Consider the following 70,481-nt stretch of genomic DNA (forward strand, 5'->3'; position numbering starts at 1 on the left):
GGTATTACTCAGCCAGAGAAAAATAAAGGTCTAGTAACCTCAGAATGCCAGCTTCCCAATTTCTGTGGTGTTGGCTGAAGGGGAAGGAATTCATTCCACTCAAGGGTGGAGGCTGCTGTGTGACAGAGACTTGTCTGAGGGCCATGGTTCCCACCTAGTTAAAGAGAACACACGGTGTCATTGTGGGTGGCATATTTGGTCACTGTGGGCAGGTCTACTGGTGCACTCTTTTTACAACACTAGGCCCAATTCAGGGGCCCATACTAGAGCAAAGGCAGAGAAGGAAATCCAAGAACAACAAGACACTTGACCTATAAGTGAAGGTGGAAGGAAGCAGGATTAACAGGCCAAAGGCACAGGAAATGACTCAGGATCAGATGTCCCAGACCATCTAGGGCAAGGACATGAAGGCTAATTGCCTGGATATGGGCACTGACTCCATCAGTTCCCAGCCACGGGCCTTCGTCATGTTTCCCTGAGTATTACTTTTCTCATCTATAAAATCATCTTCCTCAGTGTTCTCCTGATCAGAAAAGATAAAGTGGGTGCCAGGCTATAGGTAGGTGCCTGGTCAATGTCTGCCAGGGAAGCCAAGGGAGCCAGAGTGAGTGTGTATTGCTGAAATGGGTGCGGACATGTTAAACACCTGATGTCTCAGACCCATGGGTGATCAGCAAAGCCATATGGGTTGAGCTCAAGAATTGCTGAAGTCTTCCTCTGGTCTAAGTGATATAAATGATTGCCTGATTAGTGTGTGCAAAAGCTAGCAATGTCAGCTTCCTCCCCGACAGCAGTATACAGCCTGAAATTGCACCTACAGACACCTCCTACTGAGAATGGCTAACTCCTTCCCCATGTGCTGTACATAATAAACAAGGAGGTTCCAGGTTGCTGCCTCATTGGTGTTGCTCTGTCAGATTTGTGCAGCCTACCTAGACCCAGACTTCGTGCGCATGCTCGTGTGTGTGTGTGTGTGTGTGTGTGTGTGTGTATGTGTGTGTGTGTCCTTTCTTTGTTCCCTCCCCACTCCCACTCAGTTTTCTAGACCATGGAACGAAGAACACAGTCCGTTATTCCGATGCTTGCCTCCGTTGGAATAGTATGATTGGGTTAACTGAGGGGAGAAACCATAATAGTCAATGACACAGCAGCCCAAACCTTATGGGACAAGGAGGTGGTGCCATAGCTTCAGCCATGCCTCTCACTTCCATCGTGTACCTGCCTCATACCACATACCCATCTATGGATGCATGCCTCTGAGTTTGGCTGATTGTGGAACGTCCGTACAATCTACAAGCAGCCTGAGCAAGCTTAAGCAGCCCAGGGAGGTACTGAGTCCAAGAAGGTGCTGAAGAGCTGAGACAGGAAGAGCAAGGGCCCGGAAGTTCCTGAAGAGGTAGACAGAGTAAAGGACATGCTTCCTGCTCTGAGTATACCCATGTCTCTTAGAAGACAGCTTGGCTCAGCAGAACGTGTGGCCTGGGATTGTTGGAAGGCAGGTGGGGTGCTTTGGGGAAGGAGAGACCAGGCAATGAGACAGGATTGGTACCTCTGGTAATCAACCTAAGTACCAGTGAGTCAGCGCTGTAATGGAACTTGGGGAGATCTGAATAAAAATGGCTGCCATAGACCCACAGGAGGTGTGGCCTTGTTGGAGGAAGTACGTCACTTGGGGGGTTGGCCTTTAGGTTCTCAGAAACTCAAGCCAAGCTCAATCACTCGCAGTCTTTCTTCCTTCCGCCTACCAGTGTGGACGTAGAGCTCTCCGCTGCTCCTCCAGCACCATGTCTGACTACACACTGCCGTGCTTCCTGCCATGATGATAATGAACTAAACCTCCTAACTGTAAGACAGCCCCAATGAAATGTTTCCCTTTGCTGTGGTCAGGATGTCTCTTCACAGCATTGAAATCCTAACTAAGACAGCAGGAGAAATGCATTCAGTCTTTGAGGTTGTAGGCATAGGACGTTTGATACTGTGTGGCAGGAAGCTTTGCTGAGCAATCCAAGTGCTTAGCTTTGCAACCGTTCCCAAGAGAACATGCAGCATAGGACTCTGCCTCTGAGGAATCCAAGTCAAAGTTTATAAGCAAATAGATTGGGCCTTCAGATAAGGCAAACAGCAGAATGAGTCATGGGTTAGCCTGTCCTGAAGAAAACAGCTGTAAGATAGCCAGAGCTCTCGAGGTAAGTGGCTGAGCTCACCCTTCCAAGTCCAGATGTTTCCAGAAACCAGTGGAGAGCAGCAGTAGAGGCTACAGGACCATGTGGAGGGCACTGTGAGCTAGGTCATGGTCACCCAACCACAGCAAGGAAGTCACAATGCCCTAAGCCTTCCATGCTAAATAAAATTAAATAAATAAATGAATAAACAAACGCGGGACATGTGTATGTTGTGGAGTGTTTCTCCCCTCCTCCTACCCCTCTCCTTCTCTCCTCCCCCCACAGCTCCTCCACCACCACCACCCCCAGCCTCTCTCCAGGGTCTCATTATGTTCCCAGATGGTCCTTAAACTTTTGGACTCAACAGTCCTCCTACTTCAACCAACCCAAGTAGCTGGACGTGCCACCATACTCAGGGTCAGACATTTAAACTTGAGAGGCTCCCTCCGGAGCTGTAAGACAGGATAGGCCACAGATGGCAAATCATGAATGAAAGCCTGCCACGGACATAAGCCTCCATCTCCACCAAGATGTCAGAAGGAGCTGGATGCTGTAGGCTAGGGTGGCGGGGGTCCCCATCATCCCAACTGCTGACTGCAGGGATAAAGAGGAGGCTGTTTGGTTGTGTTCTGGGAAGAAGTGAGGCAGGCAGAATCCTGCCGGTGTCCTCCTACAGAGGAGCATTCTAGCTAAAGGTTTGGAGTTCCCATCCCACCCCCACCCCCGGTTTGGGATGTTTATCATGAAAATGTTCAAGCACAGAGCAGAGGGAAGAGAGCTACCGAGGAAGGAGCACCCCCTCTGCTCTGCTGGATTCAGTGTGGGCATTGCACAGCATTTTCTCTATTCATGACTCCCTCTTGACTGCTTGCCACCAACCTTATGCAGTATCCTGGGAGGTTCGAGTCGATTAGGAGGATGAGAAACTGAGAAATGTCCTGATCCCTGGGATTCACTTAGATTCACATCTGGGCTTCCTTTCCCATGCCTGGCAGTGAACAGTAACAATTCCCAAGCCATTGTCTTCTAGCTTCTGGGTGGCTCAGACACCCAGGCATTGGCGGAGGTCTGGGGAAGACCAAAGACTCTGTCTGACTCTCCCTCTCCCTCTCTCTTTCTCTCCCTTTCCTCTCCCATTCTCTACCCCTATCTCTTATGCACGTGTATCTCTCTGTCTATTCTTCCCTCCTCTCTCTTCTCCCCTCCCCTAGATATCATCTCCTTCTACACCCTGTGGAAACACCTCTGCATCCTGGGCCTCCAGGTGACCTTCTGGGTCATGTTTTATTGTTCCATTCGGACTTGGCTACAAAGAGTATCTAACAGGCAAATGGTTTTGGTCATTTGGGAAGCCCAGCAGAGGTAGATAACTCTGGTAGAGATGTGTAGTGGGCAGAGCCCAGAAGAGAAGAAAAGAGAGCTGGTGTAGGGAGAGAGGGCTTCTGGTAGCATGGAGTCTGACCCTGGAAAGAGAGCCTCAGGCCGCGTATGAGATATGCAAGCAGCCCTACGGAGGAGGGGCATGGACCGAAGCCACCAGACTCTGTCTAGTCCCAGTGTTTCCAGAGAAGTACTATTATGGAGCTGCCTGAGAAAGAGGCTAAGGCTCGCACACCACAAAAGATGCTGAGGGTGATGAAGCAGAGGCTGCCAGCCAACTCCCGCCTCCAGCTTTCCAGCATGTTCTTTTGGAAGAAAGATCTAAGTGGTGTTCCGCCATATCCGCCTCAGCAGACTCCTCTCTGGGGGAAAGAAGGAGCTTAAGTCACACACATCTTGATTCTATCCTGAAGGAACTTCGTGTGAGTGAGAAATGAACAAGAAGGGGGTTGGGGGCTCGCCCCGGGATACTGATGTATATAATTTCAGCGCCAGAAGTCTCTTGGCTGTGGACGTTTTTAAATAGCTGATGAGCCGCACGAGACCACAGCGGATGAGCTTGTTAGGGCCCAGCTGGGATGAGTTAAATTATCTACACAGGACAGAGAAATACTTGAAGCAATAAATCTCCAGCGGTCGTCCACGGAACATGGGAAAGTTTCCTATAAAATTACCATCCGTTACCTGCTCCAGCGCTAAGCAAAACCTCCCACTTGGATTTTGGATAAACTCTTCTTCCCAAGTGGATATTACTCACATACAGCAAGAGGCGCTTGGTCGAATGTCTAGCTCAGTGAATCCCGACCCTCCTGCATGTGAGCCTAGCAAATGCCTTAAAACACACAGCCACCACCGCAGCAAGGGGCAAGGCGCTTCCCTCAGCCTAAGAGATGCTTGCACTTCTGTGGCAGTCATTCTTGACCCTGACCCCAGGCAGCCATGTATCTAAACTGTGAATCAGATTTGCCTCTCTGGAAACCCATGCACGGAACCATTCTCTATGAAGCCTTGTGTCTCCTTCACACGGTGGGGCTTACTCCTCTGCTCTGCAAGCCCTCAGTTTCTATTGCAAAACAAACTCTGTGGTAAACATACACGACACCGTGTTTATCTACTTACTTGTAGACAGTCTCTTGCTGGGTTTCCACAAACAACCATGCGGAAGTTTCATTTCTCTCAGAACCCCCTTACATTTTAGCTCTTTTACATTTTAGCTTTCTACTTTGAGGTGATTGTAAACTCGTGTGTGGTAAACAGCAGAAAAGCTTCTCTAAATGGCAATGTCTTACATAATACACAGCTCTGTGTATATGAAAGAGAGAGAGAGACAGAGACAGAGAGACAGAGACAGAGAGAGAGGAGAGAGACAGAGAGACAGAGAGAGAGTGAGAGAGACAGAGAGAGAGAGAGACAGAGAGAGACAGAGAGAGAGGGACTGGGTATCCGTATGTCTGGGTATCTCTGTGTGCATCTCTTGCCCTCCCCTCGTGTGTATGTGTGTGTCTGGGTATTTGTGTACCTGTGTGTCTATGTGTGCGTGTGTGCATGCACACATGTGTCAAGTTCTTAGCGGTTTTATTGAAGGTGTAATTCATATGTTCGTCACCTGAGTTAAGACCCAGATCAGTCACAAAGATCCTTCAAGGAACTATACCGCCACAGCACCTTAATTCTTTCCCGTTCGTAGTCCAGGCAGCTCTACAAACCTCCTTGTCTTAACCAGGGTTACTATTGCTGCGATGAAACACCATGACCAAAAACAATTTGGGAGGAGATGGTTTGTTTTGCTCACAGTTCCATATAAAATCGTTTGTTACCAAAAGCTCACGCAGGGCAGGAACCTGGAGGCAGGAGCTGATGCAGAGGCCATGGAGGGGTGCTGCTTACTGGCTTGCTTCTCATGGCTTGTTCAGCTTGCTTTCTTAGAGAGCCCAGGAACACCAGCCCAGGGATGAAATCAACAATGGGCTCCTCGTCAACAGTAGGCTGGGCTCTCCCTAATCAATCACCAATTAAGAAATTGCCTTGTAAGCTTGCCTAGAGCCCAGATCTGGAGACCATCTTCCTAACTGGTGTGCCCTCCTCTCAGATGACTTTAGTTTGTGTCAAGCTGGCATAAAAGTAGCCTGGACACTCTGTAAACTTTTCACTTTCTGAATGGAATCATGACCTTTCTATCCTGACATCAAGCCCAGCATCTTGATTCCTGTGGCCCTAACCCCTAACATTGTAACCTGCTCATTTATAAGGGAGCAACTTCTCTTCCATCACGCTTTTGAAGATGAAGCGCAAGGTAGCATCAAGAAGGTAACAACGGCTGGCCCAGAACCCAGCCGTGTTGGAAGACACGTCCTAGCTGGACGGTGATAGCTAGGGGCTGGACACCCAGCTCCACGGTGGAAGTTTCACTAGCAAACATGGCCAACTCTATAATAACTTGTACGTCACCCTAGGTCCCTTGGGCCCTTAGAGCCCTGCAGTAACCTAAACCAGCCGGAAGAGGGAACCAGATGCCTGAAGAAACCATCCATCCTGCTTGGGGAAACCTGTCAGTTAAGGAGTGCATTGACCCTAGAGCCCTAGCTTTCCTGACCAACTTCCCCTAGGGATAAGCAGGTATCTGGTGAGGTGAGGGGGATGTTTGGCTGCAGGAAGAGAACAGAAGTGAAGATTGCTTGAAATACATATCCTTGCCTGGGCCAGGAGAAGAAATGGCATCTCAGAAGGCAGAAGAAATATTAGAGGTCCAAAGGACTTCTGGTGTCTGAAGGAGTTCAGGTGACTCCACCCGAGGGCCTAGGTCAGCATCACTAAATCAATGGCCTCCAGCCACTCAGAGACCTCAGTAGTCTGGTAGCCTTTAAGGAGAATCTGTGAAGCAAAAAGGCTCAAAAGCCTTGCTTGCCTCAGACTAGCCCGGATGGAACCCCGCTTCACCATGCACTGTCCATGGCCCTTTTGTAAAGTCTCCACCTCCATGAGCCTCAGGCCCTCCTCTGTCAGTCCAGTAACGATATCAGAAGCACCGCTGTAGCTTTAGAGACTGGTTTGAGTCACAGAACGGATGCCTAGCGCGGAGCCTCAAATGATATAAGGCTTATAGCATCTCCATGTCATCAGAAGCCGGATGTTAGCATCGCCCCCGGGAGGGAAGCAACTCTCAGCTGGGGCTGCAGTGCAGAGGACGGGTTTGGCATGACACCAAGGTGGCTACCATCCCCTACTGGAGGTCCTAGGTACTGCTGCCCTTTAAACGCACACTATCTCCCAGAGTTCAAGGTCCCTTTTCCACCGATGAAGAGGAGGCCCTTCTCCTAGGATTAATAACTGCTGGGTCTACAGCTGTGCCACCCAGAACCCACCTGACTTAGGAGTAACCACAGAGGCTCAGGACTCTCTACACTTACTCAATAGCCATGGCTGAGGCCAGACACGGGTGCCAAGACTGTAACTCTGTGGTGCTGAAAATCCCCTTAGACTCACCTTCTTCCCCCCAAATGCCAAGAGCCCACACGGCCTATGGGGTAGGTAGCCTGAGGTAAAGTTGATGGCTGTTTCACACCATTGCTGCGCTCTGGAGCTTTCAGGGCCCAAGGCTGAGCCCTGGCAGCCCTAGCAAGCCGGGCTCCGCCACTTCTCATCAATTGTCTATTTAAAGAGACGCTTAAGAATGTACGGCAGAAAGAAAGACTCACTCAGTATGGCCACACTAGGAGAGAGGAAGAGATAAAGAGGTGTAGTGGCCCCTGAAAGTCCAGCTTTGAGGTGCTGCTGGCATGAGATGTAGGTTTAAGCAGCCATCGAGAAGCACGCATAACTAAGCCGTCTCCATCAAGGTGGGCGGTCATCATCTGGGCTCCAGTGTCCCAGAAGGTGGCCTGAATAATTGTTCAAACTGAAATCTCTTCCTAGGACACGAGGTCCTCCTCTGGCTGGCACTGGGGTCCCAGCCGTTTGCTTTACCTAGCGTGAGATTCCCAAGAAAACTTTTATTTTGTGGGGTTCTGTTCTAACAGTCTGGTGGAGGGGCTCGAATGTCTCTCTGGAATATCCACACTCCTGCCAGGACAGTTAACACTGCCTGCTGCTTCCTAATCAGGAGGACGTGAAGCCCCAAAGGCCCAAGAAATCCAAGGCCCGGGTGTTCCTGGAGTCAGAAACCTGTCTACTCTCCTCTACTCTCTTCTGTCTCCCTGATGTTAACTGTTTGCCGGCAGTACCAACACCACCATCCTTGGCCTCTCTGTCTTCTCACTGGGCTCAGCCAGTGAGGACCAAAAAGGACTTAGTGGGGGGTGGGGGCTTTGATAGGTATGGATGCAGTGTGCCTCAAACTCTGTAGTGGCAGCCTCAGAACTACAGTCCTGAAACCACATCCTCTGTTTTTCTGGCCTTAAGGTAGGTGGATTTTGCTGTGGCCAGATGGAGGGATCTGCTCTCTTTCTTGGCTTAACTCTACCTGGCCACTCTTCTGCCGTCTCCATCTCAGGCTGTAGCTGGGATGCACAGACCCAGGTCCCCAGGAGGTAAACATTGAATGGTCTTGGCTCCACCCACCAACTCGCTCCCCCTGCCCCCAGGGTGCTCATTTCCATGAGGGCCTGACTCTATCCGCTACATCAAGCTGGATACCAGAAAAGGAGAAAAACCCCAGAGCATCCAGAAGGAAGGCTGGGCCTTCCAGACCTCAGACCCAGACGTAAGTGCTCACTGGAAAGCCCCTATAGATGTGAGCAGCCCAGAGGAGTGTTACCAATGCGTACTCTTCACCACGCGATACTCAGAAAGAACATCTCCAAAGCCATGGTGGCTCCTGGGCTGTCCCAAAGCCACATAATCCTTCACATAATCTCTTATTGCCTCCTAGGGATGGCAATCTAGGCCCCACCCCACACTCTACCCCACCTCCTGCTGGAAAACAACACCTGCCCCTCCCCTCCCACACACAGCCCACTGCACCTATCCTGACATCAGCCCTCTCACGGTGATGTCCTACCTGACACAATGTTGCCAGAAGTGATGCCCCAAAGGCTGGCCTGTAGGGGGCAGGACTTTCCCAGGGTCCAGAGCCCGGCTGGAGTCCCGGTGAGATGGGGTGCTTTCCTGACCTTAGGTCCCAGGAGGCTGTATGTGGGTAGGTCCCTGCAGGCCTAGAGGTCCTAGGGTCTAGATAGGCAAAGAGCTAGGAATCCTGGTGGTGGGAAATCCCAGCATTCCACCCCTACCAAGGGACTCCCCAAGAAAACTGGAGTGGGGCCAGTTCCCAGGCTCTGCAAAGCAATCCCCAAGCCTGGCCGACAACCAAGACCAGGGCACCAGGAGTGTAGTTACATTATTTAATTTAGCATTGGGAGGAGGAGAAGGAGGAGGGACGGAGAGAGGAAAGGAGGGGGGAGGGGGGAGGGAGAAAGGGGATAGAAGGAAAGAAGAGGGAGGAGAACAAAATTAAGCATTAAGAAGTGTGTGGATGAAAACTGTTCATAGGGGTCCCAAACTAGTAACCCAGTTGTGGCTTGTAATGGTTCTGCTTTTGAAGTATGGACAGAGAGGACAGGCCACAGGGTGGTGGAGCTGGGTTCCCCGATGAAGGTCTTCTAACAAAAGGCAACAGTGCCCCAGGAGTGGGTGGCCTGAACCTCAGTGTCTTCCCCCACCCTCTTGGGTGGGCTCCGGGCCACCACCGTGGGGACAGACAGGGCGGACGCCCTGCACAGAAGCCGCAGCAGCCCTGCCCTTCGGACTGCGTGAGTCACAATGGCTGGCAGTACCCCAAGACGCTTCGAGGGAAGCCAGGCTGGGAAGGAGGGGGGCACGGATAAGGGGATCCTGGGAGATGAGGGAGGCAGAGAGCGAGAAGCTAACTCCACCCTCATTGGGGAAAAACGGTGTCCGGGCCTGCAAAGGGGTCCCTGAATTAAATGCAGGGAGACTGAACGGTCTAGCTCAGCTGACTATGACAGGTGACCGCCCGCTCTTGCGGGTGTTGGTTTGGTACTGCACCCAGGTCCACCAGCTGTGGTTCTGTCGCCCCCTCTCGGTGTGAAGGAGTCACAGCAGGACACTGCTTTCATCCTGTACAGGACTGGGTCCCAGAGGCTGGCCGGGAGAATCCCCTCCCTATTATCCCTGGAGCACGCTGCCAGGAAGGGATGTCAAAGGAGCCTGTCCCTATAGCAACCTAGGAATGGGGGAACCAGCCCTGCAGGGTGTCCCAGACCCTCATCTCCTGGTACACAGCAAATAGAAGACCAAAGCAAGTTAGGGGAATCTGCAATTCCAGCCTTGGGAAGGCTGAGGCAGGAAGATCAAAACAATACTTTCAATAAAAGAAAATATGAACCCCTTGTGTCTTAAAGCACAGGAAGCATCAGGAAGTTCTGTCTTCACCGGGGACTGCTTTGGAGTCCACCGTGCTTGCAAGTTGCGAGACCCCGAGGGAACACACAGATTCCCTTCCTCCTTCCCATCCTCACGGAGCCGCCGGCATTCACTTTCACGACATGGAACCCATCCAACAGTGGCTTACACAGGCTGTAAATATTGTTCCCGTAACAAGGGGTCTAGGATAAGACTGTGCACTGATAGAGCAGTGATATGGTAGGGGTTCGAGCCTGTCTTTCCACCCTCTTTCTCCTAGGGGAGTCTCTCACTCATCTCCTCCGAGTTGCCAGGCAACACTCTTGGCAGCTCCAGACCTGCCCACATCCCCACCTTACCCCCACCATCTGTATTCCAGGTCAAAAAAATGTAAACACACAGAATATCAAAGAATTTTCTGCTACTGAAGGGACACTGGCGTCGGGAGGTCTCTCCCTCACTGTCACCGAACAGAAGGTATCTCGTGTATCCTCCCATAAGGGAGAGGGAAACACAGATTCTCGACTGGCTGGGTCCCTCCCCTGCATGGAATCAGGACTTACTAGTCCAGAAGGGACATGGTCATTGGTGTGTACTGCATGGTGCTATTCTATGCTGGGCCTTGCCTCCTAGGCAAAGGCTGAGACTTCCACTATATAAGCAGCACAAATGAGGCACAGGCTATGTTGAAATTCTCCCCCAAGATGGCACGGCTAATGGTGACACTCTGGCCTCCTGACTTTAGGGATTAATGGATGATGTAAAATTAATGGATGGTGATTTAAAACTTGGCTGTTGGGATATTTTATGACATGGGTTTGTGAAACACATTTATGATAACTGCCGCAAAGTCTGTGTTAGTGAAATCTGTCATTGGGACTTAAGTAATTTAAGACAATTCAGTGTGGCTCAAAGTTCCAGGTTGACTGCACGGTTGGACTCCATCACTCCAGGAGGCTGAGCACTGTGTTGGGGAAAATGTTTTAAAGCCGTCCACCTTATAGACTGAGAGCAGAGGACCACACCTGGCCCCACCTCCTCCTCTGCTAGGCCCTACCGCCTAACATCCCCAGAACCAGAGTACTGAGAGAAGTCTAACTACACACCACCTGACAGGCACCAGAGAGAAGCCAGCCTTGCCTCTGAAAGGTTCCTTCCGACGGCTCCTTCCAAATTACAAGCAATGCCAGGCAAATCCAAAATTAGGGACAATCTACAAAATGAGCAACCGATACAATTTACACATTATATATCCCAGAAGCCAGGGAAAATCTGAGAAGGAAATTCTATCCGAATATTAAGAGACAGCGGGGCTAGAGAGATGGCTCAGTGGGTAGCATCACTTGCAGAGCAAGCCTGAGGGCCTGAGTCCAAATCCCCAGCATCCACCTCAGCCAACCACAGCGGGGCATGGTAGCACAATTTAAAGACATCACTTGGTGGTACACAGTTTAATCGCATCACTTGGGAGGCAGAAGCAGGTGAATGTCTGTGAGTTCAGAGGCCAGACTGCTCTACACAGCGAGTTCCAGGCCATCCAGGACAACATAGAGAGACTTGTGTAATAAACATGTATGTGAATGTTAAATCATATACAAATTGAATCACATACTATAATATAGATATAGAGAGTGATTCAACTTGTCTCATTACTTTGAATGCTCATTTTGACCCCTGCATGAAGACTCTGTCATTCTAGACTTCTCTGTGGTCAAACCCCTTTCTTCCTGTTGCGATAAATAAATTCTTTGTGGGGAGGGATGTGTTCATTCATCATTTACATACAATATACATACTTATATATATGATATCCGTGTGTGTGTGTGTGTGTGTGTGTCTATCTAGTGTATGTGTGTGTGCGGGTGTGTGTGTATCTAGTGTGTGTGTGTGTGTGTGTACAGGTGTGTGTCTGTGTGTGTGTGTGTGTGTGTGTGTGTGTGTGTGTGTGTGTGTGTGTGTCTAAGCTTGCTGGATACCAGCCTAGGTTCTGGGTCAGTAAAAGTTGCTGTCTCATGGGAATATGGTGGAGAGTGATAGAAAAGTGTACATTCTGGCCTCCTCATGCACACTCATATACACATACATGTATATACCACACTAGCATACATCAAAGTACACATACATATATGTACATGGGTGATGGCTGCTAGCACGACTGATTCTGGACCAGACCCTTTGGCATGTCCGTGAGAATGTCACGGAGTCAGGAAGTCTACAAAAGGCAAAAGCTCCCAAAAGGCAGTGTCAAGTTTCACTGATTGAAATCTGAATTTCAGTTCTGTAGAAGGTCATCCTGGCTCAGTATGCACTGGCACATGTCCATCCGTAAGTCTCCCACAAGTGGCTGAGGGAAACGGGGAGTCCTTTGTGTCACACCCACAACTTTCTATAACTTCAAGATTACTTCCCCAATTTTAAAATTGCTTCCAAATTTTATATACTCTTTGACTCAAATTGAAATTCCACGCTTCATTTTTATTCTGGGGATAATTGTTCTGAGTGTATAAGTGGAGGTGCAATCATATCTGTGCCATATAAATCACACTCAATACACAATGTTGACATTAGTAGCTACCATGATATCTGTGGAGAAATTATCTTTACAAAAAGAATCTGTCCGCCAGTAGACATCAAGCAACCATGAAGTACATGGCCTGCATCCTCAGACAGGATGCAACACATTTCTGCTGGCCTTAGTGAGTTTTTGCCAGAAGCTCACCGTGTAACGGACTCCACGCTGGACTGTGAGGATTGAGTGCAAAACAACTGACTGCGTTGACTTTATTACTAATACAGGTGCCGGAGAGCAGTGAACCTGAGGGAGGCAGGCAGCCTGCCCAGAGTGAGGCAGCCAGAAAGTCATGCTTCTCCCAGGAACCCCAAGTCAGACAGCTGCTTAATCACACACACACAGTCACATATTCAGTCATACACACACACACACACACAATCACATACTCAGTCATATGCACACACACACAATCACATACTCAGTCATATGCACACACACAATCACATAGTCATGCAGGCACAACAGAATCACATACTCAACCATATGCACACACACAATCATATACTCAGTCATATGCACACACACACACAATCACATAGTCATGCAGGCACAACAGAATCACATACTCAGTCATATGCACACACACAATCATGTACTCAGTCATATGCACACACACACACAATCACATAGTCATGCAGGCACAACAGAATCACATACTCAGTCATATGCACACACACACACACAATCACATACTCAGTCATATGCACACACACACACAATCACATACTCACTCATATGCACACACACACAATCACATACTCAGTCATGCAGGCACAACAGAATCACATACTCAGTCATATGCACACACACAATCATGTACTCAGTCATATGTAAACACACATAAACACATACAATCACATATTCAGTCATACACACACACACACACACACACACACACACACACATCTGCAGATGACCTATGCATGCCTTCTAAGGCTCCCTTTCCTCTTCTGCTGATGGGGAATAAATGCTACTACCACTCTGTCCTCCCTGGAGCTATTTGTTACTTATGTCCCTGTCTCTATTTTGCAGATGCCAGAACTGAGTTGTAAAACTCATCTCTAAAGAGTAGAGGGCTCTCTCTGTAGCTCAGGCTGGCCTGGCTGGAACTCAATACTAGCACAGGTTGGTCTGAAAATTTCAGCAATCTTCCTGCTTCTGCCTCCCAAGCCTTGGGGTTTTGTGTGTGAACTAGCACACCCTTGGCTAAGTGTGCTTTTGTAACAGGGTTAGGTTAGGATTCTCGGACGCTGGCGCATTGGGCGAGGTATGGTTCTTTCAACGTCCGGGCAGATCTCTGGGTGGAGAGTTATCAGACCACAGACCTACGAGCTTTTCTCAGTAGTGAAAGCCCTGGCCAGGCTGCTCATTTGGGGGTGGGGGATGCTTGGGAATCCATCTGAGGCCCTGGAGGACTCGCGACTGGAAACCCTGGGCTCGCAGTCTCACTGACTAGTTGGTGACTTTCGGTAGGGCGCTTTTCTGATCCTCAGTTTCTCTGTGAAGCTGTCTAAGTAATGAGTTAAAATGGGTATTCGAGGAGGTACCGCGTTCCCGGAGGGTGTGGTTTGCCGACAGGTTCCTCCTAAGGGGGACCAGAGCTCAGTGAGGGAACTGAGCGCACAAATCCGAGGTGTGTGCAGCTCTCAACCCGCTCAGGACAAGGAGGCTTTGTCCTCCACACCCACTTCAGCGCCTTTCAGGAGGGCCACCGGTGTCTGCTCCGCTCTTGGCCTGTCCAGGCACCCTGGGGTGCACGGTGAACCCGGAGCTGGGCGGGACAGGAGTAGCCCACGTGATCTGAGCCGCAAGCTGGGCAGGACTGGTGCCACAGCTGACTGGATCCCTGCACTCAGCTCTGTCGAGCTCAGTGCTTCCTGACTGGACACTGGCCTCCCTCGGTGCCTGGGGTTTCTCTCTCACGACCTAAGAGAAAGGAGCAGAGGCCAGGACTCACAGAGCCAGAGCCAGAGGCTGAGCAATCCCAGGAGAGAGGCTGGTGAGTGCACCAAAGACCTGGGACTTGCAGAGCTCCCAGGAGAGGGAATCTGGCTCCCGGGAGGGTGCAGCAACACTGAACCCCCAACTCCGGGCTTCTTCTGGATGCCTCAGTCACAGTGGGCTAAACCACTGGGGAGCTCATTTGGGGCTAAACGGTTGGTTTTAATCAAAAGCTTCCTTAGAGCTAAGAGCTGGTGCCCCCTGGAGACTTGCACTGGAGCCCAGGGTGAGAGGTTATTTGTACAGAAACTTCCTCCTGGCTGCCCAGCTAGTCTTGGTGCACGAAGGAGGCACCTGCCCTCCTCCAGACCTCTGAAAGCACCAGACTTAGTGGAATCATTTTCAGTTGGTCCATCGTTTCCCTGGGCCCTCTTCCTTATTATGAGAATGTGAGAAGGTGGGTGGGCTGTTGGCACCTCGGGCGTCACCCCACTGTGTCCAAGCCTGTGAGGGAGCTGAGTCTCACAGATCTAGGAAGACTCGGTTGTCTGTTCTGTTTTTATGCTGGGCGAACCGTTCACATTGCCTTCTGAGGGCTTTGAGTGATAATGAGGGTTCAAGACTCCCCTAGATACCCAGGACATACGTCTTGGGGAAAGGGATGGGCTAAAGACCAGGGGTAGCAGGGCAGTGAGGTTGTTGCACCCCTGGGCCTGATGGCTCCCTGGCCCAGATGTTTGTCATTTGACACCCACCCATCCCCCAATTGATTACAGGGCCTTAGTGAGACACACCAAACAGCTTTCCTGGCCAGAAGCACCACCCCCCACGCCCCACCCCCACATCACCACCACCACCACCACCATTCCTAAGTCTCCAAGGTGTCACTTCTTAAAATCAAAGCAGCACCAGGCAGGATGGGGGATCGATCAGTGTCCCATCTCCAAGGTCGGTACCCACTGAGAACCCGGGCCCAGCACACGCACGCACGAGAAACTGGCTTTCCTGATGCACTAGTGACCCTGAAAAGCTGCTGAGAGAGGTGAGGTCAGGAAGGGGCAAAGAGGATCCCAAAGCCTACAGGCTTGTGATAATTTTCCCTCCCCTCAGAGTTGATGCAGGACGGCCATGTGTCCTGGCTGTGCAGTTAAAGCAGCTTTTAGGGGCTCACTGTCTTGTTCTTTTCAAAAGCGACTTTTGAAAGAAGACACACACATCCCTGACATGTATATACACTGCCCCCTACCACCGTGGTGCCTCTTAAGTCTAAGATGCCAGCATCATACTGGGTTAGAGATGACCGGAGGCCTTTGTCGATAAAGATTGGCTTATCCGCTTCTAGTGCCACCCGTCCCAGAACCTGGCACATCTGTGGCTGTGAGTAAACAGACTGGGGAACAACTCAGCATATGCCAGCTGACAGTGACAGGATTACCCATGGGCCCCGACCTCTCACAGTAGAGACAGGGACACTGAGATCTTGAGAGCAGGAGGGACCTGTCTGGATCCAAGCTGCCTAGGCTCGAACTGGTTTGGAAGCCCAGCTGCAGACTCTGCAGCTGCCGTTGGTTCAGGTCTTGCCGTGGCCTGGAGTAGAAGCTTGGCATGTAGATCAGAACCGATAGCCATGGATAAGTGTGGCTCCCCCAGAACCAATGAGAATCAAGCTGGAAGTGCTGCCAGGCAGCCTGACTTGTAGAAGCCTTTCGTGGTGTCACCTGGCACTTCTGTGGGGTAGGGGGTGCTTCCGAGTGGCGGTATGCTCATCTCTCTTCTAGAGTCTGGAGGCCCCAGTACCCCTTTGGTGTAAGCCACACACACACACACACACACACACACACACACACACACACACACACACCCAGAAGCTCTGGAGACAGCTCCAAAGGAGTCATAGCTGGCACCCCTGTTAACACCTTTATCAGCAGGACCTGCCTGCCCGAGTCGGCTGCCATCGATGAGTTGTTTCCCGGTTTGTTTGCTCACAGTCACAGATGCACCTGGTTCTGGGATAGGTGGCCCCAGAAGCAGATAAACCAGGTCTTTATCTACAAGTTTCCCTCCAGCGAGGCCAATGTGATCATTCAAGCCTTTAATACATAAAGGCAGCACTCGCTTGAAACCCTGCAGCCAGGTCTGGGTGGTTCCCTCTTAGCTCTCCTCTCTGCTTCCTGCTGGCTACTCTTTCCGATGCCGATGCCTCCCCGCTCCCCATGGGAATCTTAAGTAATGGGGACAGCTGGCACCTCAGCGGTTTGAAACAGGATTAAAGCTAAGCAGTGGAGCAAAGAGAACTTGAGGGTGCTTGAGGGCTCAGGAAGCTCGTGACTGGGTTATCAGCACAGACAAGGAACAGCCAGAGCCTGGAGGCATCGCCCTGCCCAACAAGTACCCATCCCCCCTGCATGGCCAGACACGGGGCAGCCCTGAGCCTTCCAGCGGTCTGGCGCATGCCCTGCCCTTCGCACTTACAACTGTGTTATAAGTACAGACGTACAAGAGCAGAGCCCTTGGTGAGGAGCAAGTAAGGGATGACCTAGGAGCACTGGCTTGGTGGGAGCTGCAGACCATGCCTGGCCAAGGGGCTACCCTTTCAAACCCACTTCAACTGAGCACACCCTATGCTGGACTGAGCTGGGCAGTGAAGCCATCGGCGTGTCCTCAAAATGCCACTGAGCATTATTCTTCATCTGTAGAATGACAAAATATTCATGAGGGTGCCTTGATGAAGCCGTTAGTTTGTAGACTTAACCTCAAAAAGCTAATAATTTAAAAACTTAATAAATTTTTAAAAATTTTAAAAATAAATTTTAAAAGTTATTAGTCAAGTCAAACCCTGAGGATAAGACAAGAGGTGGTTTCTCCTTTGGCTTTTCCTTTACACTGAAGATTTAAGCACCCCCGGACTTCGATTTCTACTTCAGGGGACGAGAGGGTGAGAGCCCTCAGCTGAGGGTCACGCTGCTCGTCTGCTCCAAGAATAGCGCTTAAGTGACCCGTAAGACACTTGCTCTAAAACGATGAGAATTCGGGATGAATGAGCCCCAGTCACCCACCAAAGAAGAACGCCTTGTTCCGTTCTTTAGAAGCCAGACACCACGTGTCCTGAGGGGACGGCCCAGAGAGTGCACTTGTCCTGTGATACTTTCTTGCCCACCCCGAGGCACCCTCTGAGTGCATTCCTCAAAATCACCACTGTGCCAGAGGTTGGGACTGTTAAGGGGCGAGTAAAACAATATGGAGAAGTTACCTCTCACCGATTTGAAGGCACAATGTCGGGGGCTATGCTGGTGGGCAGTGGTGGACTCCGGAAATTCACTTTAATAACATCTGCCTGGAAGTTATTAACTTACTGCTATTAACCTGTTATTACCCACTTTTCTTCTTGCTGTGGAAAAGAAAAATACCTGACAGAAGCCACAGAAGGAAGGGTTTACTTTCGCCCACAGTTTTAGGATGCAGTCAAGGTGGGGAAAGCGGGGTGGTGGTTTGTGACGCGGGCCGTGGCAGCAGGAGTGTGAGGCAGCTGGTCACACTGCACCCTCAGTCAGGAAGCAGATGCGTGCTGGCACTCCGTTCAGTTTCTCCTTTTAATGACCCCAGCCCATGGGATGGTGCTCCCCACATTCAGGGTGAGTCTTCCTTTCTCCGTTAAACCTCTCTGAAAACGCGCTCACAGACATGCGCAGAGTTGTATCTCCTAGGTGGTCCCCAATCCAGTCAGGTCTGACAAGGACGATTAATCATCACAACATTTCTTGTTCTTAGTTTTGAAATTGTTCTTGAGATGTGGTCCCACTACGTAACCGAGGTTAACCTTCAAGTAGAGATCCTCCTGCCTCGAGCTAATGAGTTCCGAGGCTAGGGGCCCCAGTTAACCTCTGTGTGGCCAAAGTAAAGTGCTTCTCTGACACAGCTTGTTCTTCTCAAATGTTCGTACTGACTGCTTCTAACTGGTGGCTGTAGAGGGCGAATCTCAGGATTTGAAAGCAAGTTAGAGACTTCCAGGTTTGTAGGAATGTGTTGACAGTGGAGGCCTTTCCCTCAGGTATCTCCACTGAGAACATGGCACAGCACCACCTCCCAATGGAGGACTTCTCTCACCACACAGTGGGCTCTATTCCTTTGCTGGTCCCTCCCTACTTCCACCCTTCTGAAGTTTCTTCATCCCTAGTGGTCAGTGAGATTGTGTTACAGTTAAGCTCCCTGAGGTCAGTAACTCTGTTTGACCCTGGTACACAGGTCCTTTCTAGGCTCCTCATGAGAGCACCTGACTGGTCCCCTTCTCCATGTTCCCAAGAAATTAAGTCAAATCCCCAAAGAAGACTGCTGGGGTCTCTCAGTGCTAGTCAACTTGCAGTCACCCAAAGCAGGTCTTTCTAGCATCTAAACTCTGTCGTTCCTAGAACCTTATGGTTTCTGGAGCTAGCTAGAGTAGGAGTCACCCATCAGCCTCCCTGCATGACCTGCTGCAAACATTGACGAGCATAGAAAGGACCTATGTACCAGGGTCAAACAGAGTTACTGTCCCCAGGGAGCTTAAAAGTAACATAACCTCACTGACCACTCAGAAGGATGAAGAAACTTCAGAAAGGAGTGACCAGCAAAAGAATAGAGCCCACTGTGTGATGAGAAAAATCCTCCATTGGGAGGTGGTGCTATGCCATGTTCTCAGGGAAGATACCTGAGGGATAGTCAACCATTGTCAATGATGCCTTTAGTTTTATACCCAGATATAGTGTCACATAGATATGCCCTGTGAGAACCATGTGACATCTCTGTACAAAAACTCAATAAGAGAGCCTATCTTTCTCTGCTCATCTACATCACGACTTTCACTGGCCTGCCTCACATCCACTGCCCACTGTAAGAGCATACAGATCAAAGCTGTTAGTGACTACGAAGGGAATAAATATCCCGCCCCACCCCATCCACCCCCGAATATTGCCACCCACAGGGATCCGAGGACCAGCCACGGATCCACTCAAACATGCAAAGAAACTGCTTGAGGAGGCTGGGCCTTGCAAGAATATTCTTGGAGCAAGCACATTTGGCATCATGCTAGTATAATGTCCCCAGGGTCTTTCTAACATGTGACAGCCCTAAGCAGGAAGCCCCCACCCAAGAAGACTGTAGACCTTTCAGACAGTGAGGGATCATCTCGAGATGATACACCCAGAGACGCATCACCTAGATAATTCTAAATCCAGTCACATTGACAGTGGAGATTAGCCATCATGCCTACCCATGGAGCCAGTCTCAGAAGCACCCTTGCTCTCTGAGTCCGGGCCTGTCGCTCTGAAGGTCATGGGCAATGGCCCTTGGGACTCAGAGCTGGAGTGGGTTTAGACACGGTTTTCTCTTTTATGAGCAAATGCAATGAGGCACTCTTTTTACAGCAGAAAAGTGAGGGTGGCTGTACGCATACCCTGGAGGGCGGTGGGGGCAAGAACTAACTTCTCACATCCCTACTTCCATTCATTTAACTGTGTGAAATTTATTAAATGGCCCTAGCTCCCAGACAGGTATTTGTAGGTTTAAAAAAACCATCTGGCCCAATGCATACCCGTGGGTGTTTTTGCTAATCTCCCTTTGGGACTTATTAGTATCCCGGGGGCTCTCTGGGGTTCATCAGCTGTGGCCCTGTGACTTTCCAGGGTGGCCTGGATGAGGCGCAGAGATGGGGAGAAAGCTGGACCTCTCCAAGCTCACAGACGAGGAGGCCGAACATGTTTGGGCAGTGATTCAGCGGGACTTCGACCTCAGGAGGCGAGAAGAAGAAAGACTCCAGTAAGTGTCTGGCTGAGCCATAGCGTTCAGGCCCCCTGATGTCCCAAGCGGCTGTCACCTCTGGTGTGGCAGGTGGGTATGTGGCCAGAGGAGCAGGGTGAACAGAGTGGATGGGAAGCCATGATCTGGGAACTGGCTTTCCTGTCAAGCTTTGGCTTCCTTGTTGTGGAATGAGTTCTGTTCTCTGAAGAGAACTTGACTCTTCTCCTGGGAGCTGTCTTCTAAGTCCCGAGGTCCCGAGGCTCCACTTTGCAGAGAGAAAAGGAGCTCACTTTGTTACTTGGTGAATGTGGTTTGGCTCTGAAGGGATTCAGGCAGAAGTTGGCTTCCGTCCTGTTCAGGGATGTGAGGGGCACCCCTTCTTTCCCTCCTCCTCCTCTTCCTCCTCCTCTGTCTCTTCCTCCTGCCTTCCTCTTCCTTCTTCCTCTTCTTCTCCTCCTTTCTCCTCCTTCCTCCCTCCTCTTTCCTCCTTCCTCCTCCTTCCTCCTCCTCTTCTTGTCCTCCCCATCTTCCTCCTCCTTTTCCCCCCCTCCTTCCCTTCCTCCTCCTTCCTCCCTTCCTCTTCCTCTTCCCTTCCTTCCTCCCTCCTTCTCCTTCCTCCTCCTCCTCCTCCCTCCCCCTTCCCCTTCTCTTACGTCTGATGGCAGTATCACCATGTAGCTCAAGCCAGCCTCAAAATCAAGATCCTCCTGCCTCAGGCTCTCCAGTGTTGGAATTATAGGATTCCCAGCTCAATTGTCTATCTTTTTAGTCTCCTTTAGTCTGTAAACTACACACACACACACACACACACACACACACACACACAGAGAGAGACTCCACACACCACACATATATACACATATCACACACACAGACGCACAGAGAGACACCTCTCTCTCTCTCTCTCTCTCCCTCCCTCCCTCCCTCCCTCCCTCCCTCTCTCTCCTTCCTTCTCTCCCTCCCTCTCTTGAAACATGCTGTAGGAGCTGGCTGCTTAATTCCATGGTCTCCCACAACCTGACGTCTCCCAGCCACATGCCTCTGACATCCCTCTGACCTTTGCAGTACGGTTCCCTTGTCCCATTTTCCTAAACTGAGAGAGAATTCCAGAGGTGTGTCTCTTATCTTCCATGCATTCCCTATTTGCATGAGTCACCTGGGTCTTTAAAGGACAGAAAATATAATCATGTTATTATTTTTATACTACACAAACATAGCATTGCCAAAGCAAACCTTGCCGAGAACGGCCAGCTTAGTCTCCACTTGTGAGCCCCTCCCTCCTGGGACACCCCATCCTGGACCTGAGTCACCCGACACTATGTACAAAGGAGACCTCAGCGGGACTGAGAGCCTGCACTCTGCCTTGCCTTGTGCCTGAGTCTTTAAAGTCCTCTCAATATCTCTTCCTCTGTGTGTCAGGTCCAACGCTCAGCTGAGGCTGTGGTGGGAATCACTGGACAGCCCCAAAACCCACAAAGAGCAACCAAGTGATGCATAGCCAGCCTCAGTGACTCGTGTCCTAGGGAAGGGAGTAACTGAAATACACTTAAATGGCACATCCTGTACAAAGGGCGCAGCCCATTAACCAAATATTAGACCTGCTAACCTTCCCAGAAAGGCAAATAGGTGTGCAGTTCTGATCTGTGCAAATACACAGGAATTCCTGAGATAATCTATGAAAGACCTGTCATCATGAGACACAGACAGGCAAAGGGGCATATTTAAAAGTCAGCAGAAGGGGCTGGAGAGCCGGCTGAACAGTTAAGAGCACTCGTTTCTCTTCCAGAGGAACTGGGTTTGATTCCCAGCGCCTACATGATGGCTTACAACCATCTGTAGCTCCAGTTCCAAGGCTCCAATACCTGCTTCGGGCCTTCATGTCACCAGGTCTATGGACATGGTGCACAGACAAACAATGAGGTAAAAACAACCCTACACTTAAAATAACATTAAAATTAAAAATCACCCTCGGCTGATCCAGCATCCCTGCAGACAAGGATAGCCCAGAGCAATCACTGACAGAGGAAGTCATTTGTCTGCCAGTGCTGGAGATTATTAGCATCAGGATGAGACATCAGTGGGATTCTGCTTGGCCTCTGTCTCCTGCATTCACACATCCCCTCCCCCACATTCTCCCCAACAGTTTCCTTTCCACCTGGACCATTCCTTTCCCAGAGTCTTCAGGAAGGCTGCCACACCCCTTCACTCACATCCCTGACAGGGATTCCTTACCTACTTACTACCTTCAAGCCTCTGCCTCTACCCCTTACTCTTTCCTTTCTGTTGCCTCCTAAGGGTCACTATTCCTTTGAGTGACCTGTTACCATCATTCGGTCTAGCCTTAGACTCCCTCTGCAGTCATGGGGTTCAGCTGCTAGTGCAAGGCAAAACCTTGATTGCCTCTGTAGCACTGCTTTTATGTGCTGACTCTCTGGAAACACTCCCCCAGCAGATTTCACCTCAACCAAGCTGGCCTCCTCTTAATCACTGCTAATTTATCAGTTCAGCTGACCAGCATCAAGAGGCCCAGCAAAGCAACGGTTTCACTTAAGTCATTCTGGTATCTCATTAGTCACTGTTCATTCTTCAGCCCCACCTAACCAGAACCACATAATCGTAGTCTTAATTCAAAAGAACAAATGACCCCCAATAGTCTTTAAACTATTCACAAGGCAGGCCACCATCTCCCGCATTTCCTTCAGCATTCATACTTCCAAGCTCTGTCTCCTGTGAAACAGAACAGCTCGCTGAGTTCTCAACACTCGGGAGCTTTTAGTTCGAAAGTCCTTTCCCAGACTTCCACAAAACATGGTTAGGTCTGTCACAGCAATGCAACACCCCACTCCTGGTAACAAGTTGTCTTACAGTTTATATTGCTTGATGAAACATCAGGACAAAAGTAACTTGGGGGGGGGGGAAGGGTTTATTTTACCTACACTTCCACAGCACTGTTCATCATGGAAGAAAGTCAGGACAAGAATTCAAACAGGGCAAGAACCTGGAGGAAGGAACTAATACACAAACCATGGGGGATGAGGGGGCGTGCCGCTTATTGGCTTGCTCCCTATAGCTTGCTCAGCCTGCTTTCTTATAGAACCCAGGACCACCATCCAAGGGATGGCACCGCCCACATGGGCTGGGCCCTCCCTCTTCAATCAGTAATTAAGAAAATGTCCCACAGCTGAATCTTATGCAAGCATTTTCTCAATTGAGGTCCCCTCCATTCAGATAACTCTAGCATGTGTCAAGGTGACATAAAAACTAGCCAGGGCAAGTAGCTAGTTGGTCCTATTCAGTGATGTTTTGTTCTGATGTCTGAAATGGTGGGTGCAGCCAAGTCTGTAGACACTGGGCCTCTTCTTATATGTTCCTACCTAAGACAAAATTAAGCCCATAGACTAGGGGCAGGAAGAGATTAACAGCACAGCTAAGAATAGAATAGAATAGAATAGAATAGAATAGAATAGAATAGAATAGAATAGAATAGAATAGGTTAGAAAAGTACATCATAAGAACTATAAAAATTAAATACCAAAAACCGAATCGGAGATCAATAAGTGGACTGATGAATTTAATAGAGAGAGCTCTATTAAACTATAAACACAGTAGATACTTCAAAGGGTGATTAGCATCCTTGAGCATCAGGGAAATGCAAACAAAAATTGCTTTGAGATCCCATCTCACCCCAGTCTGAATGGCTACCACTGAGAAAACAACTGACAGCCAGTGCTGGCAAGGATGTGGAAAACAGGATCCCTGGTTCACTGCTGGCATAAAATATAGACTGGTTGCAGCCACTGTGGAAGGCAATATGGAGGTTCCAAAAATAAGACCTCAGCTAGCTGTGCCAGGCCTGGACACACATCCAAAGGATTCTGAGTTAGCACACCACAGAAGGTCCTGTACATCCCTGATTACTGCTGCAGTGTTAGAAATCCCCAGAAAATGGAACCAGTCTAGATGGCCGTCAACAGATGAAGCAACAAAGATTATGTGGTGTGTGTACACAGTAGCATTTTAGGCAGCCATGAAGCATGTTGTTTGCAGAAAAATGGATGCAACCATAAATCTTTATGTTAAGTGAAACCAGTCACACTCAGAAAGACAAGGGCTTACATTTTTATGCAACTATTTGCATTTACATTTGGGTGTTTATAGGTCACAAAACTAGAAAAGGGATCCTGAGAGCAGAGAAAGAGAGAGAACTCTTTTGTTGTTTATTTGTTTGGGGTCTGGGAGAGGGGTTTGGTTTCTTGGTTTTGTTGTTTTGTTTTGTTTTGTGGTTTTGTTTGTTTGGTTGGTTTATTTTTGTTTTTGTTTTGTTTTGTTTTGTTTCAAGACAGAGTTTCTCTGTGTAGCTCTGACTGTCCTGGATCTTGCTCTGTAGACCAGGCTGACCTTGAACTCAGAGCTCTGCCTGCCTCTGCCTCTGCCTCCCAAGTGCTGGAATTAAAGATGCGTGCACCACTTTGCCTGCCTGGCTGGAGGAAGTGATCTTAAGGGAGGTGGGAAATAGAAAGGGTGTTGGAGTCCATTAAAGAAAAGTATACGTAGGGATTAAATAGGAAAGGGAAAGGAAGCAGATTCCAGGGAGGAGGGGAAGACACAGCAGAGAACAGAGTATCATGACAGGAGTGAAGAAACCATGATGACACCCAATACACTGTATTCTAATTCAAAACTGTATAAAAACAATGTAACAGTTAAAATTATGGCTATTCTGTGTCTGTGTCTCTGTCCCTCTGTCCCTCTGTCCTTCTCTCTCTGTGTGTGTCTCTCTGTCTCTCTGTCTTTCTATCTCTCCTATGCATACCCTTCTTTTTCTTGTTGGCCCATTGAAGTGGGCCATTGCCACTTCAAACCCCATAGAAATTAAAAGCTTGAATGTCCTCAGGAGACAGTGGACCCAGTGTCTTGCTAATTTTTCTCACTAAGGACAGATTACCATTATCCCATTTAAAACTAAAAATATTATGTTTGGCAAACATTGGGTGAAGCTTGGAACAAAAGAGGTTCATTCATTGGGATCTGGGGGACATTTTTCCATCTTCAGTGGTGGCAGCTGGTCCCACTTGGAAGGCTCACCAGGAAGTTGTGTTACTTCAAACCAGATAGTCTAGTAGAACAGGTTTCTCCTGGAACTTCCGGCTACAGGGTGATTCCTGTCTGGAGCCTCTCCAAGCCAAGCACCTCAGTCAGGCTCTGCAGGGAGAGTCCTGGGCCTCAGTTTGGTCCTTGCTAGAGACACCCTAAACCACTTGCTGGGGAAATGTCACCTGACTTTTCCTCAGGATTCTGTTATCCACAAGAGAGGGCACAGGTTCAATCGTAAATGCCACAGAAATGTTTTAAAGGCAATGCCTTTTCTGTGAAAATCATAGGTTTCATCTCTAGCCTATCAAAATTGTGTACGATTTAAGTCCGACCTATTTGTCCCTTCCAGGAAGAGGGCAAGATGGCTCTTTGCCATGAGCCGGTGGGTGGGTGCTTTCTCTCAGCTTCAGCCACTGTCCTCTGCATACGAAGTGCCCATTCACACTGCGTGCATTCACACAGCGGTTGTAGAAACAAGCCGTCTGATGTATCTCTTATGTCATTTTTTCCAAGGGGGCTGAAGGGCAAGATCCAAAAGGAGAGCTCCAAGAGGGAGTTGCTGTCGGACACAGCCCATCTGAATGAGACCCACTGTGCCCGCTGCCTGCAGCCTTACCGGCTACTCGTGAACAGCAGACGGCAGTGTCTAGAATGCGGCCTCTTCGTCTGCAAAAGCTGCAGCCACGTCCACCCAGAAGAGCAGGGCTGGCTCTGCGACCCCTGCCACTTGGCCAGGTGAGGAGAGGGAGATAGAGCGCCCCTAATGGTGTCTGAGCCCGGAGTGTCCCTTTGGCGGGTGTGGCTGGAGGGTGGAGAGGGGAAGACACTGCCTCAGGCTGCACCCATCTCCCCCGCAGAGTCTTGAAGATTGGCTCCCTGGAGTGGTACTACCAGCATGTGAGAGCTCGCTTCAAGCGTTTTGGGAGTGCCAAGGTGATCCGGTCTCTCTGTGGGCGGCTGCAGGGTGGAGGTAAGGGGGGAACTGGCCTGGGGATGTTCCAGGCACTGAAGAACCCTTAGAATGGGGTTGGTTGTCGCCTGTGGGGGGCGCAGTTTTCTGGTGCCCTTGTGGTGTTCCAGCTCCCTGGGGTTTCCAGCTTGCTGTAAACACCCCCAATATTTGAAGTCATTGGGTGAGTGGGTGTGTGTGTGTTGTGTGAATGCTTCTAAAATTTTATTCCATGTTGAAGACTAAGGAGCTATCACTTAGAAGTTTACTGAGTTTCAGAAGTTTGGCTATCTTGAAAACTGTGGGAATTAAAGCTTCCTGACTGCGTTAACCTGCCAATTTCAAAAATTACTGCCCTTAAGACCAGCAGGCGGCGCTGTGGGACAACAGAAAACAACTTAGCAGCACTTCCTTGCAGGGATTCTCAGCACAAAGGCGTCAGTCTCCCTAGCTGGCTCCAGTACAAGGAAGGAGAGGGCACGTTCTTCTTTCCAATTCTTTTTAAGATTTTTAAAAATTAACCATTGGGGTGGGGTGGGGACTGTACATACGAGTGCAGGTTTGTGGAGGTTAAAGAAGACCATTAGGCAGCCTGGAGCTAGAGTTATGGGTACTCGGGAACCACACCACGACCCAGTGTGGGTGTTGGGAACTCTCAGACCCTATGCAAGCAGTTGAGCCATTTTCTTGTCCTCCTAGAGGGGACTTTCTTAAAAGACAAAGGGAAAACCAACTTAAATAGCAAAGTACTGTTCTGAGAACTGACCCAGCCTGGGCACAGTGTCACTGCAGACCTTAAGAATGAGGCTTGTCTCTGGGGCCTTCCACCCATGGGTTCTTTGTGGGGAGCAGCCTTGGTGTGAAAATGATTCTCACCTGTTGCTAGGTACCCAGCCGCCCCCCTCCTTACCGAGGCCCTATATTTGCATGCAGGTTTTTCTAGCTGATTGGCAGTATTTACTGCCTTCCATTTTTGTTGTCTGTTGTTTGTTCGCTTTCTTTTCTCCCAATCAAGTGAAATGAAAACATTTCTGTTTTGAAGCAGGAACATGGAAAACCACATAACATGACTGCCAGAGGAGACAGATGACTAGGGAGGCTGGGACCAATATCCTCAGTGTAGAGAGAGGTCAAATGTCATATCTGAAAGGATCCTGAAGGCTGAGCAGGGAGGGGGATGGCTTAGCTTTTGATGTCACCCCAGGAAGTCAGGAAGTTTGCCTCCAAAACCTGAATGCTTACTTCTGCTGACACAGACCCCTCCCACTCCACCACCCTGCAATACACCTCTGCCCCATGCTCTCTGAAGGCTCAGAGTGGCCGTGGGATGGAGAAAGTCCACCCGAGGGCTTCCCAGGTCTGTGCCCCAGCAGACCAGCTATACAAGACCAGGAATCTGGTCCCTCTGTCCCTCAAGCAGGTGATTGTTCATGGGCAGCAGAGCATCAGGCAGGAAGATGGATGAAAATGTTTGTCAAGTGACCAAGGCCACTGTAGTGACAAAACCTGAGACACCATAGCCATTCAAGCCCTGGTTCACCCTAGGACAGTAGTGCACTGTTGTGAAAGTGACAAAGATGCTAGGCAGGGTTTCTGGATGGCTCAATGGGTCAGTGGTAGATGGAAGGATTGGAAAAAAAGATGAGCAGGTATACAGTGGTTAACAGGCTAGCTAGGTAGAAGCATATATAAATAGAAGAAAGGAGAAAGGGAAGGAGAGAGGATATCTTGGCTGTGAGGAGACACCATCTCATAGAAGACTTTATCTGGCGCTTACGGTTTCAGAGGGTTAGAGTCCATGACCATCATGGCAGGAGATTATGAGAGCAGGAAGGCAGGCAGGCTTGATACTAGGACAGGAGCTAAGAACTCACATCTTGAGACACAAGCAAGGAGGGAGCTGGGAATGGCAGGAGTCATTTGAAACCTCAAAGTCCTTGACACACCTCCTCCATCAAGGCCACACCTCCTAATCCTTCCCAAACAGTTCCACCAACTGGCAACTAGGTATTCAAACATATGAGGTTATGGGAGCCACTCTCATTCAAACCTCCACAGATGGTGGTTGGCAGGTGCGTGGAAAATGAGTTCAGAGACCGTTAAGTTGTCCCCACTTTGGCCCTCTGTGGGTGGAGCCAAACACCTGTAAATTGCAGGTGGATCTGAGCCAAGCTTGGAAGAAGAAAATGGAGACAGTGAGCAGACAGATGAGGATGGAGAGCTGGACACAAAGACCAAAGACCAGTCCCTCAACAGCAAAGTAAGTCCTGCCCAGGCACTGTCTGTCTCCATAAATTCCATAGGTCTCCTGCCCATCCTCATGCCTCTCCCAGACATGCCATACCTCAGGCATCTGCATTTCTCCCTTGCTCCCACCCTACACCCACCTGAAAACTTCTGTGTCCTCAGTGGTTCCTCATCCTTGACCATGGGGTTCCCTCTTCCCTAAGCCCCTCCCTCCTGAGATCCTCCCTTCTCCCCAAGCCCCTCCCTCCTGAGATCCTCCCTTCTCCCCAAGCCCTATCCTCCTGAGCTCCTCTCTCCTCCATAAGCCCCTCCCTCCTGAGCTCCTCTCTCCTCCATAAGCCCCTCCCTCCTGAGCTCCTCTCTCCTCCATAAGCCCCTCCCTCCTGAGCTCCCTCTCCTCCATAAGCCCCTCCCTCCTGAACTCTTCCCTCCCAGCCCCTGGCTCCTAAGCATGGGAGCCCAGTGTTCACTTCGAACTACAAAAAAAAAAAAAAAAAAAAAAAAAAGTACAGATGGACAAAACCCACTGCAAGGCCAATCGTGACTGACCAACATTCTGGGACACCCAGGTGCTGTGACAGAGTGTACAGGAGGGCAGACCTGTGCCCGGATGGCTCAAGGGATATGCATGGAAGCCACCCTTGCACCTTTCAGATTATAAGCCTTGTCTTTATAAGTGGTTGTTTCTCTTCTCATTCAATTATTTTGGGTGGTGGAGACAAGCCAGGTCAGAGAGAGGGAAGTAGGCTGGAGAGTGGGAGCTGGGCCTTGAACCCTTTGAAGGTGGCAGGGCTGTGGAATCAGATCTGAGAAAGGCCCCAGGCACACAGCCATCTTCTGCACAGGATCCAACTCACACCATTTGCTGAGCCCACAGCATGCAACCCAGCCAATGTCTAGACCATTCTACAATAAAACATGCATTTAAAGGATCAGAGTAATTGTACTGAGGGGTGGGGTTTATAAAGTAATAATCATATATCTAAAGAAAATGGAGTGGTTACCTACCTCTACGCCATAGTCAGTGAGTACAGATACCTAAAGTCCCAGGATGCCTTCTGTCTGGGGTACCTTTAGCCCTGCAGCAGCTCCCACCCTAGACAGACCTAGCAGACCAAGAACTCATTTTCCTTAGAGCACAGCTAGGTCCCTGGGTACAACGTCACTTCTGATGAGGTAGAGGCCACACAGCCACCTCAAAGCTCCTTAGGTCAGTTTCTAGCTAGAGGTGAGTGTCCCCAGGGGTGGCTGCCTACTGTCTGGAGGCTGAGTGTGGGACTGGGGTCTGATCAGTCTTGTTTACCTTACACCCAAGAAGAAAAAGCGCCTGCTCTCCTTCCGGGATGTGGACTTTGAAGAAGACTCAGACCACTCGATACAGCCTTGCAGCCACACCCTGGGCCTGTCCTCAGTCCCTGAGTCTGCCCAGAGCCTGCAGGTCAGTGCACTCTTGTGTCTGCCCATCCCCCTCACCCCTCTTAGGAACCCGAGTTGAGAGGGACGTGCTTGGGCCCTAGTTGGAGTTGCACTTGGGGATGCAGTGTCATATAGACAGGTGGTCACATCAGACTCTCAAGGTGAGGGGACTATTGGGGACAGACCGTGGGAGCATAGGGTTCAAAAGCTTCACATCTTCCCAGGAACAGCTTCTCAGGTTACTGAGCAGAACACTTGGAAAGGTTGGGGCGGACAGGAATGTAAGGCCGGGCAGGTGAGTTCGAAGCCTGGAATGTGGTCGTCAATGCTCAGCCTAGAAATAAGGACCCGGGAGGACAGAATGGACAATGGCATCCACCAAGGAGTCAGTCGGGACCCAGCACTGAGCTATGACTGGACCTTACCTGGGCCTCATGCACTTCATAGGCTAGTCTCATACGTGAACACACCCCTCTTACTGTGTGCTACTTGCTAACCACGTGACCTTGGTCCTTAGAATTCTTTGAAACCTTATCCCCTCATTTCTGCCCTTTGGGGTTGATTTTAAGAGGAGAGTCCATGCCCAGAGTGCAGGAGACACTCTGAAGGCCATGGCATGTTGTTTTGTTGTGAACCCTCCAGTAGCTCTTAGGCTCAAACATTGCTGGATTGAGCTGGGCCAGAGAAGTCAGCCCCTAAGGGGCCTTGGACCATAGGCCCTGCCCCTCCAACTCTCCCCCTCCCCTAGAAAACATGCCACTCCACCAGCCAAGACCAGACTGGAGATGCTGGGACAGTAGCCTCTGGGAACCCTGAACATCAAGATCCCTTGGGGATGGCGGCACCATGCAGACCCCCTCAGCCCAAGGGCAGGCTGCTCAGGAAACCTCACCTCCACCCTTTGACCTCTGACCGTCAAGGATTGCTGAAGTAGACACAGTTACTATGTCCTCTCTCCCAAGAAGTAAAAATCTTCACGGGAGTGTTTTTGAGGCTTTAGCCTGAGGGAACCTGGGTCCCTGGCTGTTCAGAAATACTTCTGTCTCCTGTATCATGCCTGGGCCCAGTGTCCCAGGGAACCCCAGTGTCCCAGACATGAAGCAGAAGGGTGTTAAGCGTTCTTGGCAGTGTTTGAAAACAGAGGTGACTAGCACAGTACCAGAGCAGATGGCCGTCTAGTGTTCAGCTAGTGGAGCGGCCAAAAATGACAGCCTATGTCCTCAGTCCCTCTCAGGTGAGCCCTACTCTGAGGATACCACCTCTCTGGAGCCTGAGGGCATGGAGGAGACTGGTGCAGGGGCTTCGGGGTGTTACCCCAGTCCTGAGGAGCAGCCATACAGCCCTTTACCCTCTGGAGAGGATGCTCACTCTGAACTGCACTTGCCTGCAGCATCCTGCAAGAGTGCCTTTGGGACCACAGCTATGCCTGGTAGGTACTCCAACCTGCCTCTTTCAGAGATGGAGAGGGGCATTGATGGGGGGAGGCATCCCCAAGAAGCAAGCCTTTCCCCCAGTTTACATAGACTGATTAATTCTTTTAATGTAATTGTCCTTCAGGAAACCCCATAGACCCTTTCCTCCCTGGGCTCAGTGCTTCTCTCCGATACCTAGAACTATCAGGAAAGGGGTTAAGCTATCCCTAGCCCACTGCTGCTGGTATAGGGTAGAGAACTGTCAATTTCCCTCAGAACGTCTACAGTACCACCAAGTCCAAAAAGCTCCACTGGAAGATCAGTAGAGCCGGTCCCACCTAGGGGCCTGTAGCTACTCATCAGGAGACGAGGAGGAGCAAGAGAAGGAAATTGATTCCATTAGCTTTTATCAGAAATGTCAGCTTCCAAGTGAAATCCCCAAGCCTATGCCCCAAAGGGCTGATTGCTGGGTTCAGCAGTTAAGTTAGGCACAGATCAGAGTAAATGAGGTCACACATGGGCAGCTGCTTCAGGAGACCTGTCTGCTCCCTGGCGGTCTTTAGGGACTGTAACCTCATGTTCCTTGCAGTGATTAGGGTCTTGGGGACTTTGGATAGAAGTGGGGTTCTGCTTGTTCCCAAAACTATGAGTAAATACGTTGGCCCAGTGATATGACTATATTCCCTCCCACGATGCTATGACCCTGGAGCACGAGGAAGAGGCAAGCCAGGAGCTAGAGACCTAGCAATGCCAAGCCAAGGCCCTTACATTTGGGAAGTTTCAAGATTGGAACTCAGGCTTCTGCAGCCAGTGATTCTCACGCACAAGTTTATACACAGCATCTCCTAGATAGGGAGTGGGGGCAAGAGGGTTGTTATGACAGTGACAGTAAAGTAAGGAGTGTCAGAGTGTGGCCAGGTCTTCTCTTGATGGAGCAGGGATGTGACACTAGGGTGTCACCATGTCATAATGGCTTCTCTGTCTCTCATCATCCTTGTTAGGACAAGCAGCTAATCCCAACCTTGTAGGGACTAAATGAGCTGGTCACATCTGCTGACAAATGTGACCAACTCAACATCTTAAAGCAACATACAGCTCACAGGGAGTCAGAATATGGGCTGGGTTTGGAGTGTCTTTGGCAGAGGGTCTCCCAGGCTGTGTTGGAAGGGGTGCAATGTTACTCAGGTAGTTTCTGGGCAGGATTCATAATGCAGGATGGGACCTGTTGCGCATCAGACACAGGGCATGGTGCAGGCTCTGAACTTTCTGGAGGGAGAAGGCTTCACTGCATACGTCCTTCTAGGTCTCTCTGTTGTTGCATGAGGTATCATTTGGGCCAAGCAAAGGTGGATAATTATTGGTGAGGACACAATATGAGGGGTCACCTGCCCCTAGGACTCAGGATTGTTATTCAAGCCACTCTGCAGGGGACTCTCACCCACAAAACTCTGTGAATGAGAAACAACCCTCAGTGGCCACACAGGTGTGTGTGGAAAGGGTTTGAAAAGCTTCTTCCTCCGTTGGTGGAAACGCCATTCCAGGGCCCCGTGGCTATGGCTAACTTTGCTTCCCCAGGGCAAACATGTTCCTGGGCTCTTGACTCCTGACTCCAATTCAAACCCTATCTTTCTCCAAAGGGATAGACGATAACAAGGGCAAACTGCCCTCACAGTACCTGGCTGATGTGGACACCTCTGATGAAGACAGCATCCCGGGCCCCAGGGCAGCCTCCCAGCACACCAAGCGGAGGGCACGGACTGTGCCTGAGACTCAGGTAACGAGGCTTGGGAGAATTCTATTTTTGTGCTTCTCTGGATCTCTCTCTCTCTCTCTGTCTCTCTCTCTCTCTCTCTTTCAGTTTAGAAACATTAAAACTTTTAGCACTTTTAGACATAAAATTGCCTATAGCATAGGGATATGTCAATATATATATACATACATATATATATATGTATATGCTTTATTGGAGTGAATCTGTATAACATAAAGTTGACTACTTAAGCATGGCAGTTCCTCAAAATGTTAATGGGGAGAATAAAGGAAAGGACCGTGGTTGTGGCTAATCAGACGGCTTGAGAGACGACTGTCGAAGGAACTCAGGCTCAAAGCTGGCTAAGACTCCATATCCAGAATTTGTCTCTAAGACTAAAGTTAAAATATAGTAACCACCTGGTTCTTCTGTGACAATACACAGAATTATAATTAACTTTGATTGAAGGCAGAGCTTCCCAAGAGACAAACTTACGAACTGTATAGTCAGAGATGAACCGCGTGTGCTCTGTCTTTAAGACAAGAGATAGATTTCCAAAATTTTTAATTAGTTAACTAATAAAGCAATTAAAAGACAGAGAGAGAGAGAGAGAGAGAGAGAGAGAGAGAGAGACAGAGAGAGAGATTTCCATGTTCAAACAAGGTTTGGGCCACACTCAGCTGGCCCCTGCCTGCAGGGGATGGTGACATTTGTATTGGAAAGGGATTGATGCAGAGTTCGGAGCCTGGACTTAATTAACCTGCTATGATGGTTTACACACATATGAAATGGATAGAGAAGTTCTGAAGTGAGAGGGTGGGAAAAATCCCACGCTAGGCCTCAAGCATGCTGGGTGAGCTCTTGAAAACTGAGCCTTACACAGCCCCAGCCAGACAGGCTCTCCCTGTGTATGTCAGTCTGGTCTGAAGCTTGCCATCCTCCCGCCTCAGCCTCCCAAGTGGGGGGACACAATGTCCCTTCAGTACCCGGGTCTTTTATTTTTGCACAGGGAAAATGAGGTTACTTATCTTCCTCTTGTGTTTGTCTCCATTTTGGCAAGCATGGGGGACTCCAGCCTTCCTTGAAACTGTGGTCCCTCAGGAGACCCTTTGTGCTATGAGTTTGTCTGCAAAGGACCAGAGGCTCCAGGTTCCAGGAGACTCCAGACAGAAGCTGGAGTTGACTGTGTTCCCTGTGCGTCTCACTGGCCTGGTGGTCCTCACTTCTCCACAGGACCTAGCTGTAGCCAGGGCCTCATCAGAAAGCCACACCGAACCCTAAGCCAACAGCCCAGTCTATTATTTTGATGGTCCCTCCCAGCCTCTGCCTTCCTCTTTGGCCCCACTTTCCCAGGCCCCTTAGCGGCTTCCCTTCTTGTTCACTCCATGTGGGGCTCACAATGACAGTAATGGCACTGGGTAGGCAATGGCTTTTCCTCTCTCCAAGCTCCCACCTGTACCTCATGGGCGAGTAGACAAAGCGACGTGCTGAGCAACCTACTGAGAATATCGATCAGTGCCACCACAACCAACGCAAGTGGGCCAAGCCGTATGAACCCTGAGTCACAGAGGGCAAGCATGGGCAGAGGGCTCAAAGACACCCGTGTTGATATTTCCAGTGTGCCCGCCCGTCTTCCTTCACTCTAAGTTCTCAGTGCTGTGGTAATTACCCACCAACAATGGCAGCTTCCCGCCCCTGTGAGTGTCATTTCCCTCTCATGAGGCCAGGCGAGCGGTAAATGAGATAATGTAATACAGAGAGGTCACCTGCAAGGAGGCTGAGCAAAGAGGAATTGATTTTCCTGGCTCTGTCTGGGAGCTAATAGACTGGCTGACTCAAGAGTCCGGTGACTCAAAGAATCAGAAAGTTGCGCTTTGGGTCACAAGTGACCCAGGGCTCTTGCTACCTAATGACTTTGGTCACCGTGTCCTGCTTAATGCACATCTTCCTGTGCATTAAGTGACCAGGGACCGCCTGGTGACAGGCACGGCCAGTGCTTTCTGTCACTTCATCTTCTCACCTCTCCTACACAGTCCTCTCACCCCCACTGACCTCCTCTCTTGATTCCAGTATCCTTGGTGTCAGAAAGAGGTTGTTTCACAGGTAACTTCCGGGGTCGTGTCATAGGTAATGGCCTTAGCTGGACTTGGGGTTTCAGAGGAGGAAGACGCTTGTGGTAGGGGTTGTGGTGAGGCCATCCACTATAACCAAAGACCACTCCTCTCCCTCTGCCACAGATCTCGGAGTTGAACAAGCGAATGTCAGCTGTGGAGCACCTGCTGGTCCACCTGGAGAATGTGGTTCTGCCACCCTCAGACCAGGTAATCCCCCGGGGTTAAGCAAGATCAGCCCCACAGCCTTCCATTTAGGGAGGCTGAAGTCCTAAGTATAGCTTCAAGGGGAGAGTCTCAGAGACCTTGCAGCTGGTTCATGCACAGTGCTCCATGGATGGGTGGATGAGGTCTCCTGCATAGCCCATCCACCTAAAGCCCTCCGTGGCCAATAACGAGGTGATACGGTATGGTCGATTATGGGCAGATGTCACATAAACTGCTGTGAGATGATGCTCAGACACATGTAGACATCTTGGGTGCTGACACTGGACCAGCGTCCCCAGTCTGCACTGCCTCACTGAAGAAATTCCTGACTCTCGCACCTCTTCCTCATCCCTAAGTCAAGCGCAGCCCAGGACAAATGACAGCAGCTAGCCGCTAGTTGTCACATCGTTCTTGATAGTTCCTTTCCAGCCCTTCATGATCCAATTTCATTCCAAGTCATAACACCACTTACAGGTTCTGTGGCCCAAGTACATCATGTTAGAGAATGACTTCAGGCATCCAAGAAATGGCGACTGTCTGGTGTCCAAAGCCCACCTAAGAAATGTATGCGCACTTTCTTGGACTACAGGCCAAAGCAAATAGCTATTCTGTGTCCTTCAAAAATCTCACCTAAGGCAGAGAGATGGGCTTATAGCCTGCCTCCCTTGATCGGAACTCAAGATCGGTACCACTGAGTCACCACACGCTGCTGTCTTCTCTTTCCTCCAGCAGCAACATTCTGCCAGTTGCTGCTGGCCTGCAAGGGATTAGTCCCTGTTGCAAAAGTGACATGAGTATATGATATGACACCTCAACCTTGCCCCTGGACTCATAACTGGAAAATGGGAGGGTCCTTGTTGCTAGGCGAGTCCAGGACAGACACTGAAGCCCCACAGGAACACAGTTTCTAGGTAGAGCTGAAATAACACTGCTGCGGCTCACCTCAGTCTCACAAAGGGAGAGTTCAGAGAACCAGAGACCCTTGTCCTCAGTCCCCTGAGCTCAGCCAAATGCCCAGGGACACAAACATAGGGCTGGAGCTTGGACACAAATGGAAGGGGTTGTGGGCTCAGTCGGGAGTAGGGGTGGTGGAGGAGGATAGGCCCTCTGCTTCTGAACACTTTTCCCCAGAGAAAGCTCAATGTCTTGTTCAAAGCCTGTGGTCTGATGGGCCACCCATAACAAGAAAGATGTTCTGCCCAGTGCTACAATATGGCTCATCCTGGAGGAATTAGACTGAGTGAAAGCAGTTGCCCACAGAGAGCACAGGCCATCTGATTCTACTCATATAAGGAGCAGATTCACTGAGACAGAAAGGGGAGGGATAGATAGATGTGGAGGACTAGAGGGAAGATAGGGAGTGAGTGTTCAATGGGGATGGAGTCTTGGTATAGCGAGAAGGAAGGTTCCATGGGAGACAGTAGTGCTGCATGCATAAGAAACTGAGCTGCATGTCTTAAAACGGCAAAGATGATAAATCTTATATCCACATGAACATTTTTGAGAATGGGGAAGCAGGACAAAGGGTGGGTCTTAAATGGGCACTGGGACTGGAGTCCTCTCAGGCTGGCTCACCTCCCAAGGCTGCCTCTAAGCCCTACCTGGCCCTGTCAGGAACCAGCTGTGGAGACACACCCCAGTGCTGACACAGAGGAGGAGACACTGAGGAGGAGGCTGGAGGAACTGACCAGCAAGGTCAGTGGTTCTGAGACCTCATCAGAAGATGAGACCAAGCCAGATGCCCCCTTCCGTGGAGTGTCCCCAAAGGTGAGACCTCCCTTACGGTCCCAGACAAAGCACGGGGCAAGAGGGACAATCCAAAGGAAGCCATCTGCCCTTGCAGTGAGAGCAGCTAATTAGCTGCAGGCTTTGGGGATGGGGCTTGGGAAGACCACACAGGTAAAGAGGTTGGAGACCAGCCATGGGAACTCAGCAGTGCAGCAGCAGCCTGTGCTCTCCTTCATTGATGACCGGTGGCACCCTTCTTGTCCCTAGGTGTGCACAGACACAGGGCACATGGAGGCACAGGAAAGGAGCCCTCGGAGCCCCGGGAACCCTGCTCAGCCTACAAAAAGCACAGATGAGGAGCTCTCTGAGATGGAGGATAGAGTGGCCATGACAGCCTCGGAAGTTCAGCAAGCTGAAAGTGAGGTAGCTCACCCCACCCCTGTGGAGTTTCCCCCATGTTCTGACAATGGGACCCAGTCAGCAGCCTGACAACCCTTCAGCCCACCTTCAGGCTCACAGAGGCCTCCCTGGCAGTCAGGAGGGGAGCAGAGTGCAAGTTTGGGGGTTCTTCCCACCTTTCCACTCCCCTGCTCAACTTGGGGAGAGCCGGCAAGCTTTTCAGCCATGAGAAAGGCAGGCATTGTCATCATTCCCATCCCATGAGCAGAGCCTAGACACCAGCTGAGAGGTTAAGATAGCAGGGTCCATGACTGGACTCGGCAGAGGGTCCTCAGGAGCCTGAGCATTGACTGCAGGATTTGGGAGAGAGATAAATCAACAGTGTGCAGGCCCCGGGCAAGCCGGCATGTTCAGGCCTTCCAGGGACAGATGGAGTGTCTTCTCCAGAGACAACTGCAGTATCTTCTCCCTGGAGTCCTGGAAAAAAAGAGGTCTGAAACTAGGCAATGGAGTTAGCCAGCACCCCTGCCTTCATCCAGCAAATGGTTGCCAGCACCCAAGAAAAGTGTGAGGCCAGCCACCACTCACCGCCAAGGAGTAAGGCAGGCCCAGGCCTTTTCTTCAAGAGTTCCCTTCTGACATGTGGCTGACATGGGTAGTCACACGGGCAACAGCTGTGAAGACCTCAGCACAAGAGCCTGACTCTGGAGCTTAGATCCTTTGTGGGAGGAACCACACCACCACCACCACAACAACAAAATGAGTCTCTTCCCACAAGGAAACATGAAAAGAAACAAAGTTTCTTGATCCAGTGAGGAGGACAATATGGCGGTTTATCCCACAGAGCGCCCAGGGAGGGCTACTTAGAGACGGGGGTGGGAGGGACACTGTAAAGAGAAACTGACACTGAAGCTCTATGGCAGGGTTTGTCACCTTCCTAATGCTGTGACCCTTTAATATAGTTCCTGATGTTGTGGTGACCCCCCCCAGCCACAAAATGTTCTCATTGCTACTTCATAGCTGTAATGTTGCTACTATTATGAACTGTAATGTAAATATCTATGTTTTCCCATGATCTTAGATCCTCAACCTGTGAGTCCCGACTCAAAGGGTTGCCTTAGGGGATGGAAGTCCAGGCAGAGAGAACAGGTCATAGAAAGGCACTGGGGTAGTAGCACGCTTAGTAAGTTCATGGATTGGCCGTGAGACCCCAAAATGCAAACAGAGTGATGGGAAAGTGAAGAAGAGGAAGGTTCCAGAAGAAGGTGGATGGAGAGCCCTGAGGAGCACAGAAAAGAAATGAGGGGAGTGACAGGTGGTGTCATTCAGTGGTGCTGCCTGTGCTTAGCGTGTACAAGACCTCCCGTTCAGCCCTAGTTCCGTGATAAAATGAAACGGAGGAGGAGGCAGTTAACTTGGTTTCCGCATCTAGATGCTTCCTCTGGCTTCGGTGGGAAGAGTGGCCAAGGAGGTGAGGACAGGCCAAGGAAGGCTCTGGTAGTGGCAGGTGGAAGTGACCAGGTCAGGATCAATCTGAGCTGACCCCCACATACACATCGTCCTACATGTGGGAGTCAGCCTTTCAGCTGTGCTCCAGAAAGTGCCCAGCACCCTGAGACATCCAGGGAGTCTCTGACAACCAGGGAGGAAGGCAGAGGGAACCCCAGGGCCAGGCTGTGGTTAGGATTCTGAGCTGGGGATCTTTATGATCTGAGATGGGACACTGGATGATGGCATCTGTCTGTCTACCTATCTTCTGTCATCTTTCATCTGTCATCTCTCTTTCCTAGGTCTCAGACATCGAGTCCAGAATTGCAGCCCTGAGGGCAGCAGGACTCACAGTGAAGCCCTCGGGAAAGCCTCGGAGAAGGTCAGGCATCCCGGTGAGTTGGGTGGAGGAATGGAGCACCACATTTGTGAGCCCCAAGGACCTCCTTGGTAGCCCACAGTGGCCCCCTCAAGAGCTCCCAGGAACACAGAAAGGGAAAGTCCTGATTTTCTTGATACTGCTAATCATGTTTGCCACAGCCAGTTGGTGAGCTGGACTCCTGCGGGAGCTTTTACATCATCTATTACTTATTCATTAATAATATTATGACTATTAATAATTAATAATAAGGGGTTGGGGATTTAGCTCAGTGGTAGAGCACTTGCCTAGGAAGCGCAAGGCCCTGGGTTTGGTCCCCAGCTCCGAAAAAAAAGAGAAAAAAAAATAAAAAAAATAATTAATAATAAACTCCTTATAGGCTGAGAAGATAGGAAATCTATAAAGTGCCTGACACACAGTATAATGGCATGCGTTCAATCCCCAGAATTTGTAAGAACAGGAAGAAAATAAAAGCCAGGCACAGTAGTACTGGTGCACACTATAATCCCAACACTGAGGAAACAGAGACAGGAAGAACTCTGGGGCTCCTTGGCCAGCCCCCCTCATCAACATGGAGAGTTACAGCACAGTAAGAGACCCTACATCTGTCAAGAGGTTAGTTAGTGTTAGTTAATTAGTTAGTTAGTTAGTTATAGTTAGTTAGTTAGTTAGTTGGTTGGTTATAGTTAGTTAGTTGGTTATAGTTAGTTATAGTTAGTTAGTTATAGTTAGTTAGTTATAGTTAGTTAGTTAGTTAGTTAGTTAGTTAGTTAGTTAGTTAGTTAGTTAGTTAGTTAAATGGTAGGTCGCATCTGAGACGTGACACCCAAGGTTGCTCTCTGTCCTATACACATAGTGCACGTGTGCCCATCATAAATAAAGCTCCGTATGTGGAACCGCAGGCCTGGTAGGCAAACCTCGCCTGGTGACTGAGGACTTGACACATTGGCATTTTGAAATGGACATGGCTAGAATAAACTGAAGGACAGGCTTGTGCCACTGGACCTGTCCTTACAGTGGTGACCAGAATCCAGCATCCATCCCCAAGGCCAGTCAGAGGTTTCTGAAAGCGATGCTGAGGGTATCGGGGTAGAAGAGTGAAGAATGATTTGTGAGGTCCCTAGGTAGGACCTACCTAGGTAGGTAGGATTAGTGGTTAACTCCTTACTGTCTGGTCAATGTGGTGTTTCAGATTAAAAATATAAAACTGACTTACGCATGTAAGTATACCCTGTGTGACCTCAAGTCCAAACTATAGCAGAAACTGCTTGTTGGTACCTGAAGTGGAAAGTCTGTTTTAATTTGCTGAGTCCATAGCCTTGCCTAGAACCACAGGTTGCAGTTTGAGAGGTGGGGGACATGCTCTGTCCCAACTTGACCAGTATCTACAGAGATCACTGTCCTGGATCCTCCCAGCCCTGCTTGACTCCCACTCTGGGTGTCATGGTTCATTCAACAAGGTGGTGATAATTTCTTCCTTGGTCTCCAGATCTTTCTTCCCCGGGTTACTGAGAAACTTGACATGATCCCAAAGACTCCACCTGCAGACCCTGAGAACCAAGCCAAGGTGCCCAAGGTATGCTCCACCTTCCAAGGCAACTCTCATAGAACAGCAGGTGTTGAGAGATGGTGGGGAGAGTGACCGGACAGCTCAGCAATGCCTGAAGGGGCCACAGAGGTGGGGCAGGGCAGCTCCTAATGGGGAAACCCCAGAGATCCCAGCAAGGTGCAGACACAGGGACAGGTGGAAGGAACTTCTGTCAAGCACACTCAGGCTCCTTGGCTTAGTTCTTAAATCATCTCTGGGAGCTGGAGAAACGGCTCAGAGGTTAAGAGCACTGTTTGCTCTTCCAGAGGTCCTGAGTTCAATTCCCAGTAGCCATATGGTGGCTCACAACCATCTGTAATGAGATCTGATGCCCTCTTCTGGGCTGCAGGCATACATGCAGGGAGAAAGCTGTATGATGTATTATACATACTACATGCATACATACATACATACATACATACATACATACGGAAAAAATAAAGCAGCTCTGAGGACAGGAATGTAACACCCCACTTACTTACTCAGGGGTAACATAGGTGGGGCTTTTACTCTTCCATAGGTAAAGGGTCAGTAAGGGTCTTGCTAGAGCCACATGTGTTCCCAGATACTTTCCTACCCGCCTTAGGCATAGCAGCCTGTCTTCTGATCTGTTGCTGGTTGTTAGGGGTGAAAACACAGAGGACCCAAGTGGTGTTTGGGAACAGCATTGGGAAAATGGCCAAGGGTGAGGTCAGCACACGGAAGACTGGGTGTGAGTGAAGGAGGCCTGGGAGGAAGGTCCACGTGTCTAAGGGGTGTTAGGAACAGGACTGGGGTGCTGTTCCCAGGCCTGCTCCAGGTCCTGCCCACCCTGGCCCAGGTACCCACTAAGCCACAGGGCAAGTCCAGCCATATGGGTCCCAAGTGCTGTTTTCTGTCCACGCTTTACCCGTGTTACAGAACCCAATTGGGTGGACAGTGACATCTTGTAATAGTGACACATGAACTGAGGCTCAGAGAGTCAGTGTCTGGCCAAAGTCAAATGTGTGAAAATAACGGTCCTGATTGGGCCCTGGGTCCTGATATCCAGAGGATTCCCCCAGAGTCCTCCAAAGCCCCGCCTCCAAGCTCTACCTGCAGAAACTGCTGCTGGACACACGGAGAATCCCAGACACTGGGAAAGATTTCTGTGGTAATTGGGCCGTTCGGTCTCTCCACTCCTGCAAAGGGCAAACAGAATGAATTTCTTCCTGTGTTGAAGAGAGGTGTTCGCTCGGAAAGGAGGGAGGAGGTAGTGGCTAACAACAACGGTAGGGAGGAGCTCGATCTACAGCCGTGAGTTGGTGTCACCAAGGGTGAGTTCAGAGCGTGCAGTAACCATGAACAGCACTGTAATTTGAACCCACGCCCCTGTACTCTTTCCAACCACTTTCCAAGCAGCAGTTCCCTGGCATCTCATCCTAGTAGGGTCTGGTCATAATTCACAGACAGTGTGCATCCCTGTATCTTAGCAGAGAACAGGAAACAGGTGACCTTGGTAACTAAAGTCCCAGATTAGTTCAAATTACACGGCAGGAATGTCCAGAGATGTTCTCTTCCTCCTAGGCGACGGCTGTGCCCTGTCTCATGAAGAGGAAGTATTCTCCCAGTAGCCAAGGTAAGAGCCATTCGCTCCCCCTCCTGCTTCGCTGTAGCTGAGAAATGTGCTCGGGGGAGGAACACAGCCGGCCAGGCCCTGTACACTCCTCCTAAACCGTGGGACCCACCCTAGGCCCTGTCTCTGAAGAGCACCCAGAAGGCCCACGCACGGTGTTCAGGGTGGCTTTGAGCAAGTGCAGGCAGTGCTGGTGGTGCTAATGTCCCCATGGTTCCAGCATAAAGGGTCCCTATAGAAATCACAGAATATCTGGCCATCAGAAAACCTTGAAGTCGCCCTGGTGACAAGGACGTCAGCTTTGCCCTGGGCACGTGGATATGCACTAGTTACTTTTTCTGTCACTACGAAAGTTCCCTTTGAGAAACTCAAAGGAAAAAGATTAATTCTGGCTGACAGTTTAGGTAGTCAAGTTTGTGTGCCCCCCTCACACTTGGGTAGCACACCAGGGTAGTAGGAGTGTGCGATGGAAAAAGAGTCCTTACCGCCTGCCAGACGGGAAGCAGAGAGCAGGAAGAGACTCCTCTTTGTGTCCACTGAGATCTTAGCACACATTAGGTTCACTGGAAGGAGAAGCTCCTCAGACAAGTTTACAGGAACCCTCAGGGTCAGGGTTAACTTAGAGAGGGGATGCCAAGGAATGGCTGTCGAAATTTGGGGGCTTCTGGAACAAGAAGACAGAGGTGAGCCTGAGTCCTCTTTGTGTCTGGCTTCAAGGACAGACTGATACCCATCAAGAAGCCACTCACATTCAACCCAAAGCCAGAGCGTCTCTCTGCCAGGCCATTGTGGGCCTAGGGCTTCCTTTCTGGTTCTGTACCACCACCATCTCAGTGCCCTCACGAAGCCAACGTGGGCTCATCACTAGGTCTAGCAGGGTCAGCATGGCACCCTAGCGGGTCCGCAAGGCTGCCTATAGGCCTGCAAAGTGAGCTGCATCCTCCCCACTCAGTGCTGTGATCCCTGGGACAACTCTGTCAGGTGGAATTCCCTCCTGGGAATGGAATAACATCATAGTCATGTGTCCGTAAGTCAGCTCTCAAAAAGAAAGGGAAGGGGAGGGGAAAGCAAGGTGTCAGGCCTGATTGGAGCGCATCACTGAATATGGGTCTGGAAAGATAGCCAGCACCCTGAACACTGCAGGCCAACCCACTGCCCTCCAGCTCTAGATTCCCACTGGAACCATGCAGGTGTAGGCTTTTGTCCAACCCCTGCATCTAAACACAAACAGTTGATTAAGGATGGTGGCCAAGGCCCCCAACTCTGCAGCCACAAGCCTAAAAGACTTCTGCCCTGAGGATCAGAGTGCCAGCACCTCAGGCCCCTTATCCTGTCACAAAATTACATGACACAGATACATATGCTCCTGACCCCAGTATCCTAAGCCCCCTGTTATTCTTCCAGGACCACAGAGAAGAAGACAAACTCTACTTCCAGTGACCTAAAAGCTTTGGCCCTGCCTCCTATTCACAGACCCCATCTCTTTCCTGCTGGTCCCACCTCCTGAACACTAGCCCCACCCCCTTTTTGGTCTCACCCTTTCCTACTGGCCATGCCTCCTGAACACTACTAGCCCCACCCCTTTTCTTGGTCTCACCCTTTCCTACTGGCCCCGCCTCCTTTCTCAGTGACTCCACCTCTTTAAAAAAAAAGAGGTAGAAGCTTTCTGAACTCCTTTCTACACCATCACTGAGTGCTCCTTGCAACGTGTGCCGCAGTGTGAAACCTGGACAGAAGACATGCCCACATCTATGACGCTGTCTAATGTCTGAGGTAGACAAGAACTCGTTTGGCTAGGTCTTTGGTTCATTGTCTCCCCTCTACTTTCCCAAAGGCATCGACGGTGGTTCTTTTGATCGGAAATCAGTGTACCGTGGCTCGCTGACACAGAGGAACCCTAATGGGAGGAAAGGGACAGCCAGACACATCTTCGCGGTAATGTTTCCTCTCTTTCTCTATGCCCTGTCAACTTCACATTTTGATATTGAGTCAAAAGCAAAAGAGATTGGAGCGGGGGTTGGGATGGAGACAGTGGTCATCAATCTGCAAAAAGAGAATTGAAAACATTTCTTAAATGTACGTGCTCCCGGAGCGAGCACATATACAAAAAAATGGGGGAGTACAATCTCACTAAGCACAAAAGGGGCAGGCTCAGCTCTGAACAGGAGCCAACCCAGGTGCTATAAGGCTGAACCCTCAGACCAGGCAGGGCCACTAGATACAGAGGGTAGACCCTGAAGACCTCATTTGACCTTTGAGGCCCTCGAGTTCAGCAACATGAGCATTAAACACAAGGACAAGTGTGAACTACCTCATGCCTCTGCCTGAGCCAGGGGCATGCCCAGTGGTTCTACTCAGACATGACACTGTGACATCTCAGGAGGCAAGACTATGGCCTTCATTCTGGAGATGCACACGGTGTTGGTGACAAGTACCCTTGGTCAAGGCCCAAACACATTTTATGTTGCTGTCATTTCATTACTGGGGTGGGGGTGGAATGGCGGGAATATCTGTGAGGAGGACAAGGAACAGTGAGGAGTCATAGAAGCCAGATACAGACTTTAAAAGGTGTGTATCTATGTGACTGTGTGTGTGTGTGTGTGTGTGTGTGTGTGTGTGTGTGTGCCAGCATGTGCCATGTATGTAGGCACCAGTAGAGAAGACCATTAGATCCCCTGGAGCTGGGGCTACACCGGTGAGCCGCCTGGATGCGGGTGTTGAAAGCCGCACCGGGTCTTCTTGAAGAGCTGAAAGCACTCTTAACCACTGAGCCATCTCTCCATCCCCATGCTGTAGTGAGAACATACCCCATCCCAAGAGAATGTCTCTTGTCCTTTCCAAAGGCATTTCCCAGTGACCTACAGAGCTCCCACTAAATCCTGTCCCATCAAGGACAACCACCACTCTGGGACCAAACTTCCTATATATGAACATTGGGGAACCCTACATCCAAGCTCTGTCCCCCATATGTCTCCCATCCTCGTGTTACCAACTCAGCCCACTGTCTATGTTCATCCCGGCTTACTTCCAGTTCCAAGGGTGAGCAGAGATCTACCCGGCTCAATTCTTCAAACCTTGTCTGGGAAGACTAAGTTCCAGACGTGTTCTTTTCTTTAAAAGTTGCCTTGAGCTGGAGGCATAGCTTGGTGGCAGGCTGTCAGTTAAACATGCACAAGACCCTGGAGTTCGTCACCCACGCCACAGGGAGAGCAGTAGTTATCTTGGGATGGTCTTAGCATTTCTTTAAAGTGGATGTCTGCTCTCTAGGCTGAATATTAATGACTGCTCGGGAAGGGTGTTTCATTGGTTAACATTGGGGGGTGGCCTACGCCATTGTCCTCTGCTCTCAGCCCCTCACAACAGCGGTCTTCGTATAGGTCATGTGCCATGCTTATAGCTCATGACAACACTGTCTCTCTGTATCTTGGATCCCAAATTGAACCTCCTCCAAGGATGGGTCTCAGTGTGTATCCAGCTCTTTGCTGTCACTTAGAATATAATTCGTGCTCAGTGGGTGAATTTTAGCTGAATTCTGCCCCTAGTACTGGTCCTAATCAATTCCACATAGGTATCACATGCTGAAAGGGGTGCAGCCCTCAAGCCTCCAGCCAGCCCTCCCATGCCACTGAGGAGGTGAGTGCTTGGGCCTAAAGGCTCTGAGCCCTTTCCAGGAGACGCTGTATCTGGGTCCTGGGTGTCCTGGACCTCTGTGCCCTGGGGGCCTCTGCTCACACTGTTCCTCTGTATTCTGTAAACTTATGTTCAGAATGGGATGAGTAAGATCATCTGAAGCATCTTCTAAATTCCCTTCCCCGTCTCGGGTAGAGCTGCAGCCAAGAGCAGAAGCCACAGTGAGCAGAGGTAGCTGGGTAGCTCTGAGGAAAGCTTCTACATGGGAGCTCAGTAAACCAGCCACACCCTGCAAGCTCATCTTCCTCAAGAGACACAAGGAAGTCAGTGCTCCCAAACTACCCTCTCAGGAATAGGCCCTACTGAGGGACCACACGAATCATGGCCTCTCATGGTCATGAACTCCATGTTTCGAGGACGGCATCACAAAGTAGGGATGTAAGAATAGTGGAAAGATACTCCTGAGACTGGGGACCGTGCCTTTGCAAGAGTCTGTATACCTACTACAGTAAGTGTTAGGGCCAGGATATCCTATACCCACACTGAAGCCAGGAAGGAGTCTACTCCACCCTCATAGCTGGAGATGGCCACCCCTCCAGGAGAACTGAGGACAATGAAGGGCATACCTGCTGAGGAGATCTTAACCATCTGTCGTCTTTCAAATTAAGCTCCCTGCCTTAAAAATATATATATATATATATGGATTTTCAAATATGTTCCATTAACACACCTTAAAGGATGGAAACTCATATCTGGGAAAAATAAACTTACAAAGATGTTACACTTAAAAAAATAAAATACAGAAACAAGAAAGCCAGGAATGGTGGTACACATCTTTCTTTAATCCCAGCATTCCAGAAGCAGAGGCAGGCAGATCTCTGTGAGTTCAAGGCCAGCCTGCTCTACCCAGTGAGTTCCAGGACAGCCAGAGTTCTCTAGAAAGACCCTGTCTCAAAACACAAAACAAAACAAAACAAAACAAAACAACCAAACAGGCTAGTGAAGAGAAAACACAAGCAACTGAGTTATGTGTGCACATATGAACCCCAGGGCCAGGGGCTTGCCTGTGTGCCTGTGTACTGTGTGTGCATTAACATGGCTGAGACTGTATACATGCCACGTCTTTCTTCATATGTCTATGCACCCATGTGTCATGTACATGCTGGTATGTGTGTCTGTGCATGCCCAAATGGATATCAGTGTGCATACCTGTGTGCGTCTGTGTGCACAGCACGAATTTCTCTATATATACATTACCTATTTCTATAGGCACATGCTGGTGTGTATATCTGTGTGTGCCGACACATGTGCATGCCCGTGTACATACTATATATGTCTACATCCCCACCTATATAAACACACACACACACACACTAGTATGTTTCTCTGTTATATCTGTATCTGTCACATAAGTGTGAGTATATTTGTTTCTTCTGGGCGAACACTTTGCACATGAACCCATGCACACACCTAAACGAATGTGTGTGTTTGTGCTCTACAGAAGCCCGTGATGGCCCAGCAGCCCTGAAGGAGAGGCTCATGGCACAGGACAGTACCACAAGCGCTCCACAGTTTCCTCCACATGACCGTCATAGCCCCCTGGGCTCTGAGCTTCTTGATGCTCACACCTGCTTGTAGTCATCATCCCAGCGAGAAGTAAGAACTCAGACTGTGGATCTCAAGCCTCCAGCTGTCACCAGGTCACCAGCCCAAGCCAGTGCACCTGCCAGCCTCTGACCCGGGAAATACAAACTATGTGACTTCCCCTCAGTTGATGTTCTCTGCCTGCTGAGGGACTCTCAGACTCCCTCTCACTGTGACTCTTTAACCCCATCATCAGCCTTGCCTAGCCAGGCTCACAGCTGGGATGGGAAGAGCTGGTTCATGGGAGGCCCTGAAGGTGCACACACTCCCAAATGGGCGGGGGAGCGGGGAGGCAGAATCGAGAGTGTCTGTGGGCATGATGGGAGAGTGTGCAGTTCAGGTGGTGAATGAGGAGGGGTGGAGGAGGAATCCACCCCACAGATCTTGTTCTTCAAATGTCCTCGTGTGTTACAGATGGGAGCAGATAACACTGTCCCCCACCCCAGCATTCCCATCACAATAACCACCACATTGAGACCAAGCCTCCAATACAGGCTTTTGGTGTACACTACATAGGGAGCTTGCCTTCTAGATAGCTCATGCTTCAAATGCAGGTTTCTAACACACACAGGTGACTGCTCTAGGATTTATCAAGAACTCAGATCTTCCAGAGTCAAGTGTGTCAGAGCCGGTTTTGCTGGTGTCTGCACGGTCTGCCTTTATAGCCACCCCACCGCTACAGGGGGGCTGTTTCCCACACCCAGGGCTGCCTCTTTCCTGTCAGCTTGTATCCTGCTCTGGGAGTCTAGAGAACACACGGGTCAGAGCCACATACATCCTAGTGTCTTCTGAGAATAAACTCCAGGAAGAAGACTCTCATTCATTCAAAGATGTGTATCTCCACATTTGTTTCCTATGTCCTCCTGGCAAAGTCCTGCAAAACAAGCTAATACGGGAAATGTGTCCTTCTGTGTTGCCTGTGCCCTGGACTACTAGTCACCTGACCCTACTTGCCCTTGGGGGTCGGAGGTGAGGTGGCACAGAGTCAATGACACAGACTCCAGGAGTAGGAGAGAAAAGCCACAGCAAGTTATCTGAACGCTGCTGTAACCTCCTTTAATACCCTCCACCTGCGCCCCATTGGTCCCAAGAAAGCATCGCTTCCAAACAGCAGTTCCTGATTGGCTGTCAGCAACCCTTGATCTCTCAGGCGGTCTTCAGTTAGGTCCTCCTGCAGGAGAGGCTTTTGTGACTTCCTGGGCCCCCAGTGTTTCTGCATTTCATAGGACAAAAGTCCAATCAAGGGATCAGTGGAGTCTGCGATTCTAAGGGGTGGTGCCTCTGCCTGCTTCTGGGGACTGCAGCCATCCCAGTGTAACTTGGCTTCAGGCAGCGTCACTGCAGTCTCTGTACGTGCCGTCATGTCACCTTGCCGTGTACCTCTCTGAAAAGCTGTCCTCTTGTCAGGGCAACATTTACTGCATGTAGGGCCACCTTTACCCTATCGATACACTTGCCAAGGCCCCATCTCCATAGATGACTCCTGGGGCTCTCGATGGGTGTGAACTGGGGAGATACTGTCTGACCACTACAGAGCATGAGAGTTCAAAGACCTCAAAACTTTGCAGCGCACCCCTCCCCGCAAACAAAAAAGGGTCTCGTGGCTCTGCTGAAAGCCTGAGGAAGACCAAGGGCTGGGCACTGGCTAGGGAGTCCTGTTAATGGGGCTCCTTTCACTGCAAGGAGCAGAAACCCATTTAAGTAGGAGTGTTGGGAAAGACACAATGCTTTCTCCTGCAGCCCAGGGACACAAGCAATCCATCTTCGGGGGTTCAGGTGATAGGGGTGGGGACACCCTCACAGCCTATGCCTCCCTACATCACCCTGCTCTTTAGTTTGTCAGCTGTTCAGAATCACAGGCAATGCCCCATGGTTGTGATCTCTTCAGCCGCAGCTCCATGATTAGGCACTCTGACAGCCACAGCTCTCTAACTCAGAACCCAGGGAGCGGTTACTTAAAACCATGTGCTTCCTCCACACTGGCCACCTAGAACAGGCCTATGCCAGACGAGAACTGCCTTTGCTGTGCCCAAAGCTAGTTCCCCCGCCCTGAGATCCGTGGCCCACTAATATGAAACGGGAAAAGCTCCCTGACCTCTGGTCAAACCCTCCATGTAACCCACTTCTCAGCCCTGAGGGACCTAAGCAGTGCCTGAAGCTCTGTGGGTCACACCGTGCCTGCACTTTGTCACCTGCCTTTGGAACATCCCCAACTATCCAAAACAGCCCTCAGGTCTGCAGACCCTTTGCCTGGTGTCGTCAAATGTGCGGTAAGGAGACTAGGCTGAGACCAAGATCCTTGTGCTGCCTCCCACTCTGCCTGCTGCCTCCCACTTGGACCCTCAAAGGGACAATATGTCCATACTACACTTGGATAAAGCTACTTTGCCAAAAGGACTTGGGATTCTAGAGAGAGAGAGAGAGAGAGAGAGAGAGAGAGAGAGAGAGAGAGAGAGAGAGAAATAGAGAGACAGACAGACAGACAGATAGACAGACAGAGACAAATGGATGGATAGATGGATGGGCAGATAGACCTAGACCCACAATGATGTTCAGGATACCCTCTCCAGCTCCCAAAGTCTCACAGCAGTCCCCATGGGCCCTAGGACTGAGCAGACACATCCAGGGGAATTTCCCACAAGACAGAAGCATGTTCTACCAAGGCAGTTCTCACCAAGGTAGGAGACCAGGCTTTCACCATTGCTAATGCCGGAGCTAGCCACAGATGGAGCCAAGGCACTAAGCAAAAGTTTAAGACTCCCCTTGACCCTAATCTTCAGGCTATGCTCTCCTCCTCATCCTAGAGTTTCTTACCATATCCACCCCCTCCCAGATCTCCCAAGGAGCCCACTGGCCAGAGCCCTCTTCCAAGGGAAAAGGCACCCATTCTCTCTCCAAGGAAGAGAACACAAATGTTGCACTGACCAGGTGACCAAAGGGTGAAGTGGCAGCCTGAAGCTTTTCTACAGGAAATGGTGATCCGGGGGAGACGCATGCTTTGTCTCTTCTCATGCACAGCTCCTTCAAGAATGTTCTACTGCACTTAGATGACACTTCGTATAATCTGTAACTATTGACATGGGGATGACAGGGCCAGTTAAATGGCGAAATATTGCACAATCATTTTTGACAGCACAGACCTACAGATATTTTAACCCTTCCAGGATATGGTGGCAAAAGAATGAGGCCCAGCACCTGTAAAGCAGGATGAGTCTACAGAAGGCGCAGGGAACTCCCCAGACGTAAACACCCGACATGCAAACACTGGCTTTCTCACATTATCCGGGCTCTTCTATTTTTGTGTACGCTTATTTTTTTTTTCTCATCACATGCAAATTGCCTTTACAGCACAATAGACTTTCTTTTTAAAGGTGTGTGTATAAAAGAGTGTGTGTGTGTGTGTGTGTGCGCGCGTGCACGCGTGCATGCGTGCAGCCATGTATTATGGGGTGATGTATGTATACATCTATGAGGGGACCCTGTGCACTTGTGCACGAAGACCAGAGATTAATGTGGAGTCTTCCTCACTCATTTTTCCACTTTCTGTTTTTGAATCACTGAACCTGGAGGCTGTCAATTTGGCTAAGCTGACTGGCCAGTGATCGTCACGGATCTTCCACACCTCTGCTCTCGGGTTAAGGACCGGCGCTGCCACGCCCAACCTTTAAACCTTCTTTACAATAAAAGTAACACTCTCTGTTTTCAATTTTTTAAATTTGTTTTTGCGTTATGGAGGCAGCCTGGTCTTGAATTCACAGCCATCCTCCTGCTTCACTTCCCAGAGTGCTGGGGTTACAGTAATGTACCACAACGCCAGGCTTCTGTTTGTTTTGTATCAACAATCTGGCCTGTTCTAAGTCACAGAGTCAGGATGAACGAAAGGAAATGTGTCTAGAGGCCACACAGGTGGACACCTGAGGGGACAGCCAGAGTAGGGAGCACCCACCTGGGTTTGAGGGACTTCCTGGCCACCATTCCCGGAAGTCATGGCTCAGGTGAGGCAGAAGAGGGGGAGAGGGCACGTATTCAGAAGAGGCCATATTCCAGTTTGATGGCCACGTTCACATTAGAGGACCGGTGGACACGTCACTGTGGAGTCTGCCCAAAGGCGAGCGTGAAGAGGGGGAGGTTAATGTGTTTTAAAGCACTTGGCCCAAATGAAATTATATAATTCAGGAAGGAACAAATCACATCACTGACGAGAGGGGTTTTTTGTTGGGTTTGGTTTTTTTTTTTTTTTTTAAGGTAAAAAGAAAGGAAAAGAAGAAGAAAAAAAAAAGACGGAGTGTCTCAATGAGAGAAGAGGCGCAGTGGGAACTGCAGGCTATAAGCAAAGACGCCATCCGCCATCTCAAGGAGGGGACCGGGGGCGTCTTTTGCTCCTTGTTGGCCTATAAAAGGTGCACAGCCAGGCAGGCCTCACTCACGCCCAGGCAGCCTTATCGCCACTCAAGGGACAGAGGGTGAGTAACCTGGCAGTGCTGGAGAGGGGTGGGAGTTGCTGTGACTTCTGCCTGGCTTACTGGGTAGCCAGGTGCCGGCCCCAAGCAGGACAAGCAGAGAGAGCTGCCTGTGGTCTATGGTCTAGGACCACACGCTTCTGCGGTCTCTGACACTCAAGGGCTGTCCTCAATGGAGGGCAAGTAAGATGCCCTTCAGTGGGACACCTCAAGCAGAGCCCGGAAGGCGTGGGCAGACAGGTCTGCAGCACCCCAGAAAGTGGGTAGCCAAGGCTCAGGAACCAGGATTGGCTAGGATTCTAGTTACCTATCACCTAGCCTGAGTGGGTGGCATGTTCATTTCCTCTAGTTGGGGTTCCCCTGCACTGTGGTGGTATGTCCCAGCAGGATTGTACGGGGTAGGCATTTTAGAGAGCTCTGATGGATGGACAGCTCCGTGTGGATAAGGAGGAGCTGGAGAGTCAAAGTCAGCTCAGAGTGGGGGTTTGGGGAGCTCTTCCTTGAGCATCTTCTAATAGGACCTGAAATGTCACAGGTAGAAAGGAGGAGAAAAGGGTCCCCTGCAGGAAGTATCACAGATGGATGCTATGTGTTAGGTCACTCTCCCTCAGCAGGGTTCCAGTTCCCACACGCAACAGCAGCAGCCCTCTCTTGTTATTCAAGGGGGCTCTGTGAGGAGAGGCAGGTGCCACAGGCTCACTCTGGAGGGTCAGCAAACTAGGGCTGAAGTCCCTGGTTACTGTAGGAGCCGTGAGTGAGCTCACTAGGGATGGGGGTGCTAAGTGTCCTCCATTGACTGCCTGGCTCTCAGTGTCAGGAGGCCCCAGACCAAGTGTGGGGAAGGACTGGGCACTGAGGTCCCCAATCTCTACTCCCCAATCGCTAGCTACCTCTGAGGCTGAGCAAATTGTTCTCCACTTCTGCTGATCACAGGGCATCCCATAAATCTGCTTCCCACTAAGGCCTGGATGCCTTCCTCCCAGCTCCTGGCATAGATGGACAGACAGGCCCAAGGATGTCCCAAGACAGCCACCTATGCACAGCTCACACACTCTCCCCTGACAATTGTAGCTATGTGCACCAATATGCATTTGCACACCTCATAAGCACAGACACACACCATGCACACCTATATATCTGTGCAAACCACCTAAGGTCCCTCCCGGCTTTGTGTATACAGCTCACCCTTGCACCTCTACCCCCAGGCTGCACCATCCCCTGTGGGATCTGAACTCCCGGGCATCATCCAGGAAGACGGAGAATGGCCCTGAAGACGTGGCTTCTGTGTTTGCTGCTGCTAAGCTTGGTCCTCCCAGGGGCTTCCAGCCGAGCCCACCAGCACTCCATGGAGACACGAAGTGAGTGCCTGACTTATGGAAAACAGCCTCTGACGTCCTTCCATCCATTCGCTTCCCAGATGCCTTGAGTGTCCAAGGCATGGGGCTTGGCCATCTCCTAAGCCAGTGGTTCCCAACCCTTCTAAGGCTGCAACCTTTTAATGCAGATCCTCATGTGGTGACCCCATCCACAAAATCACTTTGTTGTTATTTTCACAGCTGTAACTTTGCTACTGTTACGAATCGGAATGTTAATACCTGAAGTGCAGGACGTCTGATATGCAGCCTCCAAAAGGGTCACAACCCATAGGCTGAGAACCACTGGGACCTATGCAAAAGCTACCTGGCCATGCAGTCAGGGAGATTGATCCTGACAAAGGGGTCTCTCCCCAGAATGGTCCTGTCCCCTGTCCTCACCATTCCCCTGCCCATCTTGGCCAGGTCCCTAAAGAATTTGGGGGTGAGGGTTGGACAGGAAGAGAATGCTGGTCCTGGTTTACATCTAAATTCATTTCCTAAAGCCACAACACTGCCCAGATATGAACTGGTCAGTCTCATCCGAGTGGGTGCCAATATGGCCTGGTGCCCAGGTTTCCACCAGCTTAGGGGCTCTGTGTGGGGAACACTGCACCCGTGTGCCAGGCGTCCCATACGCTGATCTGGTTCTTTCATTTCCAGCCCCTGATATCAATCCTGCCTGGTACACGGGCCGCGGGATCAGGCCTGTAGGCCGGTTCGGCAGGAGAAGGGCAACCCCGAGGGATGTCACTGGACCTGGCCAACTCAGCTGCCTCCCACTGGATGGACGCACCAAGTTCTCCCAGCGTGGATAACAGCCCAGCTCAAGAAGACAGTGCTGCTGAGCCCAAGCCCCCACTCCCTGTCCCCTGCAGACCCCCCTCTACCCTCCCTCTCCTCTGTTCTCTCTCTAATCTAATAAAAGTGTTGGCTTTGTTTACTCTACACCTGTAACTGCGTGGTAACAACCGGAAGATGTCTCTCCCCGGGGAGGTTAACCATGACGGAAGCTCAGAACCCAGCAGCCTCTTTGAAAAAAAGAGGCTCCCACCTGCCCCAGTAGAACAACTGAGACCGCTCATTACCAGGCCAGGCAAAAGTTGGCCTGGTCCCTTAAGACCCTGCACTGGGGGAAGGGAATGTTGATTCCGTGTTTCTGTAAAGTCCTGTTCCCCAAAGTCAAACCACTGCCCAGAAATGGGATGCTCTTTCCTTGGTCACTTGCTCCCACAAGCTTCCACCCGCCCAAGGTACCCTGAACACATACTCAGGTGGCAGACTGCATAAAGCCACGGTGACCACACACTATACCGTGTAAAAGACTTGGTCCCAGAGAAAGGCTGCACAATGCCCTTCACATGACCCACATCCTTCTCTTGGCATTTTTTTATTGGATATATTTCTTTATTTACATTTCAAATGTTATTCCCTTTCCTGGTTTCCCATCCATAAGCCCCTATCCCCTTCCCCCTCCCCCATAAGGGTGTCCCCCCATTAATCCCCCTTATCAGCCCCCCAACATTCCCCTGCACTGGGGGGTCCAACCTTGGCAGAACCAAGGGCTTCCCCTTCCACTGGTGCCCCAACAAGGCCATCTTCTGCTACATATGCAGCTGGAGCCATGGGTCTGTCCATGTGTACTCTTTGGATGGTGGTTTAGTCCCTGGGAGCTCTGGTTGGTTGTGATTGTTGTTCTTATGGGGTTGCAAGCCCCTTCAGCTCTTTCAATCCTTTCTCTAATTCCCCACAAGGGGGTCCTGTTCTTAGTTCAGTGGTTTGCTGCTAGCGTTCACCTCTGTATTTGACGTGCTCCGGTTGTGGGTATTTTTAAGATTAACTTTTAGAGCTGTTTGGGGGTTTGTTGCAAAAATTAGATGCTACCAAGATGGTCCCTGGAGCCCTGCCCCCAGGGCTCTGCTCCCAGCACCCAGGACACAGAACGCTCACTACAGTCTATGAAGCTACCAAATGTCATCGCCCAACCAGCACCTGCGATGTCCATTAGGTTCGTGTTTGGTACTGTGTCTGCTGTTTGGGCAAACGCATTATTTGGCTCCCTAAGTTCAGTGACAATGTGGTGTCCCTCACCACCCTGAATACACCCCATTCCTTGTCCCTTGCAGAATCCTGGCAGCCACCAACGCACATGATCATGTTAACCTCGCCCTGCTCAGAGGAGACTCCCAGAGAGACTTGACCCCAATCTGATCCTACAGTCGCTTGGGGGGTCTCTATGTCCTTCATCAAACACAAAGCTCCTTTGGAGTCAGGGCACACACCTACTCTGTTTGGGTACCTGAGTCAGAGTAAAGTGAATGGTAACATACACAGCTGGGGCCCTCAGAAAAGGGGGGACATCAGACAGGAGCTTAGGGAGACTCCATGGGAAGCTAGGGCAGCCGACAGTCACCTGTACAGAGGAGTACCAGTGGCTGCCAGCAGCCTCGTCCACCAGCAGAGAAGCCTGAGATAGCCCCTTCCTGGCTCAGAAGGTGCCATCCTACCCACATATCAAGGTTCTCAGCTCGAGGGCCATCTGGCTGGCAGCTGTCTAAGCTGTCCCCTCAGGCTACCCTCAGGCTGCCGTGACTGTTGTCACAGGCGGCTGTGACTGTAGTAACATACCGACTGCCCTTCAGTTCTTACCACTCCCTGAGTACTCTAGCACCTTCCAAAGCCACTTTCACCTGGGGTGACATGCAGCAGGGGTGAGGGGCACAAGGTGGGATCAGCTGGGATCTGAGATGAAGGTCTAATGACCTCCCCCCCCCTCCCCCCATGCAGGGACATCCACAGGCAGGCTCTCGTTGAGGGTTTCCTGCAGGCAACAGCAGCGGCTCTTACAGATATAATCACTGCCGTGCCTGGAGGTCGTCCTTCCACAGCCGTTCTCCAGAAACAAACCATCTCCTCACCCAAAAAGATGGATGGAGGCATACTCATTTTTACTCCGTCTTGGAACAGTGTTCAAACATACGGAAAATTTCACAAGTCATTGTAAGGACTACCTCAACCTGCATGGACTCAGCCATCCTGTCTGCCGGCTTCCCACTTCCTGTCCTTGCCAACCTACGCTTGGTGGCAAGCTGCAGACACCAAGAGTTCAGCGCCTTTCTCCCAAGAATAAGGCCAAGTATAAGCCTGGAAAAGTCGGTAATTCTATTCTCTCTCTCTCTCTCTCTCTCTCTCTCTCTCTCTCTCTCTCTCTTTCTGTGTGTGTGTGTATGTGTGTGTGTGTGTGTGTGGCATGTGTGTGCACATGTGTGGATGTGCTAGTATGTGTGTTGTATGTGCTACATTTGTGTGTGTGCGCACATGCATGTGTGTTGTATGTGCTACATTTGTGTGTGCGCACATGCATGTGTGTGCATGTGCTCATGTGTGCTGTGTGTGTTGTGTTCGTGTGTGTGTGCATGTTCATATGTGTGTATGTGATGCTGTGTGTGTGGTATGTGTGTGTGCACATGCATATGTGTACATGTGCTCATGTGTGTTGTATGTGGTGTGTTTGTGTGTATATGGTGTATATGTGTGCACATGCATGTGTGTACATGTGCTTGTGTGTGTGTGTGTGTGTGTGTGTGTGTATTCTTCTCAGTCCCAGATCTTACTGCTTTCTGTCATGACATTGACCTTCTGAAGCACCCAATGGGCTGTTCTTTAAAATGATCCATGCTGATTATCCCACCCGGTGGTGTGCCTGGCTCTGCTCTCACATTTCCTGTCATAGAAAAGAACCTGGGGCTTTTCTCTGCTGCCCAAATGTCCTGGGTCCTCTGATGGAGTCCAAGTCCCACCTTGACATCTTAACCTTGACCTCAAGCTCGGGGCCCTGCCTCTCAGCTGTAAGTGTGACTTCAGGAAACCACTGAGTTTCACCTGCCTTGTGAACCCGGATGATACCAGATCCATCCAGTCTTGGGCTTTCTGCTGGAGTGTGTCGAAGGGAGCAATACTAATCAATCAAGATGGGGCAGAAATTGGCCACCATACAGACAGGTACCTGCAAATCTTCCTGGTGTTTCCCTATTTCCTCAAAGCAGTGACTTTGCCCTTAAGAGATGTACCTGAGTCTCTAGGCACCCAGGAGCCAACAGAAGGATTTGTCTAAAAGTGATACTACATCGCCACCTAGTGGTCATATGTAACCCAGCCCCTCATCACCTGGGCATGCCTACCGGCCTAATGATTCCCCAGCCCTTTGGGGATGATGAGAACAGCCTGGGACGCCAGAATATTCATTTCCCCTGTTTCACATGTGAGAGAGTCATCAGGTGGCCACTATCTATCTTCCCTAGCTGTCACAAAAGCACTGTCCAACATCAACAGGCCTCACGAGGAAATGGACCAGGGAAGAGTGAGTGAAAACCTCTCTATCGGCCTCTGACATTCCCTGACGAGAACAAGCAGTTCGGTGTCCGCCTTACATCTGTCCAGTGGTCACAGGGTTTCCTTCAGGTCAGGTCAGGACTATATCAGCACCCAGAAACTCACAATTGTTTCCAGGCCTCAGAACTGAAGCCCTCTAGAAGTGCAGCAGGGCCACAAAGTCCCCTGCGGTCCCTGGCCTGAGCCCTACGTGAACTTGAAGGGATATCACTAGTGTGGTCCAATGAGAGCAGAGCCAATGAGAGCAGAGCCAATGAGAGCAGAAGTCATACACACAGACGAGCTGTGAGACCACTTTGGTTGAGAGGTCCCTGTAAAGGATTTCATGTTTGTTCGTTTGAGGTGTTCTTCAGGGTTTGTTTTATTCTGTTAGTTTTGTTGTTTGTTTTGTCTTTTTGTCTGTTTGTTTGTTGTTTGCCTGTTTGTTTTCTCACTGTGTAGCCCAGAAGAAGCCCGCCATTCTCCTGCATCCGCTTTGAATGTGTCTTGATTAGAGGCCTACATCACCACACCCAACAACAATGTCTCATTATTCAGATCCAAGAGCTTAGCACACTCCCAGAAGCAAGGATTTAGAAGAACAGCTTTGCCCCCTAAATGGCCACATCTTGCCCTAGCAAGTGTCAAGAGAGAAGACCCAACAGGAACATTTCCTCTGGGGCTTTCCTCCCTGGACTAGGACCTGGGATTCTCTATAAGGATAGGAACTCACACAGTCATCATCAGAAGAGACAGTCCACCCAGCCCAGTGCCTGCGCCCACCCTCACTACACTCGCCCCATGAAGCCTCACCTTGTCTAACACCCATAAACCCATCTGGAATGCATGCAGAAAGACTGAACGGTGTGAGCTGTTGGGCCATGGGTCCTAGTGAAACCTCATGAAGTGGTCAGATTGTCAAGACATTTAATATTTGGAGAGAAAGTGAGACAGCCCGGTGTTGATCTCAGGACAGGGGTTTCAGAGCCCTCGAATCACGAGAGAGAAACCTGGCTCTGCCCAGCCACAGATGGAAGGGGACCATCCATCCCAGCCACCCTTCCATACTCTGTCTCTCCAGCGCCACCTCACTGAGACTTAGTACCTTGGCTCATCTCTACATTTTTTTCCTTGCATTGATGTCCCTTCTCTTCCCCTGACAGTTCCCAGAACGAAAGTGGTCCCATTACGGACCAGCTGCCCCGATGAAGCATCTGTCGTCCTATTCCATGGATCAAAGAATTGTCCCAGTCCACACCGCTCTGCTTCCTTTAATTCTTCTGCGATGGTTGTAAAGAAGCTGAAAGGGAGGGATGGGGATTTAGCTCAGTGGTAGAGCGCTTGCCTAGGAAGCGCAAGGTCCTGGGTCGGTCCCCAGCTCCAAAAAAAAAAAAAAAAAAAAAAAAAAAAAAAAGCTGAAAGGGACAGCCCAGGCGGGGCAGGCACACTTGGCTCAGAGCATTCAGGTATCTGTGTATCTGGTAAGGTAGGGCTGACAGTCTTCTGGAAGCCATTCGACCCTGGATCCTCCCCGAGACAGTTCCCATCAGCTTTGGCAAGCGGTTATTACAAAGGAAAGCAACTCCTGGTAGCCTCCAGAGCTCACCCATAAGCCATCTTCGACAGAGAACATGAATGGACAAAGAGCCAGCAGACTCTTGAAGATGTAGCTTGGGCTGGAGACCCTCGGAAGCACAGGCTGAGATATCCTCCACTCGCTCTCCTGCAGTGGCAGCGGCTGTCATGCACAGCACTGGCGCGGCCTGACTGTAGGTCCCTGGTTCAGAACCACGGCCTCACCCTCCTGTGGGCTGCTGCTCTGCCCATCTCCCGCTCTCTGTAGCAGCTCCTGGGCTGTGGAAAACAGGGGCTTTACTGGAGAGGGAACCTCATCACCCAGAACCCTAGCCCAAGCACTCCCTATTAGTCTTCCTCACGCCCCTCCCTGCCCCCAAAGACACCAGAAGAAGACAAAGAGAGGAGGCATAGCAGCTCCCACCTTCCTGTGGAGGCCACAACTCACCAATGGTGTTGAAGATCTCGGATACCTGGTAGTTCAGCTTGGCAGAGGATTCCATGAACAGCAGGCTTTTGCTCTCTGCAAACTCTTTTCCTTCCTGAAGGAAAAGGTCCATGCGTTTAATGGGAGTCTCTCCAAAGGCATGTGGCTGACTCACAAGAAATGGGAATACACCTATAATCCCAGCACTCAGGAAGATGAGGTTGAAGGATTATGAGTTCAAGGCCAGCCTTGAACACATAGGACCTTGCCTCAAAACAGTAGAAAAAAGACTAGTTGTGGTGGGTCACACGTATGTGCACATATTCTTCACACAGACTACTGATATACACACACCCTCTGTACATATGTGTACATACACCTCCTACATGAATTTCTAAGAGGATCTAAGATGCAATCTTTGTGCATTTCTGCACACAAGTGCACGGGGGTTTACATGTGGAGATATTAGCATGTGTGACTTTGGAAGCACATGTGTGTGCTCATTAATGTATATTCATGAAGAATGACTATGCACATGTGTGAGCATGTGTGCTTAGAAGGTATGAGCATATATGTAGGTAGAAGGATCATAGGTGTACACACAAGGGCAAGTATGTGGGTGGGTTTGTGAGTACCTCAGGCACAGGGGTGTATATTGTGAATGTGCGTGTGCACGTGCGTGTGTGTGTGTGTGTGTGTGTGTGTGTGTGTGTGTGTGTGCGTGCGTGTGTTTCAAGGTCTCAAAAGCCCCTGAGTTCACAAAGACAAGAACTCCCTCCTGCTGCCTGCCACCACATAGCACCTGGAAGGTCACTTCCCGCTCCTCGCCGAGATCCGTTTTGTTGCCGACCAGCATCACCACCACCTCTCCTGGATGGAACTCCTTCTCCAGGTCCTCCAGCCACTGCTGGGCCTTGTGAAAGGAATCCTAAAGAGACAGAACAGAAACCATGCTGGGGTTCTCCCTGATGAACCAGAAGAGCAAAGCTCCCTTGTGGATTCATAGCCACATCAAGACCTTGTTCCAGAATGCAATGCCAAGGGGCCACTCTGGTCCCCTGGGAGGGTATGCAGGATGGGCTGGCCCTGCCAAGGGATGGCTGTGCAGTCAGGCAGCACACCAGAGAGTCAGGAACGTGGATGCCACAGGCAGTTTGGGGTCATGAGCTCCACTCCGGACACCATTTTGTCAGGAGAGTTTGTTATCTCCCCAAACCCACTTCCTAACTGTAGCTCCTCATTGGCCAGATGAGGGGCTTGACCCTGTGTCCTTTGGGACCTGTCTCCTGACCCCTGGCATCAAGGCTGATATGGGCTCCCATCTCTCCACACCCCTGGACCTGTGCCCAACCCATACTTTTTGGATCTACTGCAATCTTTTATCCGGGACCTCTTGTACCTGCTACCCTTCTTGCCTCCTACCCAATATGACTAGTCCCCACTTCCCTGCCTCCTGTGAGAGGTCCTGGGACAGCAAGCTCTCCCTGTCTTAGACCAGGTTGGACACACTTGGGCACGCGAGTCCAGTACTTCTGTATCAATTCCACGCATGCTCAGTGTTCTGCAACCCCTGGTGACACATGCTATATGGCTTGCGGAGGTAGGCTGGCTCTGAAACATCCCTTTACCATCTCTCAGCACACTAGAACCATCGATGGCAGTGCTGTGTGTGTAAGGAGTGTACCAGGAGATTGCAGAGAAACAGCCCGGCTTTGGGTGTGAGGGGTGGCCAAGAGGACTCTCTGTATGAGATAAGCAGCTCGGGCTCCCTGGCCCCTTCGATTGATGTAGTAATTACTATAAACCAAGGCTCCAGTCCAGTTTCCTTGCCAGTGGCCCCTATAGAAGTCTGTAAACATATAGTTGCCTGGGCAAGGAGGTGGGAAGTGACCCTACCTTCCTAGTGATGTCATAAACAAGGAGCGCAGCATTAGCTCCCCGGAAGTAGAGGTGGCAGACGCTGTGGTACTTCTCCTGGCCGGCTGTGTCCCAGATCTCAAGCTTCAGAGACGAGGAACCCAAGTCCACCACCTTTGTGAAGAAGGCACCTGAAATAAGGAGACCGAGAGAGTGTTTGCTCGGGATAAGGTGGTCATCTGGGGCTCCTAGTGTGTCATCCCAGTCTATGCTCAGCAGCTCACCGAGAGGTAGCTAAGCACATGCTGACAGAGGCTGAACGAATAAAACTGGAGCTTCCCTATAAAGCGAAGTGCAGCTGGAAATCTGTTTCATGTCTCCTTGGGCTGATGCTAAACTCTTGGGATGAAGTATAAGACCCCGATTCAAGGATGACATGGGGTGGACCTCCAGGAATGAGTGATCTGTCAAGTCTCTACAATGTCCACTAGTGCCACTGAGCTCTGAGAATTCTTGTGCCTCAGTCCCTCTGGCACACTGACCACTCAGCCACCTGTCCCATTCTGAAGCTACCCTCAGTCATCAGAAGCCACTCTTCTCAGCTCCCTCCCTCGCTCACTCCTCTGATGCCGTCCTCCCTTCTGCACCTAGAAATCTCTCATGAGTTACTTAATTCTGCATGTGTTAGCCATGGGAGCGCCTGCAGTGTTTCTACCTTCCCCTGAATGTTCTGTGCACCCCCCCGGGGTTCCCTTCCTCATTCAGGCACCCCCTTAACCGAGTCACAAAGACTGACTCCAGGTACCACCTACACAATCCACCTCTACCCTGAAGATATTTTTCCTTGAACTTTGCTTCCCACTATTGAATTCCTATTTTTAATTATGTGTGTAGGTGTAGCTGTGGGGTGGGGTTTGGGCACATTCGTGCAGTGCCTATGAAGACAAGAAGAGAGCATGGCGTCCTCTGGGGCCAGAGCTACAGATGGTTATGAGCTGTCTAATGTGGGCGCTGGGAACAGAACTCAGGTCTTCAGGAAAAGCAGTTTGTGTTCTTAACTGATGGTTCATCTCTCTGCCCTAATGTGATCTCAAATAAATTTTTAAATAAATTTTAAAATAGTTTTTATGGTCCCAACAACTTCTGTTTTAAGTGTGTGAACTAGTAGGACACTAGAAGCCAGGGACAGTCAGGGAGCCCAGGACATGAAGGGTCAGCAGAGACCAAGGGCTTCACCCACAGCCACTTCCCTACACAGACCCAGGGTGGATTTGGAACCAACTGGCAAACAGACCTCCACGTATGAAATAAAACTTCCAGCTCAAGGACAGTGCATAAGTATAACAAGTGGCCACGGAGTGCCTTAAAACAGGAAATACGGGGTTGGGGATTTAGCTCAGTGGTAGAGTGCTTGCCTAGGAAGGGCAAGGCCCTGGGTTCGGCCCCCAGCTCCGAAAAAAAAAACCAAAAAAAAAAAAAAAAACAGGAAATACATTCTTTCAGTTCTGGAAACCTCTAGAAACCAGAAGCCCCAGGTCAAGCTGTGAGCAAGGTTAGCTCCTTCTAAGGGATCTGAGAGAGAACCTGCCCCACCTCTCTCCAACTTCCAGAGACTCCGGCCATCTTTGGTGTTCCTCAGCTGCGGACTTACCACCTCAGTCTGGCCTCTGGCCTCACCTGACGCCCTGGTTAGCCTCAACTGTCAACCTGGCACAGCCTAGAGTTATTTGAAAGAGTCTCAACTGAGGGACTGTCCAGATCATACTACCCTGTGGTCACGTCTGTAAGGGATTGTCTCAGCTGATGATTGACTTGGAAGAGCCCAGCCCACTGTGAGACCACTATCCCTAAGCGGGAGGGTCTGGGCTGTCTAAGCAGGCAAGCTGAGGGGCTGGAGAGATGGCTCAGGGCTTAACAGCACTGCCCAGAGTTTGATTCCCAGGGTCCACATGGTAGCTAACAGCCATGCTTAACTCCAAGTCTTCAACACCATCTTCTGACCTCCACAAGCTCCACATACATGTGGTGCACAGACACACATGCTGGCAAAATACCATATGTGTAAATTATAAAATAAAATAGTTTTGAAGAAAGAAGGGAAGCTGTGCAGGAGCCCGAGTGGAGCCAGAGAGCAAACCATGGGCGGCACCTCCGTGGTTCCTGCCTCCGGTTCCTGTCTGAGTCCTTCAGTCACGGATTACGATCTAGAAGTGCAAGCCAGGTGAACCCCTCCCCACTGCAAGTCGCCTTGGTCCTAGTGTTTCACCACAGCAACAGAAATTAAATTATGTAGCACCTGCCTCTCCTCAGGAATCCTGAGCCCTTGCCTCTTCTCTGGAGGATAACGGTCACGGAATTTGGAGAAGCCAAGGCCAAAGTGGCCTCATCTCCATAGCAGGCATCATGATTTACAGGCTCTGTGACCTAGGGCTTGGTCATCTCTGGGGACACCTTTCCATCCACTTTGGAAACAGCAGAGACAGGGCTGGACAGAACCTTCTAGGAAAGTATGTATTCTCCCTATAAATTGGGGCAGCATCTTGGCCGATCCCGGCACAGGCTGAGTAGACAAGTTGAGAGTCCACGAGTTTGAAGTCTAAGTTGCTTTTTCACATAAAGCAGCAGCCTTTGTGTGGACAGTAGGAAAGGGGACTCACATTTCCAATGGCACCTGCTGGGCAGTGGCCACCTGATGCAGCCACCATTCTGTGCAGGTGGCCTTGGACATAGGTCCCTCTCAGCTTTGTGGTCCTTAATTACTCATTTAACCTCCAATAAATATCTCATTTTCTCCTGTTTAATATGACCTAGTAGTGTTTGTAAGAAACCTCATGAGAAAGCACATACAGTGCCAGGTCTGTCGTATCAACTTCTACTTCCTCTTTCTTCTTTGCACCGCTCTAGACTCATTGCCATAGCAACGTGGGTTGTTTAACCTACACTCTGGTCTGTTCTTTCTCACTTTGGATCATGCTTCTGCCTCTGGAGCCATTCGGGAATATTCTGATAGACATTCTCTTAAAGGCTGGGAAGATATTTTCTGGTAAGAGTATTTTCTGCCACAGGTATGAGGACCAAGTTCAAGTCCTAGCACATATAAAAAGCAAGGCATAACCTCATGCTGTCCTGTAATCTCAGTATTGGAGGTGCAGGCTGGGGGCAGATAGTATCTCTTACTGCCAGCCTAGCTCCAGGGGCAGTGAGAGACCCTTTATCAAGAGGATGTGGTAGAGAGAGATAGAGCAGGACACCAGACATCCTCCTGTTCCCTCTATGTGGGCATGCACCCATGCATATATGTGCACACGTCCTAAGTACACACAGAGAAGAAGAGAACGCTGGGAGGGAGAGAAGAAGGGGAGGTGAAACACGGTGTAAAGCTCAGGCCTACTTTCTTCACATACATTCTTGCTCTCCCTTGTCTTTCTTTTCCAGTTTAAACATGATGGCTGAGTTCTCAAATCCCAGCAGAGGTTCAAGGGCAGGGCACACAGGAACCATTAACCAGGGTTGAGATGTTTATACAACACAGAACTGAGCCTTCCTGGAGAGAAGGGAGCATTTACCCTCACTAGACCAGTCTGCACAGATTGGCCATCCCTGAGGCTGAGTTTTGGGGGGAAATGGACGGACACATAATAAAATGGAGCATGACAGGAGAGGCCCAAGTCTCAAGTCCACTGAGGACAAAGCTTTCTGTCACTTCTGAGATTGGGGGAAAAATCAGGGCAAGATGTCTAGAAGCAGGAGGAGCATCCATTTAGGGAGAAACCGTGATGGGTATAACAAAAACGACAGGCATGGCGTAGGGGTCACTCTCTAATCTGTCCTTGCTCTAAATTAAAACATGCTGTGTGTGGTAGCAAGTGCTCGTCATCATAGCACAAGGGAAGCAGAGACATGAGAATGGAGGGTTCTAGGCCAGCCTGAGTTACATAGTGAGCCCTTGTCTCAAATACATACATGTGTCTATACATATATACACACACATACATGCATACATATATACATGCATACATACATGCAGGCGTACATACATACATACACACACACTCATAAGCAAGCACACACACAGTTGTTTTCTCTCTCTTCCCTTATAGCATCCCGGACCTCACTGCCAGGCCTCCATACTCAAGCCTTCTAGGAACAGAGACCCTGCCCCTGTGTCTACACACTCACAAATGCCAGGTGGGAGGAAACCTGACCCTAACCTGAGCCCTGAGCCCTAGGAAGGTGGTTTATGTGCATTTCCAGAAGAGTGTGCCTCCCTGCCCTTGATGAACACCTAGCCCCTCCCTGCCATCGGGCATATCCAGTCTTGGGCTGCAGGGCAGGGGCCATCCTGAGGCAGACCACATCCCCATCTGCCCCTACCAGGGCTCTCTCTCCTCACTTACACCCCACAGTTGGCAAGATGTTGCTGAAGTCCTGCTTCATGTACCGGAGGGCCAGGCTGGTCTTGCCCACAGAACTGCTTCCAAGCAGAACCAGCTTGCTCACATAGGGCTGGCCAGAAGAAGGACTGGCCTGTGGCAGCCCGCCAGCCTGTGCCATGACCTGCAAACAACCACAGGAGACAGAGGTGAGTGGAAAACCTGTGGTCAAATCACCTCAGTGAGTCTAACACACACACACACACACACATATACATACATACACACCATATGTACACACATACCACATACAAACATGCATACACACATACACAATATAGCACAAACACATACAGACACACACCACACACACATACAGACACATACCACATATACACACACACCACACACATATACCACATATACACACATACCACACACAAATACACACACCTCATACACACATACACATATACCACACACACACCACACACACACACATACACACACCACATACACACACATACACCATATATACACACACCACCCACACACATGCACACATATACATATACATACCACATGTACACACATACCACATACAAACACACAGGACATATATATATATATACTTATAACACACATACACATACATACATATACACATATACCCCACACACATACATCTCACACATACCACACACGCATACATAGCACACACATATATCACACAACCCTCATACACACAAACACCACATATATAAACACATACCACACATATGTACACACAGCACACACTACATATACCACACACACAGCACATACACACATACCACATACATGCACACCACATACACACACCACATATATACACAGCATATATACACAGCACATACACACACACACACACACACACACACACACACACACACACACATACAGGCTGCTTCCTAGGTAGAATGCAGACCTGTTGATCAGAGATCCAAGCAAGAGGTCCTGCCCAACACCTGCTCCACTCTGTACCCCAGCCCCAGCTCCCCATCTGTAAACTGGGACGAACAGAAGAAACCGTTTAATGGGTGACAAGGAGCTCTGAACCTCTCTACAACCGCCTGCACCAGCATCGTGCAGGTCTTTATCCTAATTCACTGCCCTGTTTCTCACTGCTTACAAACCTGTTTATTGCAAGCCACCCAACAGAGGTCCAAAGCACCTGGGCACCTCTCAGTTGTTCCTGGATTAAACTTGGTGTTTCCAAATTGTTCCCGGGAAAATTCCCTCAAGCCATAAGGAAGGGATTTTTGAAAACAAAAGCCAACCTCATCCACAGCCCAGACCTTCCAGACCCCAGGGAGGTGTTGCTCTCTTCCCGCAGCATCAGCCAAGGCTTCTCAAGATTCAGCAGTTCTTTTTTCCTCAAGCTCTGCAGTGGGAGGTGTGTAATCTTCCTAGGGCCAGGAGGGTGGGGGCACACCTATAATCCCAGCCAGAGGCTGAAGCAGGAGGATCGCACATTGGAGTCTACACAGTAAGACTCCATCAAACAAGGAGGTGAAAATCAAGGGAAGGAAGCAGGAGGAAAGGGAGGAGGGGGGGGGGAGGAAGAAGGGAAGGAGAGAGAGATATCTATGTAACCAGGACCTTTCACACCTCATTCCTTCTGTTGTCTCTAACACCTCAGAACCCAGAGCTCAGTATCAACATGGAAACCCTGCTGTCAGTGACGGTAGCTTCCAGGCACACATCACACTGGAGCCGGGCTGTGTGCCCAGTGCTCACTCTCACAGGAACTCCCAAGCTCCCAAAGGAAAGCCCCAGAGATCCATGTGCTCTCTTCCTTACAAACCATGTGTGCAGACATGAGGTTCCGTGTGCCCCAGCATATTGCCGAGAATCCCCCTGTGCTGACTGACATGACTGCATAGATCCCTGTGAGCTCTGTGCAGGGTTGTGGTTCAGGACAGAGATCTGATCTCATAGAGACCGTAACGGGACGAGAATGTCTTCAAGTGTGGTGTGCAAGTCCCACAGAAGTAAGACAATATCTGGTTGTCTCTGTTTTACGTTCACAGTCATTGGAGCCCCTGAGTCTGCCACGTCATGAAGGGAATGAAAAATGGTGAGATCGGGGTATTATCCCTGGTGTTTATTATCTGGACCACATCTAGGAAGAGATTTCCCCTTATTAATGAGTACACCCATTATGGGCAACTAGACTCTCAAATAGAGCCTTTCCCTACCACCACCACAGCGGGAAAGACTGGCTGAGAACAGAGAAGGGGTAAAGGGAAGACAGACAGGAACAGAACACTTGAGACTGTGGTGACAGAAGATAAGAATGTAGCATAGGCACCAGGTCTCACACACGGGCCTAATACCAAGGTGCTATTCTAGAGAGAAATAGCTGGGGTCCAGGAGAGAAGGCTCCAGGGTTCCTCAGGCCAGCAGCACAACAATGACCAACAGCACAGCATGGCCCACCCCAGAGGGACCTCTAGAGTTTCTCCCATGCATTGATCGCAGAGCAGGGTCACAAGAAAGAAAGAAAGAAAGAAAGAAAGAAAGAAAGAAAGAAAGAAAGAAAGAAAGAAAGAAAGAGAGAGAGAGAGAGAGAGAGAGAGAACGAACGAACGAACGAACGAACTAAGTTGTCCATTTCAAGCTTTTTACAGCTCTGTTCACCCAACATCACACAACATTAATTGACTATAAATTAAAATACAGATAACTAAAGCCTGAAGTTTACATTCAAAAGCCACTCCTAGGGTTGCCCGTGTTTCTTCAGGGCTGGCAACAGTGCCCACCTAGTGCACAGTAGCTGCTCAGTGCACACCTCACAATGGGTGGGTTAGCGGGTGGGTGCACGGGTGAGTGAATAGATCTATGGGTGCACGGATGGTATTCGGAAAGTCGATGGACGAGTGCATAGGGGCAGAGGTGGAGGTGAGTGAGAAGGGGAGTGGATGAGTGTGTAAGGATGGGTGTGTAAGGATGGGTGTGTATAGTAGGTGGATGGGTGGGTGGGTGGATGGATGGATGGATGGATGGATGGATGGATGGATGGATGGATGGATGGATGGATTAATCAACTGAATAATTGACTGAAGGGTGGACGGGCAGGATGAACACTTTATCCAGCACCTGTGTTTTTTAAATATATGGCTAAACAGAGAGAGACAGAGACAGAGAGATGGCGCCTCTGGGGATGATATGTGCAGCCTCCTCCCAGAGACTCCGCCCTTTGAACCTAAGGGCAAACCAGAGTTCAGAATCCTGAACAGGGACCAGGAGGGACACTGCCAAAGGCCATCCGTCAACTCCACAGCAAACAGGCCGGGCCCCTTCCACAGTAAAACTATTTCTTCCTACCACAGGAGTCACTGGAACTCTCTTCAGCAGTAGTTTCCTGCCTGACATCACCTCTGCCACCCTAGCCCCTCCATCATGGGTCCAAACCCCAACAGCCAACAGCATAGAGTGCAGGCCCCACCATCATGGAGCCTCATTCCCTGTCTCCCTTGATTGGACCGACCTTGGCTTTTGATTGCATGTAAACCAATCACTGTATGATCAGTGGCTCAGCTTTCTCACTGGGCTGTCACCAGCACCCCAAAGCTGAATTTCCTTCAGTGAGCTTGCCGTAGCCACTGAGGACGCTGAAGCCACGGAGGGAGCAGCCGGTGCTCGCTACCTCCCAAATGAACCCGGAAGCGGCTCCACAGATTCTAACTGGATCTGGATCAGTGTGCTTTCTGCCCCGGGGCTCCCATGCCAGTCACACCCTGATGCCTGTTGGAAGCATGCCTGGTGTGCTTACGGAAGGGGAGGCAGGGCTGCTGGCTGGCATTGAAGGACCTTCACGGGTCACTGTGGGGCCAACCTGTATGTGGTTCAAGCAAAGCTGTCAAGAGTGCAGCTGCCAGAGCCCTCCAGAGAAAAGCAGAGTGGGTAAGTTCCCTGGGCCGACCTGCTCCTGCACAAAGACATCTGCAAAAGCTGAACCGGAAGTCTAAGGGCCTAGCACCAATGCTAAAGGCCCAGAAACTTCCCAAGGCAAAGACACGAAATCCAGGGCTGGAATCTGATGTTTTTGTGCTCCTAGGGATCCCCATAGGCACTAGCTCCATCCAGCTGCTGATCATGGTAGAACATACCTCAGGAATAACACAGGGCAACTCTGCCTTTACACCTCCAAATAGTTGTTGTAAGCCTATAATCCCAGCACTAGGGATGCTTAAGCAAGGGA

At 50.2% G+C, this 70,481-nt stretch overlaps 3 protein-coding genes across 3 annotated transcripts; 2 read left to right on the top strand and 1 right to left on the bottom strand.

Moving 5' to 3' along the window:
- Nucleotides 1–14,353: 14,353 nt before the first annotated feature.
- Mlph (melanophilin) lies at nucleotides 14,354–48,647 on the top strand. Its single transcript, XM_032901604.1, has 16 exons — nucleotides 14,354–14,470; nucleotides 20,070–20,202; nucleotides 25,792–26,013; nucleotides 26,136–26,248; nucleotides 28,384–28,487; nucleotides 29,790–29,912; nucleotides 31,115–31,319; nucleotides 32,940–33,076; nucleotides 35,290–35,373; nucleotides 36,985–37,137; nucleotides 37,366–37,521; nucleotides 39,288–39,380; nucleotides 40,854–40,940; nucleotides 42,498–42,549; nucleotides 44,381–44,481; nucleotides 47,678–48,647. Exons 2-16 carry the CDS (start codon nucleotides 20,093–20,095, stop codon nucleotides 47,702–47,704), a joined length of 1,767 nt encoding a protein of 588 aa, XP_032757495.1. The 5' UTR covers nucleotides 14,354–14,470; nucleotides 20,070–20,092; the 3' UTR covers nucleotides 47,705–48,647.
- A 4,538-nt stretch (nucleotides 48,648–53,185) lies between these two features.
- Prlh (prolactin releasing hormone) lies at nucleotides 53,186–54,558 on the top strand. The gene is made up of 2 exons (XM_032899617.1): nucleotides 53,186–53,638; nucleotides 54,296–54,558. The coding sequence occupies exons 1-2, from the start codon at nucleotides 53,542–53,544 to the stop codon at nucleotides 54,448–54,450; spliced, it is 252 nt and encodes an 83-aa protein (XP_032755508.1). The 5' UTR covers nucleotides 53,186–53,541; the 3' UTR covers nucleotides 54,451–54,558.
- A 4,870-nt stretch (nucleotides 54,559–59,428) lies between these two features.
- On the bottom strand, nucleotides 59,429–66,439 carry Rab17 (RAB17, member RAS oncogene family). Its single transcript, XM_032901606.1, has 5 exons — nucleotides 66,260–66,439; nucleotides 61,902–62,053; nucleotides 60,808–60,933; nucleotides 60,027–60,120; nucleotides 59,429–59,857 (listed from the first exon to the last, which is right to left on the bottom strand). Exons 1-5 carry the CDS (start codon nucleotides 66,414–66,416, stop codon nucleotides 59,745–59,747), a joined length of 642 nt encoding a protein of 213 aa, XP_032757497.1. The 5' UTR covers nucleotides 66,417–66,439; the 3' UTR covers nucleotides 59,429–59,744.
- Between the last annotated feature and the right edge of the window lie 4,042 nt (nucleotides 66,440–70,481).

Source organism: Rattus rattus, chromosome 4 (assembly GCF_011064425.1).
Source record: "Rattus rattus isolate New Zealand chromosome 4, Rrattus_CSIRO_v1, whole genome shotgun sequence".
Taxonomy (NCBI): domain Eukaryota; kingdom Metazoa; phylum Chordata; class Mammalia; order Rodentia; family Muridae; genus Rattus; species Rattus rattus.

Excerpts from the sequence above, each read along its gene's own strand:
- Prlh (XM_032899617.1), top strand. The coding sequence starts at position 53,542 with ATGGCCCTGAAGACGTGGCTTCTGTGTTTGCTGCTGCTAAGCTTGGTC. Across the intron at positions 53,639-54,295 it reads GCACTCCATGGAGACACGAA|CCCCTGATATCAATCCTGCC; the intron begins GTGAGTGCCTGA and ends TTTCATTTCCAG.
- Rab17 (XM_032901606.1), bottom strand. The coding sequence starts at position 66,416 with ATGGCACAGGCTGGCGGGCTGCCACAGGCCAGTCCTTCTTCTGGCCAG. Across the intron at positions 60,934-61,901 it reads TTTATGACATCACTAGGAAG|GATTCCTTTCACAAGGCCCA; the intron begins GTAGGGTCACTT and ends CTGTCTCTTTAG. Across the intron at positions 59,858-60,026 it reads CGAGATCTTCAACACCATTG|CCCAGGAGCTGCTACAGAGA; the intron begins GTGAGTTGTGGC and ends TGTTTTCCACAG.
- Mlph (XM_032901604.1), top strand. The coding sequence starts at position 20,093 with ATGGGGAGAAAGCTGGACCTCTCCAAGCTCACAGACGAGGAGGCCGAA. Across the intron at positions 26,014-26,135 it reads GACCCCTGCCACTTGGCCAG|AGTCTTGAAGATTGGCTCCC; the intron begins GTGAGGAGAGGG and ends TCTCCCCCGCAG. Across the intron at positions 37,138-37,365 it reads TCCGTGGAGTGTCCCCAAAG|GTGTGCACAGACACAGGGCA; the intron begins GTGAGACCTCCC and ends TCTTGTCCCTAG.